At 43.7% G+C, this 53,065-nt stretch overlaps 3 protein-coding genes across 5 annotated transcripts in view; 2 read left to right on the top strand and 1 right to left on the bottom strand.

The window, feature by feature from the left end:
* Positions 1-4,677: 4,677 nt before the first annotated feature.
* Positions 4,678-23,582, bottom strand: CCDC173 (coiled-coil domain containing 173). The gene is made up of 10 exons (XM_018554574.1): positions 23,376-23,582; positions 22,310-22,334; positions 21,393-21,582; positions 18,755-18,928; positions 18,414-18,619; positions 17,959-18,115; positions 14,648-14,787; positions 11,890-12,082; positions 8,231-8,395; positions 4,678-5,113 (listed from the first exon to the last, which is right to left on the bottom strand). Exons 1-10 carry the CDS (start codon positions 23,440-23,442, stop codon positions 4,751-4,753), a joined length of 1,680 nt encoding a protein of 559 aa, XP_018410076.1. The 5' UTR covers positions 23,443-23,582; the 3' UTR covers positions 4,678-4,750.
* Positions 23,583-24,032: 450 nt separating this feature from the next.
* On the top strand, positions 24,033-32,742 carry PHOSPHO2 (phosphatase, orphan 2). Of its 3 annotated transcripts, XM_018554577.1 has the most exons (3): positions 24,033-24,120; positions 29,903-30,674; positions 32,730-32,742. In XM_018554577.1, exon 2 carries the CDS (start codon positions 29,935-29,937, stop codon positions 30,649-30,651), a length of 717 nt encoding a protein of 238 aa, XP_018410079.1. In that variant the 5' UTR covers positions 24,033-24,120; positions 29,903-29,934; the 3' UTR covers positions 30,652-30,674; positions 32,730-32,742. The 3 variants fall into 3 exon arrangements, with proteins under 3 accessions (XP_018410079.1, XP_018410080.1, XP_018410078.1); XM_018554578.1 differs by lacking the exon at positions 32,730-32,742 and having other exon boundaries at positions 24,033-24,121; positions 29,908-30,677; XM_018554576.1 differs by lacking the exon at positions 32,730-32,742 and having other exon boundaries at positions 29,903-30,677.
* Positions 32,743-44,315: 11,573 nt separating this feature from the next.
* LOC108785499 (kelch-like protein 23) overlaps positions 44,316-53,065 on the top strand; it is a 12,681-nt gene continuing 3,931 nt past the window's right edge. The window contains exon 1 of the mRNA XM_018554581.1: positions 44,316-45,528. Within this exon, the coding sequence (XP_018410083.1) occupies positions 44,316-45,528 (1,213 nt within the window). The remainder of the gene's footprint in view (positions 45,529-53,065) is intronic.

A 53,065-nucleotide genomic window follows, 5' to 3' on the forward strand; every position in this document is an offset into this window, starting at 1 on the left:
AAAGAAAAAAAATTCCCACCTTTCTAGTCATTGTATAGAAGGCTTCTATTGCTCTAGTTATTGTATATAATACCACAGGCAGCTTCTATTGCTCTAGTTATTGTATAGAAGGCCACGGGCAGCTTCTATTGCTCTAGTTATTGTATAGAAGGCCACAGGCAGCTTTTATTGCTCAGGATAGATGACAATGTGCAATTAAAGCCGAGGTAAACTTAGCCCCCCCCCCTCTTGTCCTTGCTGGCACCAACATCTTCATCTGGTCATCTTCTACGTTCGAAAGCTTCAGCCATCTTGATTGGCTGGGCTAGAACGCCGTAACTCCCACACGTGCAGGGGAGTTTATTCAATTTTGCGCTTCAGTGTACATTCTGAAGGTGGTAGGTAAGTTTGTTTTAATGCAGAAGAGATATAGCACGTCTCTTCAATAAAGAAGCCTGTCTGCTTTTTTCAGTTAAGTGTTTTTTTTTTTTTGTTGTGTTTTTTTTTTTACCCCTTTCCCCCTCCTCCCTCTAAAATCATTAATAAATCTTTGAGATATTTAAGCCTCTGTTAAGACAATCTGCACATCTAGTTTACAGCTGATATGAGATCTGCCAGCATAGTATAGACAGCAATAATTATGGTAAACCTCCCAACCCCCCCATTAACATTATTAGAAGAGGAAAAGCTAGGTAGGATTGTTAGGTGAAAAGGTAAGCAGCAATTTTTAAATGATGTGTGAATGGGAACATGCACAGAAGTCGGTGTTATTCCAGTTTGGGCTTACATATACTTTAAAGCTCATTTTCACTTTTGTAGCCAATCACTAAAATGTCATGTTAATATAGTTTCAAATGTGAATATTTTAAAGGAAATCTAAGGAACAAAATGCAATATATCGCAGCATACCAATCCTTAGGTGTGATGGCTGCATTTGTTTTCACTGTTCAGAAAATAACTTGGTTTTTCCAAGGAACACATTGGCTATGTAACTTCCTGTGAATTCACAAACATCCTCATCTTCCTTCCACGCCACCTTCCCCAACAGTTCTGTTGAGGGGGTCTAATGTTGGAGGGACAGCTGTGAATGGCCCTGAGTTCCAGAATGTTGATGGAAAGATGAGATTCGTTTGACCAAGTATGTTGATCTGTTAAGGAATCCAGGACTCCTTTCCAATATGACAGACTGGCATCTGGAAATGGATCTTCCCTGGAATTCCCCAAATCCAGTGCTAACGTTGAAATCCACCATGTTAGAGACCTTTTACCAAGCTATGAATGGTACAGCCTCAAAGGAGGCCACCATTGGCCCAGTACTGAATGGAATTAAAGGGCCTACGACAGAATTTGGCCATGCTTATGTAGGAAGAGGGAGGTGCATCCACGGGAGCAATGAAGGCCTCGGGAGAGGAGAGTCATCATTGTCTGCAGTCAGAATCAGTGCTGAATTTACAGGGGTCCTCAGGGAAGGCATTGTTAACCTCCGCAGAGTCGTTGGCAGAATGTGAGCCAGCAAGGCTCTTGGTCCCATTGTGCAGGGGTACTCGGGAAAACCACAACAAAGTGTAAGGAGTTAAAAGCTGTCCTGGGCCGGGCACTGAAGGCGGCGGCGGAACTGAGGAAATCCCTGAAGATAGTTTTGTGATCTCTGGTGCCACAAGCTCTTTTACATGATGGTAATGACAAGGAGATGACTTGGAAAGGTAGCACTGACAACACTAAATTTAAATCCCACGGTTAGCGAGAAGGTGTAACGGGCAGAAATGTTAGTAACCCCTTGTAAAAAAAAAAAAGTGTAAATCAGTGAATAAAAAATAGCAAGAAGACATGGAAAAAGAACAGACTGCAGACGCCTGCCCTTTTGATGGCGCTTAGAGCCAAATGATGTTCTACATCCAAATGGAGAAATGAATGAACACAACCCACTGAAAAAGCATGTAAAAAACCCCCCCAGTGGCACATACTTGGGTTTTAACAGCAGTCTGGTGTCCATGGTGACTATCTTCCATTGTTAGGGGAGAATTCTGCCCTCTGGCAATACCGTAGACAGAAGCCACCATGACAGAGAAATCTTGATTCAAGGATGTAAGACTAGACTTGTCCCATACCTTGACAATGCTTTGAAGGTGGTTACCATTGGTCCCAGCACTTGAATGCCACTTGGCAGGGAGGGTTGCTATCGGGATAGAAGTTGCCTAACCTGACTGCAGCTATGTCAACTTCTCCTGGCACAGAAAGACCTTGGCCTGAAGGGTATCCAGGAGAAGGCCCAAGTACTTAATGTTTTTACAGAATCACAGATGGGTTCTCGATGTTCACAATTGATTCAAAGTCCTCCAATGTCTGCAGTGTGTACTGGAGTCTAAAGCCAGGGAAGTCTACTCTCACAGCAGCAGATCACCCAATTATCGGATGATGAAGACCCAGAACTGGTACAAGGACTTTTGTGAACAATCTTGGAGCCAAAAAGAGTAAAGTAAACGGCCGATAGTGGTCACCCACAGCAAAGAAGAAATTGATGATGACCTGGAAAGATAGCAATGTGTAAATATACATCCCCTATGTTGATGGATGCCAAGAGGTCTCCATGATGAAGAGACAACTGAATAGATTCTATTCAAAACTTGAAAGTGTATGAAGGCATTGTGGGCCATTAGGTTCAAGACGAGTTGAATGCCTCCTTTTTAGGTTTTGGAGCTGTAAACCGCTTTGAATAAAACCCCATACAGTGCCCAACCTTTTAGCTACATCATCTTCTGCGACAGATAAAGCACCCATCCCAAACACAACTATAAACCTGCTATGCCACTCACAAGAAGTGTCTTCAGATACGGAGACAAACTGCCACAGTTCAGCTCCTGAAAGTTCTGCTAGGAATCCCCGGAAGGGTTGGCCTGACCTGAAAGAGACCTATGTTACTTGGAACACAGATGGGTTGTCATTGCCAACTGCAAGACTGTCACAGGGAGAACCCAAGTATACTTAATGAACTGGGAAAACCTGAACTCATTGGCTAACTGCAGAGACTTCCAGGATTTCCACTATCCAGCCAGAGTTGATGGTAAAAAAAAATATCTTCCAAGTTAAGCAAGAAATAATGCAAAAGGGAAAGTATATCCATTCCCCTAAGGACACTAAGTGAAAGTGAACAGATGTAAAGGTGGGAGGGGTTATAGCCTCGAGGGCTGGCCTTCAGTTTTCTATGTGCCTAGTCCCAATTTCTCCTGCAGGTGGCAGTATAACCCTAGGCTGCTTATCGAGCTGTGTCCCTCAATGGACCATAGTAAAAAAAAAAGCTGTTTCTTGCTATAGGAACAGGGTAAAAAAAAAATGCTAGGGCATGGTCTATTGGGGGGGAAAGGGAGCTTTGGGGTCACATTTGAGTTATACCTAGACATAAACTTTAATTGTATCGGACCTGTCACTGTTGTACACTTACATCAGACACCTGAGGAGGAGAGGGACACATTTACTTATTAGTAAAACGTGTCAAGTGATGTGCTAAGTGATATAATGTATGCCTCTCCTATGCAGAAAGTAAACCTTGCAATAGATTTTTGATGACCATGTCTCCGTTAGGCCACATTGGGCAACACTAAAGTCTGAGGTGCCTTGCTGTACATGAGTCATTTTGGAATCAGGCAAGTTAATGCTGTCACTATTGTTTCCCTGTACTAAGGCATCATATTGCAGCTCTGTTCATCTTGCACCCCCTCTTCATAGAAATAAACATAAAGCTCAGGTGAGCTGTTGTGTTTGTGTCCATAGATGGGTCTCCAAGGCCTTAATAAAATAAAAGGCCTTTGTATATTTAAGGACTACCATGGCTACCCTCATGTGCCCACAATACATAAAACACAAATACAAGTGTTTTGCAAATATGTGGATATTTTATTGCTGTTCAATACTGATATCTATAATAATTTGCTGATTAATGGGGGGGGTTAATTTTTTTTTTTTTAAATACACAGACCAATGCACGTATTGTCACATAAGGGCTGGAGACATTTAACCTTTTATATAATTGGAAAAAAGTCAAAACATAAACACGCCATATCCCATTTTATTTAAAGTTTAATGTATTATGAGTTGTGTTGCCTAGACATTAAAGAATAACTAAGTACAGTTTATCCTTTTTGCCAACCCCTTCTGACCTAAATGAACTGGCCCCAGATGCATATTACCATATATCATGTGGACTTGGCCTGCAGGAATCTTCAGAGCTTTGCAGAAATGTTTTTTTTGCCTCTGGCCACATCTGTGCTATTAATCCATATAGATTTCTATGGGATGGTCTCCCAATACAGGAGATGCTTGGTGAGAAATCCCCATAGATGTAAAAGACAATTTAATGCGCAGGTGCTCTAGGCTTACACCAGGGGCTCGGCACATTCCTGCAGATAGTGGCCATTTGAATCGAGAAAGTGTACATATCGGGGAGGAGGGAAGATTTACTTTAGGGTACAGGTCGGCAAAAATGATACCTGTACTGTGTCTTTTACCAATCTTAAAAGGAACCTGTACTGAGAGAATGTAGGGACAGGAACTGCTGCTCTCCTGAAAATACTAGTGGCCTGGCTGTCTCTGGCATCAATACTGACCTGGAACAAGCATGTGCATTAGAAAGTAAGAACAACTGATTTCCATACTTGTTCCAGGACATTGACTGGAATCAATGGATCATCATGACTAGTATTTTTAGGATGGGTCAGCAATGGCAGGCCACATATTGTCTCCTTGCACAGTTGTGTAAATGTGGAACAATCCTGTATCAGTATGTAAAACCAAGTTTTCTCTTCGCTTGCTGGATATTCCCAGTATCGTAGATCTCCTTTATTTGCTGGGTAGTGCCATTCTGGTAAGCCGGTAGCTGGACTCCACTGGTGTCCTGTACTAGGTAACTTGGCCGAATGCCTCCCCTGCCGGAGTAAACTGGACCGTGGCCCCCACCAGTGCCAGATTGAGCTGCTTTCTTCAGTGTGTATGCATTGCATCCGGCTTTGGTGACCGAATCAATCACTTGTTTGGCGTACTCCTGGAAAGCATCCTCTTCCTTTATCATCAAAGCTTCATTCTGTTGGTCATAAGCTACCTCTGCTTCTTTTTCTGCCTGCGACATGACTTTCTTCTCAGCCTAAATTTTAGCAAATAACATTAAATAGGATTTTGAAAACTAATATCGTACAATCAGACAATATATATTGCATTCCTTAAGTCCTCATTCACACTAGAAAAGGCCGGCACGTACAGCTCCGTGCTGCATGCACGGCCGTATTGGGCAGCTCCCGGGAAGGACCGGTGGTGCATGTTATTAGTACGCAGCCCCTGTCCTTCTCGGAGTACCATACGCCCATACGCCCCCCCCCCACCTCAAGTGCAGGTCCGTATGTGTGGGTGTCCCGGCTCGGATGCAGACAGGATCCATACTGTCGGCGTACGAGTAGGATCACCCGCATGAACGTGTGAATGAGGGCTAAATGTGATGGCTGCATTATTTCTCATTGTCAGGCTATGGACATTTTCAGCAAGTACAGAAATGCCTGTTGATCTTGCCACAGATGCTGTGTCCTTTGTCACTTCCTGTAGACAGCAAAAACAATTGTACCTTTTTTCTTTTGTAACCTTTTAAGCCTATCAATCTATAGGATTAAGCAATTTTGTACCTACGTGCTTTAAAGGGCCAGAGGTCCTAGCCCCTGACCCTAAATGATAATATTATATAGTAGATAATATAATTTTATATTCTGTTTTCTAACATTCATATTTTTTTAAATATACAATCTATCATGTAATAGAAATGATCAAAGGTAGATGTGTGTGGATTCCAGCCTGGGGTGACAACCATGGCCCCTTCCATAGAGTGGAGAAGTGAGTGTTCCCATGAAGGGACAGGAAGTGTGTTATTCACAGGATTACTAGGTAAAAATACAGGGTAAGAAGTCTGAAAATAATAGAATACTAATGCAGTCCAGTCCACCTGTACTCCATCCAAAAGTAGCAGCAACGTTTTGGCTGATGTTGGGCTTTAGGGCATTTGGATTTTAATGAGTTTTATGTTTGTCTATAGAATTTGAATTCAAAGGCTTCTCATACTGCTTCTGGGAAGGACTGCAGCCCCATATAACATGATTCTGTACTGTGCAGGTGAATGTCTGGGTAAGTCTGCAGAGCTTTATAAGAAGGCAGCACTCCAAACCAGGGAACTTCCTGTATGCATTTAAGCAGATTTAAATTGCCATTTAGGCTGGGTTCACACCTGGGCGTTTTTCAGCGCTGATCGAAACGCTCAGCAAGTGAAATCTCATAATTTCCTATGGTCATGGCTTCCCACCTGGGTGTATTTCAGCGCGTGGAAACGCCTACCCCAAAACAAGTACAGGAGCTTCTTTGGGGCGTATTTCCGGACGTATTCATTGGTATTCCCGAGTGTGGCTCGGGGTTAACAAAGCGGTAACCCCGAGACACACTCGGGAATACAGCGTAGGTCTTACCTTGTCCGCGATCCCCACTGTGTCCTCCGGCCGCTGCCGTCTTCCATCCCTTGCAAACGTCCGCATCGCAGGGTGGTACCGTGTGTTTTTTTCCCCAAAAATGGGAAAAAATCATACCGCCAGGGAGGTATAAAAACGAGCGTCGAACGCGCGTTTCACTGAACTGAAAAATGTGCATAACGCCCAAGTGTGAACCCAGCCTAAGACATTGACGATACATTAGGGGACGTTTTATCAACAAAGGTTCCAGCCATTGCCTCTGTTATGTGACGCACTTTGCTAATCTTTTATAGACATGCAACTAATGTAGTATAATATTGCATCGTAATCATGTCATAAATGTGCCGTATTGCTTTGAGCCCACTGCTTTGTTAGATTATAGCAGATTTGGCACACTGTCGCATTGTGTGTGTGGAAAATTTGCAATTAGCCTAAAAATAGTTCTCAGAAACGGATTTTAGGAAGTCGTTTTGAGATATTTGTTTGAAATGTGGTCTTCATCACTTCTTAATTATGTGACCGCTGTTTTATTCTGCCGCAATCTAGTTCATAACTAGACACTTGCGACCAATGTGTGGAAACAGGCAGACATTAAAAAACAGAAAATGGGGCTTGCAAAATGTTTAGCTGCAAAAGGTGGAATAGGAGCTGCAAATGGTTTAACGCATTCGCATGGTGAGACATTTGGAAATAACGCACAACTGCTTTCCTACATGTCCCCCAGTGACTTTGCTGGCAGCAAGGAACAAAAGATGAATGCCAGCGTAAACATTCGAGTAATTCAGCAGGGACGTGCATTCTGAGCCAGTGTTAATATCGCAACCCCTTTATGTTAAAGTGACGCTCAACTCAGGAGATAAATCTTAAACACATTCAAGTTCCTTAACTATTACAAAAATGTATCTTATTTATCCATAACAGCTGTAGATCCTCAAATCATCTCTGAATTCATGCTGACACTGTCCTTCCTTCTGAAGGGTGACTACTTTTATCCCCATGGTCCCGGTGTGTGTTGTAAAGTAGTCACCGCTCCAAGCGCGCTCCCGTGATGGATTACAATCTCAGTACAAATTGGTAAACTAAAGATGAGATTGCAGTCCATCACAGGAGTGAGCTTGGAGCGGTGACTACTTTACAACACACACAGGGACCATGGGGAACAAAAGTAGGAAGGACTGTCCCAGAAGGAAGGACAGTGTCAGCACCAATTCAGAGATGATCTACAGCCGAGTGATAAGGTGGCCATACACTTTACAACCATCGCAAGACCTTAGTCTTGCGATGGTTGTAAAGTAATTTAAAAAACGTACGATCTGCCCATCTTGGACAGGCAGATTGTACTCTCGATCATCGCAAGCCCGCCCCCCTGAGGGGCGGGCTTCCGATGACCGCAATGCTGAACGAGCAGTGTGCGCATGCGCACACTGGCCCGTTCGGCATCTGTCTCCCGAGCACCGTTCAAACCAGCCGAAAATCGTACGATTTTCGGCTGGTTTACTAGCGTGCTCCTTAGACAAAAGACGTGCGACCGTACAGTAGAAATGGTCGCACGTCTTCGTTCACACTGCTCGATTCTCATACGATCGCGGGATTTCTCGTACGAGAATCGAGCAATATATGGGCACCTTTACACAAAATACATTTTTGTTACTAGTTGGTACTTGAATGGGTTTTTAAGGTGTAACATCACTTTAAATCCATCTAAAAGCAGAGAGTCGTGCAGTATATTCAAGTGCAGGTGATAAAATAAAGAGTCTTACCATCTGTTGGATCTGCATTGATTGCACCTTCTTACATTGGTCTTCTGTTTGTCTCATTTTCTCTTTCTGCTGATCAAAGAAGAAATTATCCGCCTCTCTTATTTCATAAAGAGCTTGTAATGCCTTCAACTTCTCTGCTTTTTCTTCCTCTTCTTTTTCTCTTCTCTGTTATAAAACATAGCACATATTTCATAAAATGATGTTTTGTGCCAGAATGCTAAACTTCTCATATGCGTATAGTACCTAGGTGATTATATGAACTGTCTTGGAAAGTTGGACATCTCTCAACTGGGGCACTTATTCCATTATCTATCAAGCATCACATTCACAGCTGCCTATTTACATCAATGCTTTAGCAAAAGTGCAAAATTCCTTAAAGACACACTGTCACGAGTCAATTCCATGATAGCCCTTACCTCCAGCATGGTGTGCACACCACTGGGGCTGCCTCCGTGTTCTGTCAGAGCCCACAATCTGTTGCTACATAGGAGCGGGGCTTCCAGGTATGGAGGAGCATGTGAGCTCCCCCATGTGATGTCATCTATTGGAGCTAACTCAGGGTGGGCTCCTGCCATGAGGAGTGGAGCGGTGAATATACCGTGCTTGGGGGGAGGTGGACTGAAGAGGCATTGTCTCTTAATCTATCTTCCCTGATATTGTCTCTTTAATCTGACTTCCCTGCTATATTGGAAAAAAAACATGTTCTGAATAAATGGCTGACATGGTCTTTTCCAAACTGGACCCCGAATGGGAGGTTCATTCTAATCAGCTGGTGGACTTCCGGTGTTGTAATGAGGAAAGGGGCAGTGTCTGCATGCTTTTAGAAACAATTAACGCTTAGGTAGTATCTCCCCATTGTCACCAAAAATGAAATTCCTATTGCAAGGGATGTATTACTTGTATCTTAATGCAGACAGGTGACGTGCGGTACCTCTTGATCCGGGTGAGGCATTCCCCAGCCCTCCCTCCTGTCGGACGAAGCCCGGCCCCCTGTCGGACGAAGCCCAACCTGTCCCCAAGCTAGTGTAAAGGAGGAAGGGAGGAGACGGGTAGGAGCCTCCCTGTCCCTCACTGCTGAGGCGCTCCGTCCATGACCGGTTACACAGCGGAAAGGATTTCCCTGTGGTGTAACCTGTTAGATGCCGATCTGAATGGAGAAAAAGCTGTCAGCTTCAGGACTTGAAGCTGACCGCTTTTCCTCCATAATTCTAGGTGAGGCTCTGCCTCACCTGCCTCCCTTGACTGCACGTCCCTGATGCAGACATTCTACAAATCAGTCATCCAATCACAGAAGCAGGAAATGACATTTCTGGGGGTGTTCTGTACACCAGCTGTGTACAGAATGCTTCCAGGTCGTCATAGTGGATTGATTTTTGACAGTTTTAGAAAAGGTAACTATTAATAACATTAGGTTACAAAATGGCTCGTGTAGCAACTATACATGCTGTATTCTCTTTTTTTTATGTTAATGCTTTAAAATATTACTTTTTACTTTTAAGGTTATTATTTCTGTTTGTGATCAAATTGGCGTCCCCCCCCCCTCAGTTTTTCTCCCTGTGATGGCCCATAAAAGAAATGGGTGGAGAGGTCATCCTCAGGACAGGAAAATAAAGACATTGTCAGAAATTCTAACCCTTTCTACTCTACTAAAAATGTGGTTTTCCTTTTGTTCCTACTGGAGAGATTCCCTATCACTTCATGCCCTGATAGGAAATGGGGGGAAATCTCACCAGTGTGAACACAGCAATGAAAACCTAACAGAGGTTATAACCTTTTTTCGACTTGGTGCTTTGGCTGGCGTTTGGTTTTAATCTGATGCTATATTGGAAAAAAAACATGTTCTGAATAAATGGCTGACATGGTCTTTTCCAAACTGGACCCCGAATGGGAGGTTCATTCTAATCAGCTGGTGGACTTCCGGTGTTGTAATGAGGAAAGGGGCAGTGTCTGCATGCTTTTAGAAACAATTAACGCTTAGGTAGTATCTCCCCATTGTCACCAAAAATGAAATTCCTATTGCAAGGGATGTATTACTTGTATCTTAATGCAGACAGGTGACGTGCGGTACCTCTTGATCCGGGTGAGGCATTCCCCAGCCCTCCCTCCTGTCGGACGAAGCCCGGCCCCCTGTCGGACGAAGCCCAACCTGTCCCCAAGCTAGTGTAAAGGAGGAAGGGAGGAGACGGGTAGGAGCCTCCCTGTCCCTCACTGCTGAGGCGCTCCGTCCATGACCGGTTACACAGCGGAAAGGATTTCCCTGTGGTGTAACCTGTTAGATGCCGATCTGAATGGAGAAAAAGCTGTCAGCTTCAGGACTTGAAGCTGACCGCTTTTCCTCCATAATTCTAGGTGAGGCTCTGCCTCACCTGCCTCCCTTGACTGCACGTCCCTGATGCAGACATTCTACAAATCAGTCATCCAATCACAGAAGCAGGAAATGACATTTCTGGGGGTGTTCTGTACACCAGCTGTGTACAGAATGCTTCCAGGTCGTCATAGTGGATTGATTTTTGACAGTTTTAGAAAAGGTAACTATTAATAACATTAGGTTACAAAATGGCTCGTGTAGCAACTATACATGCTGTATTCTCTTTTTTTTATGTTAATGCTTTAAAATATTACTTTTTACTTTTAAGGTTATTATTTCTGTTTGTGATCAAATTGGCGTCCCCCCCCCCTCAGTTTTTCTCCCTGTGATGGCCCATAAAAGAAATGGGTGGAGAGGTCATCCTCAGGACAGGAAAATAAAGACATTGTCAGAAATTCTAACCCTTTCTACTCTACTAAAAATGTGGTTTTCCTTTTGTTCCTACTGGAGAGATTCCCTATCACTTCATGCCCTGATAGGAAATGGGGGGAAATCTCACCAGTGTGAACACAGCAATGAAAACCTAACAGAGGTTATAACCTTTTTTCGACTTGGTGCTTTGGCTGGCGTTTGGTTTTAATCTGTGTGTGTGTGTGTGTGTGTGTGTGTGTGTGTGTATATATGATTTTTAGTGAATTGTGAGCAGAGTGAATAGCAAATAGCTCAATATTAACACCCTCCCTCAGATCTACACCTTTCTGCAGGTAATACAAAGAGATATTGACTGGCGCAGTTGGAAATCCATGGCCATTGGAGTCACAGGCTCAGTTACTTTTTCTGAGAACAGCAGTCTACCAACCCCCAGGAGATTTTACAGAATGGTGCAGACTAATATATACCTAAGCATTGCTAGGATTAAACAAAACCTGACGGGTACTGTAGGTGTGTCCTCTCTATGAATCTGAATTGTAGAAATGTCACCAGCACACCAGTCCTTTTAAGATAGCAAAAGCTTCATTTATTGACGTTCTTTGTCATATGAACAATAAGCGCTTTCGGAACCACACAGGGTCCCTTTATCAGGCTTTAGCATTGGCGGTTAATGCTAAAGCCTGATGAAGGGACCCTGTGTGGTCATTTCTACATCCGCAGTCACTGCGAACACCCCCCACTACAAGGGACATTTCGGTAAGGAGCGCAACAAGGATAGTATTTATTTACTCTCTATGAATCTGCCTAGTGTTTTTCTTTAAGCATGTTATTGGAAGAACTATTCATATTTTGTATAGAAAAACAAAAGTCCATATGAGTGATTTTATATAATCAGAAAAAAAATCAGTTGTATGCTCACCGTTCTAAGCCTATGCTCAGTGATGGCTTTGATATCTGCTTTCATCTTCTTTTCTTTTTGCTCAGTTTCTTTTTTGTTTTTGGCTTCCATTTCTGCTTCAGCGTTTTTTATACGTTCCGCTTCATCAATAACTTTCTGTTTCATTTGTGCTGCCAGCAGTCCTGAGATTCGATCCCTGCGTTCCACTGTTTGCCTAGTGGCCAACAAACCAAGCCATTGGAATCATTAAGATTGTCTGAAGTTGTGCAGGTTGATGGAAGAGGAAGAATGGCAACTGGTTGTAGACCAGAGGGGTATAAAGGAAGCAGAGTGGAAGCTGGTCATTACAGGCGTGGAGAGGAGAGAGGAGTAACGGCTGACCATGGCACATTGGGAGAGGCAGAGTAGAGCTGATGGGGGAGAAAAGATCGTGGTGACAGTGTTTGAGCTGATCCAGTACAGGGAAGAAAGAGAAATGGCAGAATGAACAGGAACATGGAAACGGTACAAAGAGAGGAGGCAATGTGTGAGCCTAATTAGGACACAGAGAGGCACAAAGGAGATGATCAAAAATGTGGAGATTAGGGACAAGGCAGTGGGAACTAATCATGGACAGTGGATAGAGGAGGTGGAATGTGATCTAATCATGAACCATTGGGAACTAGACAGAGTGGGCTGGTTGGGAAAGACTGGGGAGGTATAATTGTGGCATGAAGAGAGAATTAGAGTGGAGATGAACACACGGAAGAGAGGAGGCAGTGTGAAAAAAAGTTCTATGGAAAATGTAAAGGAGTATCAGCTGATTGCGTTTTCATTGGGCTGAACTTGGGCTGGGGATGGCATCATATATAACCTGTCCTTTATCCTGTCTGAGGAAGAACAGCAGTTCATACCAATTTTCTTGGTGTGTGTCAAGTCATTGAGCAGCAGTTTGCAATAGCCACAAAGTACCTCTGATAAGGGATGGGGCTTAGCCAAATAGGATGGGCTTGGTGGGAAGGGGGCAGTGCTGAGAACAGGTATACCTATGGTATTTTATACATGCTTTGGAGTTTGTCGGGCTACATTGGTGATAGTGTTTACAGACAACATACCACAAAATAGATAGCAGTGTGTAGAATGAGGATCACAGAATGCCAGGGACACTGGAACAGAAAAGTGGTAACGAGGCCCCAGGGACAGGGCTCAGTGTTGAGAAACTATAAAAAGTACATTTGACTTGGAAGTGTGTATAGTGCCTAAGGCTGGGCGCACACCTTACAACCATTGCAAGACTTTTGTCTTGTGATGGTTGTAAGGTAATTAAAAAAACGTACGATCTGCCCATCTTGGACAGGCAGATCGTACGCTGAGGGGCGGGCTTCCGATGACCGCAATGCCGAACGGGCAGTGTACGCTTGCACACACCGGCCCGTCCGGCTTTTACCCTACGAACATGCTACACACCCGCCGAAAATCGTACGATTCTCGGCGGGTTTTCGAACATGTTCGTAAGATAAAAGTTGCGCAACCTTACAGTAGTAGAGGTTGCACGGCTTCCACACACCTTACGATAAATGTGTGTGTGGGCACCTTAATGCAGCAGATGGAGTTTGGGAGAGATCAGGGTGAAGTGCAATGTGAACAGGTGCAGACATGAGCAGGGTGTAGTGCGAATAGCAGGGGGAGACCTGCAAGAAAATCTACAGTGGATATTGAGAGGAAAGCTGTCAGACAATAGTGCAGACCATCGGGTGCAGCTAGAAAATGCAGTGCGGATGGCAACCACAGGATGTAGTGTTGGAGAATTGTTGGAGCAGCATGGGTATGAAGGTGGGTGACAAATGGCCGCTGATTTAAACTTTTTAAATGGTTTTCTATTTTTATAAACAAATATGGAACTTCCCTTTTAAGCTTTATGGTTCCTATTATTTTTCAGAGCAAGGGTTATCAGTGGTGACTTTTACACCTTGCAATGCAAATATGGCTGCCTCTGACTAAGAAAGAAATGCCACAACCCAGTTCTGCCATTTCAGAAACAGAAGGACTTTTTGCTTTAAAAGACATTTTTGGGAATTTACAAAGGCAGAATCTGGAGTAGCTGTACATGGCAACCAATCAGCTTCGAGCTTTCATTTTCAAAGCTTAAAGAACTCCCCTTTTTTTTTTTTTTTTTTTAAAGTTAACCCTTGCAGTGGTCCTAATCCCACACTGCAAGGGCTAACTGCTCGTTTTTTTCCTAAGGGCTGGGATACAGAAGATATACTCACCTGATTCTCAGTCCTGCTGCGGTGAGTGATCACCTCTCTGCCCCTGCTGCGGAATGTCCCACGACAGCCTCACATCTAATGCAGGTGAATGGACTGCATTAGATGTGATGTGAGCAGGGCTTAGACTGCCAAAGCATGGGGCAGAAGTGGCTGTGAGGGACTGGTCTAGCAGCCAGATGGGATCGATGATCAGATGAGTATATATTTTTTTATTTTAGCCCCTAGACAAAAATGAACAGTTAACCCTTGCTGTGCGGGGTAACCTCACTGCAAAAGTTAGCTTTTTAGATTCCTGGAGTTAACTGAACAATCTGAAGAGAGAAGCTGATTGGTCGCCATGCACAGCTGCTCCAGATTCTGTCTGCTCCAGTTTTAGTAAATTTTGTCTGCCATCATAACAGTACCCAAGGCCTGGACAGCTAAAAAACCAGCTGATATCTTCCAGTTTGGGGTTGAGAATCTTGTAACACCAAAATCCGGGTTAAGAAAGTCCCAGCACCCTGCAGCCTAGGACTTGTTCACATCCTCACCTGTGTAATTCATCCTCTCTCTCTTTTTTCAAGTTGGACATCTTTTTCTTCGCAAGAATGAAGCGACGTACCAAGTCATCATTCTCTTCTTCCTTCCTTTTCTCAATTTCTCTGAGCAAGTTTGTGTCGGCGACATGTGCCTGTCAAATAACCAAAGGTATTCCCATATTTACATTATATATTTAATTGTTTTAGCTGGGATAATTGTGTCATCAAGTTCCAATTCATTATAGTTTAGTTGTGCCGCAGGCAAGTCCAACTCAAGTGCAAAAGGTGGCCATACACTCTACAACCATCGCAAGACTTTAGTCTTGCGATGGTTGTACAGGGATTAAAAAAACGTACGATCTGCCTATCTTGGACAGGCAGATCGCACTCTCGATCATCGCAAGCCCGCCCCCCTGAGGGGCGGGCTTTCTGATGACTGCAATGCTGAACGGGCAGTGTGCGCGTGCGCACACCGGCCCGTCCGGCATTTGTCTTCCGAGCGCCGTTCTAACCAGCCGAGAATCGTACGATTCCCGGCTGGTTTTCGAACATGCTGGTTCGACGGAAGACGTGCGACCGTACAGTAGAAACGGTCGCACGTCTCCGTTCACACTGCTTGATTCTCGTACGATTGCGGGATTTCCCGCGATTCTTGTACGAGAATCGAGCAGTGTATGGGGACCTAAAGATGGGCCGTAAAGGTGGTGGCACCTTCGTTCACAGGCCACACTTTGATGGATACATGTAGGTGACAATTATGTTGTAATAATAAAAATAACTGATGAAGAGAATTGCTTAGGAAGCTCCAGGGCAGTGTAACCAGCTGAGACTGTCCACCATCTGCTGTTCATGCTCCTCATTAGTGATGGGCTCGGGCGTGTTCGCAAGCGCGAGTGAACAAGGCCTAAGGCCCTGTTCACACCTTTACGTTTTGTCGTGCAGTCAACGCTCTACAAAATGTACAAACATGAAAATCCCATTGTTTTCTATGGGTATGGTTCACACCTTTCCGTATTTCTGCCCGTCTGAACGGCCTATGCCCAAAGAAGTACATGTACTTCTTTGGGGCGTTTTGGTCGCGCGTTTCCATTGGGATACAGCCAAGTAGCCCTCGGAAACGCGCGTTAGACGCGTGTTTTTTTTTACAAGCCGAACATCTGAAGTGCGCATGCGTCCGCCCCAAGATCCTTTGCAGCCGCCCGAGACTCTTCAGATGCTCGGACGGGAGCGCGCGGCGAAGACACAGGTAAGTTTAAACCTGTTTCAAAAGTTTTTGTTTTGTTTTTAAGTTTTTGCATATATCTACTGCTAGCTAGCAGTAGATATATGCAAACAAACGTGATGGTTTAATAACCCTTTAATGCACCTAAAGCATACTGCATTTGCCCATTTTTGTACTTTGATGTTTCCTACTATTTATACTATTTTCTAAAAAGAGGACTTTAAAAGGACAACCTTCTTCGTGTAAGAAGAAAGATGAATATAGCATTAAAAACCCTTTTATTGATAAAAAAAGACACCACTTCTCAACACCATCTCTATCAGCACAAAATATAACATATATGACTATAATTTTGTTAATATTGATAATGTAAAAAATGAGCAACATGCTTTAGAGATGTGCAGGTGATGAGAAATCATGTGGCTGTAAGATTTATGGGCTTTTTGGATAATCTTTCTAAACTTGGTAAATGTCTTCTAAAGGTGCCCATACACCAGCCGATTTATCGTAGGAAATCCTGCGATCGTACGATAATTGGCAGGTGTGTGGAAGGCGTGCAACCGTTTCTACTGTACGGTCGCACGTCTTTTGTCTTACGAGCATGTTTGAAAACCCGCCGAGAATAGTACGATTTTCGGCGGGTTTGTGGCCTGCTCGTAAGACAAATGCCGCACGGGCCGGTGTGCGAAAGCGCACACTGCCTGTTAAGCATTGCAGTCATTGGAAACTCTACCCTCAGCGGGGCGGGCTTGCGATGATCACAAGTGCGATCTGCCTGTCCAAGATGGGCAGATCGTACGTTTTTGTTTTTTTTTAAATTACCTTACAACCATCGCAAGACTTAAAGTCTTGCGATGGTTGTAGAGTGTATGGCCAACCTTAGGCTTCATTCACACTGGCGACTTGGGATTCCTGAACGGCAACCTACAGATTCCTGCGGCAGGAATTCCAGATGCCCAGTTTAGATGTGGCCGCTGTACCTGTCCAAGTTAATGACTGAGGTAGCATCTGTAAGCGGCAGTCCACATGTAATCCATATATGAAACAATTACATGCGGTTTGAAATGGATCACTGTCTCTGGATGCAGGAAAAATGCGTCCAGGGACAGTGATTGATTATCGCATGTAATCATATTACTTGGGATTACGGATGCGGCTGCTGTCATCCGGTCATTAACTTGAATGGGTACAGTGGCCTCATCTAAAGGGGATATATGATATTCCTGCTGCAGGAATTCCAAATCATAGTGTGAACAAAGCCTTGTGACTATGGGGTCTATTCACTAAGCTGCCGAAGGATCTAGCCTTAACTTCGGCCCTAGGACACCTTCGGTTCAGTAGAATCGAAGGGCTGCTGTACGGGCTTTTCGCTATAGCCCGTACAGCTCCCGAAGTTGGCCGAGTGGCTCAGTCGAGCCGATCGGCATATGCCTCGGCTCGACTGAGCCGCAATGAAAGCCGAAGCTGGCCGAATGGCCGGCCGACAGCCTGCTTCTGGCAGCCGTCATCTCACGGCTGGCTCCGGCCACTTTCAGAGAGATCAGCGTCCCTGGTTACCAGCTAACCAGGGACGCTGTCATTACACACAGAGCGGCCTCTCCGTGTTCTCGGTGTGTAATGACAGATGGCATTCCTGGTAACCAGGAACGCTATCTGTCATTACTCTCCCGGACGCTCTGGGAGTCTAATGCGATTCTCAGCTGCCCGGGAGAAAAACACTTTCTCCCAGAAAGGTTCACTCTGCACATGCATGAGCATGTTCGGCCAACCTGAAGCCATGCGAAGCAAGCCGATGTACGGCTGATTTCAGCCAATATACACGGCTGAAATCAGCCGTACAAGCCTCAAGTGAATAGCCAAACAGTGTTCGGCTCACTTCACTTGGGGTCGGTTGTTCACTCGGCTGCCCTCGGCAGCTTAGTGAATAGACCCCTATGTGTTTTTAACTACTGCAATAAAAGAACTACAGATCATTATCTTTGTTTTTACACTAAGATGGTATAGTTGTATACTATATAGACTTTGGAGCAGACATTCGTACCTCCCTAAAAGCACCCTATATCTAAAGATAAATGTGTTCCAGTCTTTGGTATTTACTGACCAAATGGGCTCTCATTAATTCTTTTTTCTCTTCCAGTTTCAGTTTAGCCAGCTTGTTCATTTCCCACTCGTGCAGTCTGGTCAGTCTTCTGATTTCTTCACCTTCTCTGTAGTTAGTTTGTTTCTCCAGTTCAGCAGCATGTCTGTGATCCTCCATCCTGGGGAGAAATTAACCACATATGAAAGCTGTACCTGCTGTAAACATCGGAAGAAAGCAAAAAGGTAAAACGATAGACTAAGACTCTCAACTGCTTTAAAGAGCACCAGTCTTGTTAATGGAGCATTTTAACCTTCTATGCTTGCTTTGACCTTTTAAAAAAAAAAAAAAAAAAAAACTATATACACACAGACAGGCTCATCAAGTGCTAGTAAGCTGACAAAACAATTTAAAAAAACTAAAACAAAACAGATACAACAAAAAATGTGCCAGAGAGAACATAGTAAATCTTTACATACTGCTTGAAAAGCTCATTTGCGTTCTTCTTTCTTTCTGTGAGGCTCTGCAGTGCTTTCTGCTGGTCATTATAAATACTTTCTTCCAGTTCTCGCTGCATGTTAGCCAGAGTGTCTTTGCCTTGCTTATTGCTCATGTTCATGATCTTATTTTTGAGCTCTAGTTGTGCATCTTGTTCTTTCCTGACTTCGGTAAGTAGCAGCGCACTCTGCAAATAATACAGGTAACACATTTCAATCAGCTGCATGTTCTTAGTTTGACTTCAGCAGAACCAGCTGAGCTTTAGCACAGAAGGTCTCTATGACTCAAATAAATGATAAGAAATATAAAACAAACTATGTACATGGAAGGTCTTGACTTTATCAGTCTGGTAGTATTGGTCGGTCCTGGCTTTCTCAATAGCTTCTCTTCTTTTCTCTGCCTGATAATGGGCCTCCACCAGATCAATTTTCTTCTTTTCTTCCTCTTCTTTTTCCTCTCGAACCTGCTTTGCTTTTAGCCTCTTCTGCCTCAAACCCTTTAAAGAATATAGAAAAAAAATTAATGGTGGTCATTGTTCTATGATATTAATAAACACACATCAATGATCATTGTTACTCTTAAAAGCTAAGAGAGAAGCACTGCTAATATTAAAACAGACCTATGCTGAAATAATCCCCTTACAGAAAACGTGGACAGAGAAATACTGAAGTTGCCATTGCTGACCTATCCTATAAAGCAGTGGTTCTCAACCTGTGTAACCTCAGGACCCACATTTGTCCTTGGTCATTAAGTCTTGAACCAAGTCGTATCACACTGGAATGCACAGCTTTGCAGTACCGTGCGTTCTGGTGCGGGCGATCAAACTGTGGGTGAGAGGTACGTTTGTGGTGCCATTCAAATGAATGGAAATGCAACACACTTCCCTCATCAGAATGCGCGGTAGGTGCGATTGCGTGGTAGAGGTGCCGTGAGCCAGAATGTGACGTCACTCCGGTCCAGGCACCTCCCACAGGGCACGTGAGGGAGCTGTAAGCAATGCACATATGGATGGCGCTCCCCCGTGGCCATAGCCCCATCCCGCCCCACCTCAAGCTGACATTTTGCACCGGGCAGCACATTTTGAATGGCTGCTTGGTGTGAGAACTGACAGTGCTGCGGTAGAGGGAGGCTGAGGGGCCTCTCACTTGGAAAAGTTGAAGGCCTGCGGTGACCCACTGAACACGGGGTTACCACCCACCAGTTGAGAACCACGGCTATAAATGATAGCTGCCAGACTGCCTTTGGCAACTTTCTGAGTAACTGACCCAGAATAAGCATGCAGCAGCATGCTGGTCCAAAATCAGTGACTCAAAGTACTGAAGTGAGAAGATCAGCATGGCAGCTGGGCAATTTGTAGTCTCAAAAAGGGCAGTCAACAATGGCGGTGCACATACGTCTTTCAGTAAAGGTTTCCTTTAAAGGCAAGAATTGTAAAGAAAGGGCTGAAATCTTTGTCCTGCAGAAACTGATACTACTTAACAGAAGAAGATACTCTTCTGTCCTCCTGTAATGCTGGGAGTGGGGAACACATTTAAATGTCAGCGGTTGCTAGGACTGCCCCACAGTCTTAGCAACCAATGATTGCAGAGGATGTGGACACCTGATGTCATTGGTTGAAGAGGGGATCTGCGCTGGTCTATGGCTGGCAGTGAATGCACTGGTCTTGGAGGCCAGTGAATCCCCCGTCAGCCAGCCATAGCCCAGCGCAGGTCGGCAATCACAGTTTGCACAGAACCACCACTCGGTTGTGCCAGGGACAGTGAAAGGGCCAGATGTGGCCCAGGGGCCATAAAATGCCCAGGTCTGTTCTACAGAGAGTTAGCTAGGGGGTCCTATCAAAGTTTTGCAATGGGGTCCCATGATTCATAGTTGTGCCCCTGTTCTGCAGAATACAATTGCAATATATGCATTGGAGAAAACAGGCTAGTCAAGGTAGAAGAAGTGTTATTTCAGAGAAGGCCTGCTTCAAAAGAAAACCTGTGCTTTGCCCACACAGGAAAAGCAACAGGATTAATAGCACGTAATCACTTTTTCTTCACCCCCGCTCCATTCATCCCCAGGAGCAAAAAAGGAAGCCCTGTGTAAGCTCTGATTCACAGTAGATAGAGCTTACACAGGGCTCAGGACTCTTTTACCACCTCCATGTGACAGCCCTGGGCCAATCACCAGCTTTGTCAGATAAGAGGAAGGGTTAGTGGGTCACACATTTCTGCCATATCTGGATTTATCGACTATTTTCTTCAATCCCAGAAGCTGAACGAAGCGGTGAGGCGTGAGAGAATGGAGGGGAACATTAAACCGAATCTGCGTGAGTTGTTAGAGGCTAATAAGTATGACCCCTGGAATCGGCAGTACATTTGATGGAAAACCTGTCTGCACAAGTCTACATCCCAGATAGCAAGCAATTGAAGTTTGAAAATGACTTGCTATACTATTGCAGACTTGCCAAACTTCACAATTTTGTTGCACAATTACAGCAAGTCTGCATTGCAAGTCTCCAGATCAACGTGCTTTCCAAAAGTGCTGTACACTTGCAGAGCTCTTGCTAAGACCTGCAGGACTCTTGCTGTAGACTTGCCAAGCAAATTTGCTACAACTTGCCAGGAATGTGTGCAGCACGTTAACAAGCATTACAAGCAAGTACATGAGGGGATGTACTTGTACTTGGGCCTGAAAAAGAGGCATTGGGACAACACTAAATTTAACCCTACCACAGGTTTGTGGCACGTTATCCTTGCTATCTGGGATGTTGCAGAAATAGATTTAAAAGAAAACTACAGAGTCATTTAATACAGCCATGGACACGCCTTCCTTCTATTGACTGCAAATCTTAATCGTGGCTAAAGATGCATTTCTAGCCTATATCACAGGTTCTGGGGCTCGTATTCAGCGGAGGGGGAAAAAAACAAAAATCTACCGCCATATAGAGATATAGAGATGTTATATAATGAACAACTCACAGATATGGTGTTGGTCCAGTTTTTTACCACTTCCTGGGAACGTAAATGCAAGGCTTCCTCCTCCTTCCTCTCTTCATAAAGCCTCCTTGCTTCAATTTCCAATGTGTTATTATAATTCACAATCCGTTCCCAGTCTGCTTTGGGAAGCACGGCGACTTGACGCAAATCCACGGGCTTTATCGATAAATCACTATTGTCTGTGACCTTTTCAGCTGCAATGGAAAAGACTGACTTCTTAGTTTATTACAGCAGACAGTAACAGTCTAGAGAAAGTCACTGTAGGGGAAGGGAGTGCAAGAGATGATGAAAGGAGTCACAAGGCTCTTTATTCAGAAAAAAGACAAAGCCATCTCTAACATCTCTTTTTAAAGTATATGGTTTTTATTCAGGACGGTTGTAGGTGTATAAAAACAGGAAAAGACATCACAGTATTATTATTATACAGGATATATATATATATATAGCGCCAACAGTTTGCGCAGCGCTTTACAATATAAGGAAGACATTACAATCACAATACAATTCAAGACAAGATGGTAAGGAGAGCCCTGTCCCTGAGGGCTTAGAATCTAAAGAGGAGGGGGAAGTGATACATGAGGAGGTTACTGTGCTGGGATGATTGTTTGAGAAAGTGATTGTTCAGTGGTTAGGTTGAGGTGGGATAGGCTTCCCTGAAGAGATGAGTCTTAAGGTGGCCATACACTCTACAACCATCGCAAGACTTTAGTCTTGCGATGGTTGTAAAGGGATTAAAAAAACGTACGATCTGCCTATCTTGGACAGGCAGATCGCACTCTCGATCATCGCAAGCCCGCCCTCCTGAGGGGCGGGCTTCCGATGACCGCAATGCTGAACGGGCAGTGTGCGCGTGCGCACACCGGCCCGTTCAGCATTTATCTTCCGAGCACCGTTCTAACCAGCCGAGAATCGTACGATTCCCGGCTGGTTTTCGAACATGCTGGTTCGACAGAAGACGTGCGACCGTACAGTAGAAACGGTCGCACGTCTCCGTTCACACTGCTCGATTATCATACGAAAACCCGATCGCATACGATTATCGTACGATAATCGTGCAGTGTATGGGCACCTTTAAGGGATCGCCTAGAGGCAGTCAGTGTGGTAGATAGATGGACAGGTTGGGGTAGAGAGTTCCATAGGATGGGAGAGACTCTAGTGAAGTCCTGGAGGCGAGCAGGGGGGGAGTTGATGAGGGAGCTGGAAAGCAGAAGGTCTTGTAACCTAGGACCTCGGCATGGGGGGAGGGCTGGATAGTTGTGTTATCAATCTCTACGGAAAAGTTGGGGGGAAGGTGCACGGCGAGAGTCATCTTTGATGTTAAACAGAAAGGGTCCATTATACATGTTAGTAGTGAAATGACAGAGAATCTTTAGGAATAAAAGGAACTTGATTAATAGTTTTTATAGTTCACTTGCTTATTATCTGGTGCAGGACCCTGATGTAGTACCTTAAAAAGTCTCCCATTGGATGAGCAGTTTCTGCACTTCAGGAAAACCTCCCTGTTTTGCATAGTGGCTGATGCCTCCTCATCTCGCTAGGCGGGGGAGCACAAAACGTACAATGGCAGCTATGGAGCACGCCTACATTTGTTCTCTTTTGTGGGAAAGCATCATCTGTATTATTTAAGGAATGCAGGCAACTATATGGTAAGATCCAGTAGCAAATATATTTATTTTAGATCATTGCGCAGATTTAATCACCAATAAAATTAACAATACAATAAGTGACCCATTGTCTTGCTCTTTACATTATGTGACCCCTTGTCTTCCTCTTTACAATAAGCGACCCCTTGTCTTCTTATTTAAAGGAAGTGACCCCTTGTCTTCTTATTTAAAGGAAGTGACCCCTCGTCTTCCTCTTTACATTAAGTGACCCCTTGTCTTTCTGAAGTATCGAGGACCCAGGGCCGTACTCCACTCTGCCCTGCCATTGCGCCCAGCATGGAGCCGAGCCTGTTGCGCTCACCTGCCTGCCTTCTACTGGAGCCTTTCCTCCTGCCATACTGCACCACAGGGGCGGACGCCGTAGCCATCACCGTAGGTTCTCCGCTCTTCTGTCCAGCAGATGTTGGCGCGTCTCTTCGTTGCCTGGCAACGGACACCTATTAGAGCGCTAGCGAGTCTTCGTTGCTTAGTTACCAAGCAGGAAGTGGGCGGAAGTACGTCGGAAATGTCACGTGACAGCTAGACAGCGGAGGGAGGTGAGAGGCGTCATTTTTCTCAACAGGACGCACGGTTATTTCCGGGTTTATATACCTCACAAAAAGAGCGACGATAAATAACAATAAAAACAAGACTCTAGTTGGGTGAAGCACTACTTGTTGCATTTCGCTTTGTGTAAAGCTACAAAAAGATATATACATTTACACCCTCAACTAATGCACGATTTATCTTTATTCGTCGTGCTAGGGCGAAAGGGTTTGAAATTATGACATGAAAATTTGGTTTTGTTTGTGCTTCGAGACTTTGCCAACAGTAAAGATGGCAGGCGGGTTCCAGTGACGTCATCACTACCTTTTGCCCTGTAGATCATTGAGCTGGTGCTGGAGTATGAGTGCGTGCTTCTTGTCAGCCTGGAAGACGAGGGGTGTGAATGATACCACAGCTGGCACATCTAGTTCAATTTTTCTGCTAAGAAGTAAACTGATGAGAGAGGAGGGGGCTTACATCCATATTCCCTCTAAGCTGTGCCTGCATTAACTCTCATTTGGGTAAGTGCAATAAATCCTTTTTAATCTGCTGACCTTCTGGAAGGGTTCTGTGGAATCAATAGCTGATGCCAGTGTTGGATCCCTCTCCTTAATGATTGGCGGCATGCGTCTGACATTTTATTGTAGGGGATTTCTAACACGTGTCAGGTGAACAATTCATTAAGCCTATAGACCTGTTGTGACTGGTAACATGAAAACTATACTGATTGATAGCAATTATAATATATGGTTGGTTGGTTGATTGTGTAAAAAGTGCAATGAAATGGTAAATGATTGGAGACGGTGGTGGGCAGACTTCTAGATCTTCAGGGCCCACTATGCAGCCCTTGACACACAAGATCAGACATATGTATCATTCTACTTGTCAGTGACACACAAGATCAGACATATGTATCATTCTACTTGTCAGTGACACACAAGATCAGACGTATGTATCATTCTACTTGTCAGTGACACACAAGATCAGACGTATGTATCATTCTACTTGTCAGTGACACACAAGATCAGGCGTATATATCATTCTACTTGTCAGTGACACACAAGATCAGACGTATATATGATTCTACTTGTCGGTGACACAAGATCAGACGTATGTATAATTCTACTTGTCAATGGATACAATAGAATATTTAAAATGTATCTAAAGCCAAACGTTTGCTTTTTTATTTTTGTTATAGAGTAGGAAAGGGTTGGTGTCCCTCATGGCCCACCCCCATCAGGTTTAAATTGCTCTAATATATGTCCAGATGACCATAAGAGATGAACCTGGGCTTGGTGACAACCAACATTTTTCCTCACTTTCAGTCCTGGTGATGGTGGTCACAAGAGATTAGCCTGAGATTGGTGCAAACCCAGTTCACCCAATCGTGCTCAAAATTGTGACTGCCACTCCCCCTTTTTGACCAAATCAATTCCATCCCTGCCCATTTGTGACGTATAACTGTGGGGCAGAGGGGGGTTGGGTGTCAGTTCCAGTTTGGGTGGGCTTCGGGCTAACTGGGGTCACACCAGTCTCTGACTCCTCTCTAATGACCACCATCACAAGGACTGAAAGAGAGTAACAAATTTGAGTTGTCACTGAAACAGTAAAAGGGCCCATTTTAGAGATTGTGCCCCTTACTTCCAGCTATATTTATGAGAAAGGAAGTAAAAGTAATTCTTCCCAATGAGACACAGATGGCAACAATTGAAAGATTATACCTATTCCGTACACTTCAAAATGATCCGTCAAAACAAAAGGAATTCAAAGTCTAAAGGTGCCCATACACCTTACGATTATCGGACGAAACTTTTTGTCCGATGATCGAATAGTCGTACGATTTTCGTACGGCAGCCCCATCCTGCCCCGATGATCGCAAGATTAATTTAGCCGTAATTAACGAGAAGCACCTGGACGTAATGCTGCAAAGTTTTCAAACATGCTTGACCGTCAAAAGTCGTACGATTGTACAGTAATGTCGGTTCGCGCACTCTATTCACACGTACGATTGTCGTTCGAAAAGTCGAACGCATACGATTATCGTCCGATAATCGTAAGGTGTATGGGCACCTTTTAGCATTCATTTTCTGGCTAAAGTAGCCACAGCCAGGAGCTGCAGAGTGGGACCCTTGTTCTCTGTGTGGAAGCAGTGGTCTCATTGCAGAGGTCTAATATGCCCCCCACTGAGTCAGAGCTAGAGCTCACCAATCAAAGAGGAGCATGAGCTTTGCTGATTGCAGAGCTAAAGATTTGACTCAGTAGTGGGCTTTGTTGGAACTTTGCAGACCACTGCTTCCATATAGAGAGCAAGATTCACTTTGCAGCTGCTGGCAGGAGACCTAATAACCCCTAGCTGGTGGTTTTGTTCCACTCTGCAGCTGCTGGCAGGGGACCTAACCCCTAGCTGGTGGTTTTGTTCCACTCTGCAGCTGCTGGCAGGGGACCTAACCCCTAGCTAAGGGTTGTAGACTGCCCCGGCCCACTTAGAGTCTAAGTCTTGTGTAAGCTCCATGTCAGATGGTGTTGGCGCTTACACAGGGGTTGGTGACTTCCTTCTCCTCACACGACATTGTTCGGAACTGAAAATTGCTGCTTAGGGCTAAGCACTGCATCCTGGTTTATACATTACCCTACACAGAAGAATCAAATATTTTATGAATGCCCCAGCTGGGGAGCACGGTGACGGTAAGTAAGTAGGGGGGAGGGCTTTCACGAGTGACAGGGTCTCCCTAAGGGGCACCAATTAATGACATACTTATCTTTCCTAGAGGAAACCAGTGGTCCTGCGGGTGTTGCAATTGTGGTCTCATGGTCTCTTCTGCTGGGCCTTAGAGGTATCATTTAGGGAGAGCTGAGCAGTCAGTGCCTAAAAACGGATCCTATCCTTTAGCAGAGACCCTGTGGCCAATGCCTAGGCACCTGGACAGGTGAGTATTTCCACTTGTTTTCCTTTTAATGAACTCAATGCAGCAAATTTTTGAAGGTAGTTGGGCATGTTACTTCAACTATCGGTGCACTTTAATGCAACTATTATCTATGTTAACACTTATATTTACACACGGATTAAAGAAGAGCTCCGGGGAAGACGCAAACAAACAGGTTTATTTCTTTATTATGGGGAATGCACGAAGAGTAGTTGGGACACATCAAGGTGGGCAGGAACACCCAAGACTCCAAGGTGAATAAGAAGAGAATCTGGTATTATGGCAGGGAGATACAAGACATCTCAGAAACCAATGGCTTATATGACACACAAGATCAGACATATGTATCATTCTACTTGTCAGTGACACACAAGATCAGACGTATGTATCATTCTACTTGTCAGTGACACACAAGATCAGACGTATGTATCATTCTACTTGTCAGTGACACACAAGATCAGACGTATGTATCATTCTACTTGTCAGTGACACACAAGATCAGGCGTATATATCATTCTACTTGTCAGTGACACACAAGATCAGACGTATATATGATTCTACTTGTCGGTGACACAAGATCAGACGTATGTATAATTCTACTTGTCAATGGATACAATAGAATATTTAAAATGTATCTAAAGCCAAACGTTTGCTTTTTTATTTTTGTTATAGAGTAGGAAAGGGTTGGTGTCCCTCATGGCCCACCCCCATCAGGTTTAAATTGCTCTAATATATGTCCAGATGACCATAAGAGATGAACCTGGGCTTGGTGACAACCAACATTTTTCCTCACTTTCAGTCCTGGTGATGGTGGTCACAAGAGATTAGCCTGAGATTGGTGCAAACCCAGTTCACCCAATCGTGCTCAAAATTGTGACTGCCACTCCCCCTTTTTGACCAAATCAATTCCATCCCTGCCCATTTGTGACGTATAACTGTGGGGCAGAGGGGGGTTGGGTGTCAGTTCCAGTTTGGGTGGGCTTCGGGCTAACTGGGGTCACACCAGTCTCTGACTCCTCTCTAATGACCACCATCACAAGGACTGAAAGAGAGTAACAAATTTGAGTTGTCACTGAAACAGTAAAAGGGCCCATTTTAGAGATTGTGCCCCTTACTTCCAGCTATATTTATGAGAAAGGAAGTAAAAGTAATTCTTCCCAATGAGACACAGATGGCAACAATTGAAAGATTATACCTATTCCGTACACTTCAAAATGATCCGTCAAAACAAAAGGAATTCAAAGTCTAAAGGTGCCCATACACCTTACGATTATCGGACGAAACTTTTTGTCCGATGATCGAATAGTCGTACGATTTTCGTACGGCAGCCCCATCCTGCCCCGATGATCGCAAGATTAATTTAGCCGTAATTAACGAGAAGCACCTGGACGTAATGCTGCAAAGTTTTCAAACATGCTTGACCGTCAAAAGTCGTACGATTGTACAGTAATGTCGGTTCGCGCACTCTATTCACACGTACGATTGTCGTTCGAAAAGTCGAACGCATACGATTATCGTCCGATAATCGTAAGGTGTATGGGCACCTTTTAGCATTCATTTTCTGGCTAAAGTAGCCACAGCCAGGAGCTGCAGAGTGGGACCCTTGTTCTCTGTGTGGAAGCAGTGGTCTCATTGCAGAGGTCTAATATGCCCCCCACTGAGTCAGAGCTAGAGCTCACCAATCAAAGAGGAGCATGAGCTTTGCTGATTGCAGAGCTAAAGATTTGACTCAGTAGTGGGCTTTGTTGGAACTTTGCAGACCACTGCTTCCATATAGAGAGCAAGATTCACTTTGCAGCTGCTGGCAGGAGACCTAATAACCCCTAGCTGGTGGTTTTGTTCCACTCTGCAGCTGCTGGCAGGGGACCTAACCCCTAGCTGGTGGTTTTGTTCCACTCTGCAGCTGCTGGCAGGGGACCTAACCCCTAGCTAAGGGTTGTAGACTGCCCCGGCCCACTTAGAGTCTAAGTCTTGTGTAAGCTCCATGTCAGATGGTGTTGGCGCTTACACAGGGGTTGGTGACTTCCTTCTCCTCACACGACATTGTTCGGAACTGAAAATTGCTGCTTAGGGCTAAGCACTGCATCCTGGTTTATACATTACCCTACACAGAAGAATCAAATATTTTATGAATGCCCCAGCTGGGGAGCACGGTGACGGTAAGTAAGTAGGGGGGAGGGCTTTCACGAGTGACAGGGTCTCCCTAAGGGGCACCAATTAATGACATACTTATCTTTCCTAGAGGAAACCAGTGGTCCTGCGGGTGTTGCAATTGTGGTCTCATGGTCTCTTCTGCTGGGCCTTAGAGGTATCATTTAGGGAGAGCTGAGCAGTCAGTGCCTAAAAACGGATCCTATCCTTTAGCAGAGACCCTGTGGCCAATGCCTAGGCACCTGGACAGGTGAGTATTTCCACTTGTTTTCCTTTTAATGAACTCAATGCAGCAAATTTTTGAAGGTAGTTGGGCATGTTACTTCAACTATCGGTGCACTTTAATGCAACTATTATCTATGTTAACACTTATATTTACACACGGATTAAAGAAGAGCTCCGGGGAAGACGCAAACAAACAGGTTTATTTCTTTATTATGGGGAATGCACGAAGAGTAGTTGGGACACATCAAGGTGGGCAGGAACACCCAAGACTCCAAGGTGAATAAGAAGAGAATCTGGTATTATGGCAGGGAGATACAAGACATCTCAGAAACCAATGGCTTATTGGGGACACATATTCCTGGTCTATGTGGCTCTGTCTCATGTGAGCTGTAAATAGAGGAAGCCCAGAAATACCTCCCATTGCTGGATCCTGTGCTAAGGAGAAAGGAACGTGCTGTCTGTGGCACCACACAGAATGCAGTGACTATCAGTCACCACCCCTGGCTGGGGGATACCTCCCTCCCCTCTCAATTTTCCAGAGCTTATTGGAGGGACGGACAAGGGAGGGGGCGGGCACAGCTGGCTCTAGAGAGGCAGAGCCAGCTGTCAAGTCGGGGAGCGGGATAAACCTAATATTGTGGGGATCCTTCCTGGCTGCAGCGTGGCTCTGTGCTTTCAGCATACAGCGGGCAGTAGGGGCATTACATTTATATAAAAAATATACATTTGCCTATAACTTCCTTTTTTAAGGTGAACTTGCAAAATAAAAGCATGACAGAAAATCTATTTACTGTAAAAGAAAAAAACAAGGCTCAGTGCTTGATAAGAAAGTGCTATTGACTTGCTCCTTGATCCCATTTTTTTGCTGGAGGTGAGTATATGAGAGAATCTGCTCAGTATGTAATGAAATTGTTTTCCCCCCAGACCAGGTACCACAGACTCGCAAGATGATTCAACAACATTTTCACCTTTTCACTTTGTATCTTTTTTTTTTTTTCTGCAGGTCATCTCAAAGACATCAGCCCAGTCACAGAGATGAAGATACTGCTAGTTTTTGATTTTGACCACACAATTGTTAATGATAACAGCGACACATGGATCGTCCAGTGTGCCCCTGATAAAACGCTCCCAAACGTGCTGCAAAATTCTTACGAGAAGGGAAAATGGACAGAGTATATGGGCCGGATCTTCACCTACCTCGGAGAACAGGGCATACGAGGGGATGACATGAAAAGAATTATGATCGCTATACCATATACACCGGGCATGACTGAGCTTCTCCATTTCATTGGCCAGAACAAGGATCACTTTGATTGCATCATTATCTCCGACTCGAACACCATCTTTATTGACTGGATTCTGACGCACGCAAATGTTAACAATGTTTTCGATCAAGTGTTTACAAACCCTGCAGCCTTCGATCGGTTTGGAAATCTTACTGTCCAAAACTTTCACGTCCATCACTGTACGTCGTGCCCGAAGAACCTATGTAAGCGGAAAGTATTAGAGGAATTTGTAGCCAAGCAGGCCACCAACGGCGTTCAGTATTCTAAAATAGTTTATATCGGAGATGGCAGCAATGACCTTTGCCCAGTAACTTACCTGAAGAAGGAAGATATTGCCATGCCGCGGGAAGGCTATTCATTGCAGAAGCACATTGCTAAGGAGATTGAATTAATTGATTCCTCCATAAGTGTATGGTCTACAGGCAATGAAATACTGGCTCATCTGAAGCTATTGCTGGAGGGGTAACACTCCAGTATAACATATTTTCTGTTATACCACAAGTACTTTGTAGTGCGTTTCATAATATATGAGCAAGCTGCAGGTTGTCTTTAATTATACTGTACTTCATGTCGCCTGAGTATTTATATCTCTTCAATAAACCTTTTCTTGGTTAAAAAAAAAAATCAGTATAATATTCTAATTATTTTTCTGACTTGCAAAACATGTTCAAAGGTTTTCGTAGGCAAATACAGATTTCTCTTGCTTTCAGGTTTTGCCTTAAATAAAGCAGACAGTCATAGGGCTTGTCTCGGGATTGGCTGGTAACAAACGGATGTTGTTCTGCCTCTTCAGTCTAAGCATTGAAAGTGTGATCTCTGTAACTTACAGTTGTGGTGAGATGGCAATAACTCCAAATCTCAGTAGAGTTGGCAGACCGTGACTCGATCCATATGACACCTTGAAGATCGTTGAGAAGTTTAATCCAAAATGTGCAGCGGACATCGGATACATCAAAAGTTCCTAATGTGATCCACTTAGCAAAAGACATGCTGTTGAGATACAGATGGAACATAATGAAGAAGGGTGGAGCTATCTACACAGAGGAAAACTGAACTATGGGGAGGGGTGGAGACACATATCAGCAACAGATGAAACACAATCTTAAAGGCATATCACAAAGCATGTGTAACATGACAGATATTAAAGTCTAACCCCCCCCCCCCCATATGCTGCTTTAAGGACTTGCCTTAAATGATGCCTCTTGATCCGATCATCTTCTTCTTTCATGTAGTTTTCAGGAGTCCCTCCAGCGCTGGTGCCAGTCTCTGATCCAGCGCTGATTCCTGTCTTTTCCTGTCCCAGGGATGCTGTGTGGGTACATGCTGTCTGCATTGACTTACCCTGTGTCTCTCATCGTCTCCCGGGCAAAGATCTCTTCTGTACATGCGTCCGCCCCATTATCATGTTCGGCCGCCCAAGAGTCTTGAGGTGGGAACGCGTGGCGGAGAAACAGGTACATTTTTTTAACCTTTTTTTTTTTTTTTCATGTTTTTGCATATGTCTACTGCTTGTTAGGAGCCAATAAACCTACCAGCATGTCTTTGGAGTGTGGGAGGAAACTGGAGTACCCGAGCCACGCAAGCACAGAGAGAACATGCAAACTCCTTGCAGATAGTGTCCTGACCGGAATTTGAATGGGCAAAAGTGCTAACCACTACCCCTGGGCCACCCAATATATTGTCTTTGTCCAGTGGTTAAGAATTGCACAATCTGCTGTCATTCTTCCTGCTTTTAAATGTGCATAAATATCTACAGTATTTTTAAAGGATGGCAGTCTAAATAAATACCAAATCAAGTTACTATATAATGCACAAGCCTCAAAAGTAAACAAAATGCTTCCTCTACCTTCCCTGACTGAGCTACAAAGTCCTTTATTTGTCCCTCACACACTACCCCTCCCAGACACTGCAGCTGTGTGTGTGGGGGAGGGGGGGGGGTCAGCAACAGAGGCAGTGCTGCCAATCCAGAAAGCAGTAGGTAGATCTAGGTGTGGCCAGGTGGTGATTGACAAGCTACAGGCTTGTGAATCAGCCGTGACAATGCTGATAGATACACTACTTGCAAGCGCAAGCAGGCACAACCTACATGTGACAACTGTGCTCTGAATTCTTTGCCATAAAAATCATTATTTTGAGCTCTCATTGGTTGTCATTGCTGAAAATATTGGATGGTAGGGCAAATAACGATCACCGTACCATTGAGGCTGTGATTCACTACATTGCATTAATTAGAGAGGTCTTTATATAAAGTAGTATTAAACTATCAATCTTTTTTTCCCAATAATGAATACAGATCAAAAAATATTTAAAAAAAATGTGGAACCAGCACACGATGATCTTCCAAAGAAATCCATACTTTATTCCACATGCATCTATACAAAGCACAACCGCTGACGCGTTTCTGCCTTACTGTGCCTTGATCCGCTATGACTAAGGCCCAGTAAGGCAGAAACACGTCAGCGGTTGTGCTTTGTACAGATGCATGTGGAATAAACTTTGATTTTCTTTGGATGATCATCGTGTGCTGGTTCCACAGTTTTTGAGCCTATTACTCCAGAAGAGAGTCATCCGTGCACCGAATGTGGATTGTGGGGACGCATGATAGGGGTGAGCTGTGCGCTTCGTGTTTTCAGTCAAACAAATATATACTGCCCAGCAAAGTATTTCTTTATATTTGTGCCCAAGCACTTACAGTCATCATGTTTTTCGAACAACATACTGCAACTTCCTCAGCTCCACTTACCTGAACTTCCTGTTTAGTGCAAGATCACGGGACAGCACAGTCTCCAGCAGCCGTCTATTTACTAATGTGGAGAAAGGAGGAGAGGGTGGTTTGCCTCTGTGTTTGTGGAGACGCAGCTTTCTAGAACACATAAGGATGTCTCCATTGGACCGTGCAAGGAAAGGAGCCACCCTAAACCAGGGCATCGGAGCCACTGCATTCTGCAGGAAATTGACCATTTTAAACATCAAGGAGCAGAATCCATTGAACTTGATGTCATCAGCATTAAAAAAGGTAAAAATAATTGTGACGTTATCACTTTAATTTTCCTTTTTATGGTACAGTGGAGCTTTATTAGATCAGAAGGTATTTACATCTCTTTACATATCCCAAAAATAAAAAGGATTCCTCTGTTCAGGACAATGGATGGAGCCATGCAAATCATTCCTTTATGCCACAATGACTAACTGCACATCCAGAACCGCTGTTGTATAGTAAAGTGTAGCCAATTATTATAGAGTCAGTTATTCTAATTTTCATGGTGGAAGGTTGTTTGGTTCCTTTAGTCTCCTCCCGACTATAACTTTCTGGGTTCTTTCTCATTTGTCTCCAAACCCTACGCCATGGAAGCCATGGTTTCCTGATATTGCACGGATGATGGCCAATATATTGCCAAAATCACTGTATGCCAGGGACGTGCGGTCAATGTGGGCAGGTGAGGCAGAGCCTCACCTAGTATTTTGGAGGAAAAGGCTGTCAGCTTCAAATCTTTCTCCATTCAGAGCTTATAACAGGTTACACAGCAGGGAAAGCCTCCCCACTGTGTATCCGGTCATGGACGGAGTGCTGCCTGTTAATTACAGCCGGCACTGCATCCAGCTTTTGACAGCTAAATTAAGTTACACAGCATCGGGCCTACCCACTACTGTGTAACCTAACATAGTGAGGCAAGAGCTGCGACAGCCTCTACTCTGTTAGAGGTGTGAGCTCTGTGGATGGTTTGGGCCAATGGCAAAGCGCCATTGGTCCAAGCTGTCCAATCAAAAAAAACAGAGGGCACCGATCTTAATGGTTTACTAGTGACGAACAAGTGAGGGGCAGGGAGGCCCCTCCCTGTCTCCTCCCTCCTTCACACATAGATTGGGGGCGGGGCTTTGGCAGGTTGGGAGCGGGGCTTTGGCAGGTTGGGAGCGGGGCTTGGGAATGCCTCACCCAGCATGGAAGGTACTGCTCGTCACAGTTTCCAAGAACTGATAAACAGGGACTGAAAGCATCTGAACAGAGTCTTTGCTGTGTAGGGCAGCCAGCCAGCAACTGCTGTGCAATGCATAATTTGCTGTAGGTGTAGAATAGAACGTGATTGGTTGCAGTGGGTGACGGATATGGGTGTTTAGAATCTGACATGCAGCTATTTTGTTTGTGGAATTGATGATCAGCCTTTCACCTCATTAGAAATGTAACTGATAGGCTGTTGTTATGAATGTTGGCTCAGGCCTTGGAACATGGTGATGACAGGGTCACTTTAACACTTTGACCTGCCGTTGGCTGTTTGCTTTATTCATTGACATATCCGAGATCTTTTCAATACGATTTGCATGTTCCGGAGACATGCGAGTACCACTGCTTTGAATACATTTAATTTAATTAATACAACAATCCTGAGGCTATACAAATGAAAGGTTAACTTTTACTTATCAGGCTAATATGAGGTGTTTTTTTTTTTAACTGCACAAATAGCATATTAACCCCTTCAGCATAAGCTGTCAAAACATGCAAACAGATGGGTAAGTAATTTGTATTCTCCTTTAAAAAAAAAAAAGAAGAAGATTGCAGTATTTGATTTAAAGATTGTGGGATGAATGTATAGGGATGAGTGCATATGTACAGTGTATCCCAATCCAGCACAATGGATACTCCAAGAGCGGGTACAAAATGGGGAAATGATTGGCTATTCACAAAGTTGATGATTACACTACTATGCTTCATAATATCACACGCCTGGTGTCTTTTAAGAAACCCTGTCATGTCTCATAAAACGTCCAGCCACTCCAGTGATCTGTGAAAGAGAGATCTCGTCATGGAAAGAGGTTGGAAATTTTATGTTGTGATCTCCACAGCTTAATATTTTCCTAATCACACTTTGTGCAATCGGATTCACCGTTGTAATGTTTTCAGAATCTAAAAACTATCCTCCAGAGCTGTCCACATTAATGGAGCCGTGTGATGAGCTCAGCTTGTCTCTGGTCAGCATTATTGCTTTTTTTTTTTCAGAATGCATGAAAGGGGGAATAATACCCAGAGGTCAACAGGGGGAATAATACACCCAGATGTAGAAGGGGAGGGGGAATAATACCCAGAGGTCAACAGGGGGAATAATACACCCAGATGTAGAAGGGGAGGGGGAATAATACCCAGAGGTCAACAGGGGGAATAATACACCCAGATGTGGTAAGGGATGGGGGTGGTATAATACACACGGGGAATAATACACCCAGATGTAGAAGGGGAGGGGGTATAATACAGCCAGAGGTGGACAGGGGGAATAATACACTCAGATGTGGAAAGGGATGTGGGGTGGTATAATACACACAGAGGTGTACAGGGGGAATAATACACCCAGATGTGGTAAGGGATGGGGGTGGTATAATACACACGGGGAATAATACACCCAGATGTAGAAGGGGAGGGGGTATAATTACACCCAGAGGTGTACATGGGGAATAGTACACCCAGATGTGGAAAGGGAGGGGGGTGGTATAATACACCCAGAGGTCTACAGGGGGAATATTACACCCAGATGTGGAAAGGGAGGGGGTTGTGTAATACACCCAGAGGTGTACATGGGGAATAGTACACCCAGATGTAGAAGGGGAGGAGGGTGGTATACTATACCCATTGGTGAACAGGGGGAATAATATACCCAGCTGGAAAGGGAGGGAGTGGTATAATACACACAAGGGTGTAAAGGGAGAGGGTGGTATTACACACGCAGAGGTGAACAGGTTGTATAATATACTCAGATGTTGAAAGGGAGTAGGGTGGTGTAATAATTATTAAGTGAAGTTGGGTATACTGCACTCAATGGAGAAATGGTTTGGAGATAATACACCCAGACTGAACAGGAGAGAAAACACACTAAGAGGTGAACAGATGAGATAATGAATAGAGAGGAGGGCAGGTGGAATAATACATCCAGAGATGAATAGGAATGGGGGGGGGGGGGGGAAAAAACACAAGAGTGGAAACCAGATAATGCCATAAAGTTGGTGTTATTTCCTTCTTGCCGGTCTAAAGTGCCCTTATTAACCTCATGCTACTGACTTTGGGGGGGGATAATAAACCCAAGGGTGAACAGGGAAGATGACACACGTAAGGATGGCCAGGGCAGAACATGAGCTGAAGGTACACAGGGAAAAAGCACCTAAGGGGGGGCAGCGATGGTAAGAGCAGTATTCATTGAGAGCTCCATCTGCTCCACTTGATTCTGAGAAATATTCTGCTGGTTCAGTGCAGTTTATCCTTGCCATGTCTACACCACTGGGTTCTCCAGAGTCTCCCACGCCTCAGAGATGGTTAAAATTGGTTCTGCAGCAACTAAAACCGTGGCAAAGTAGGGATCCCTTCCAAGATGTTTGCTGCTGCCCAGTGCAGGAGGCACACCTCATCCTGCAAAAGGAAATTTGCTCAGGAATAGTCTTCACAATATTATGCAACTGAATCAGGGGAATTGTCTCCAGCAAGAGAAACTTCTGGGGATGTCAGTAAGGGGGAAGAAGGGTATAGAGCTGACCATTAAAGCTGAACTCCAGGTATACATTTGTATGCACACTTACATTTATCCAACATGGCCCAGTGTAAGTAGACATGTGTGTTTGTTTTTTGACCTGGTCGGCCCATGGGGACCCTGTACAGCACTGTAGTTAACTCCAGAGTTTAGTGTCACTTCAAGTACTAAGTAAAAAGTGTTCAGATTTAATGCTTCATATCTAAACATTTCAGCTCATCAGACTTTCATTAGTGTCGAGACGACGCTCATCCTACAAACATTCTGATGGACCGCAGGTATTCAATTTCTCTATTTGATATAACTGAGGACATTGTGCTGACTCATTTCCTGCGTTGTTTTCTCTGGATGTAAATACAGACACTTGTTTCCCACAGAGCTGTACAATAACAGCGTGCAACCTGATCTGCTCTGCTGACACCTTACTGTTCAGGACAGGATATGTTATCAGGTGTGTCAATGGATTGTGTTTTCTCTGCTTGCTGTGTGGAATAGTGTGCTACTATCACTTGTATCAAATGGATCTACAATGGTCATTAAAAGAGCCAATTCATACAAAACCGATTCTCCATTTTTGTATGAAGTGCAATAAGGTTTGATTCTCCACTTTTCACCTCTTGCATGATTGCCTCAGGCTGAAAGCCAAGCTGATTGTGTCACAAGCCTGGGAGTTTTCACAAATATCCCTATGGAGAATCCGCTCTTGCGGTGTTTCCTAAATCTGGCCTTAAAGTGACCCATATATTCCTTTTGTTATCAGGGATCTCAACCTGAAAAAAGTAATTTCAGGGAGGTGCCCTTCTCATTTCAGGGATTCAGGGAGGTGCCCTCATCCACGTGGGAGGGGGAGGGGGGGAGCACCCCGCTGAAATGATGGCAGATAGCAAAGAAGCTAATGCTACCCTTACTATCTGCTGGGTTTTTTTTTTATTCTGACAGCTGCTGCCGTCAGAATAATAAAATAAAAAATACCTGCATAAAAATGAATAGCTACATTGCTATTGGCTATTTCAATTTGCAATAGTCAATAGCAAGCTGGCTATTGCATCCGCCCTCTGCTGCTGTCAATCAGCAGTGGAGAACCTGATGGAGAACTTCAGGTCCACGTCTGCTGATTGACAGCAGCAGAGGGTGGGTGCAATAGCCAGCTTGCTATTGGCTATGGCAAATTGAAATAGCCAATAGCAATGTAACTATTCATTCCTATACTGGTTTTTTTGTAACTGACTGATGGCGGCCGGTGGCCCCGATGTCAAAACCCCCCCCAAAAAAACAGACAGACTAGATAGCAGAGTAAACCTTTCTGGGAGAAAATGTTTCTCTCCAGGGCAGCCGGGAGCCGCTATCTAATAGCTGGAGACTCCCGGAATGTCTGGGATGTCTGTGTTATCGTAACAGTGCCTGTGCTAAAAAAGCAATTGTAAGCCCTTTGGCGCATCCATTCTTCTGTCACATCTCTCTAACAATCACTAGATAGCAGCTGTGGATCTCTGTGTAAAAATCAAGTCGGATGAAGGGTCTGTGTAGTAAATCAGCCTGAATACAATGACATCATCCCTTCTATCCATTTTTTCTGTTGACTGACATTTCACTGTCATAGCATCGCACAGCAAGCTGTCTAGCTATAGATACAAAATGCCTGCAATCCTTATATACTATTGATGCATTATACCATTGTTTCTTTGCTTAGTGCCATTGTCTGGGAACTTAAAATAAAGAATTGGAAAAAAAAATTCCACCCACTCTGCAAAGATGGGATGATGATAGTCAGTCAGTTTTCACAGCTGCTACCGTGTCTCCCCGAAAATAAGACACTGTCTTATATTCCCCCCCCCCCCCCCAAAAAAAAAACACTAGGTCTTATTTTTGGGGGATGTCTTATTTTAAATACTGTCACACACAGTGTCACAATACCTGCAGGCTGCAGCTGTCCTGGAGCTCGCCTCTCTAATGCTGTCCACAGTTCTCGGTGGGATCCCCACCAGGGAGCCATCTCTCTCGTCGCCAGGCTGGACTGCACAGACCTCCAGTCAGAAGTTCCCTCAGTGACTGAGGCTCAATCACCTCACCTCAATCCAACCCCACTGGCCATACTTCCTTGCCGCACTGTGCCGCTGCCTGCTGGGAAATGTAGCTTTATGCCCGGTGGCAGCTCTCAAAGCAAAGGTCGAGGCAGACAGGTGTCTGCTGATTTCATGCATGCGGGAGCTTCGGCGCAGCGGTTAGTCCCCGCCATGTACTCTGATTGCTCCCACCCCCAAACTAGGTCTTATTTTCGGGGAAGGTCTTATATTACATGAATGTTTAAAAATAATGCTAGGTCTTACTTTCGGGGTAGGTCTTATTTTTGGGGAAACACGGTAGCTAGAGATTGCTAGTGAGCTGTGACAGGAGACCGGGAGCAATAAGATCTTACAGCAGCCTCTATGCACAGGTACCGTTAGATGGGATAGCAGAGTAATGACACACGTCACATTAGAGCAAACATGTCTTGAGGATTGTACATGAGCTAGAGCTTACTTTCTGAAAATGCTAGTTCCCTGGATGTTATGGTTATTCACTGTCTTCAGTACTTTGAGTCTCCAACATGGAGCAAGTATGCAGATTCAAAAAAATGTGCATACTTGTTTCAGGTCACTGATCCAACGTATTATGTAACAAGCAAGTATGACCGCCAGCATATAACATTTTCAGAAGAAGTCAGCAGTGGCAGCCTACCTGTTTCTCTTATGACAGATTTCATATAAGTCCAAGTGCATGATTTGTAGGTAACCTCCCTGTGTAAGGGAGTTATTACTATCTCATCAATGCAGTTTAGCTGCCTGTGGGGGTGACCACAAAGTACTGGTGGAGCATGAGTACAGGTTTGGGAAACACTAGGCTATAGGGTACATGTTACAGTATTTCTGTGCCCTCTACTGGTTTCTCCATAGGAATATATGACGTGCAGCCATTCACTGGACCTATGTATTGCAAGACCAGTCTGTACAGCTCTGAAGATCCGGTTTAAATAGTGTCAGTCATTTGCTCATAATAGAGAATTAACTTATGGTTGGATCCATATATTCACCCAGTTAGTTGGCATCTAGTGCCTCATTCATTGACAATGTGGCTATATCCTAGTGAACTGCTGCACAAAATGACTATCTCTACTTTGTATATAGTAGATGGCAACCTGTTAGGTACACTCGAACCGGTAGATCTCAACTCAAAATGTGAAGATTTGCTATGTTATAGGAAACATCTAGAAGTGTTAATGAGGTCTAAGCAGTACCCTGAAAAATCTACTGTTTGTCCTAAATTCCCACTGAATTATTGTAGAGAACTTCCCAGTACATGAGTGTGTCTACAGCCTCATAGCTGTATAACTGCAGTATGAAATCTAAGGCACTGCTGCCTCTGTCTACTAGCCGTAGAAGATTTGGTGATGTGACTACTGTGCTGCTAACTCTTTTCCTTGCAGGAGGCTCTGACTTGAGGAAGCAAAGCTCTGCTTCTGCCAAGATGGCCACCCTCCACACAGAGATGCAGTGCAGAACAAGACATGCTAAGTCAGTAATGGGGAAACAGCTGCATGGAGGTCACAGGCAATACTGGAGACTAGTCCTTAGCCCTCTGCATGCCTTCTTTAGGGCACAACTTCCACAGTTAATGATTAAGCTGAGTGAATTGGGAAAATACGTCGTTATGACCACTAGATAGAGCTGTTCTTTATTAATAAATCTATTGTAGAACATTCGACAAGAAGACAAGTTTTTGCCCCATTCTCACAACAGCTGGTTAACTCACAGAACAAATGAGCCTGCAGTTTTCCAGGGCGAGTAAGATATGCATTTTTTTCATATATAGATTCTTTGGTGTTTAGTTTGTGGTAATATGACAACCATAAGTAGACCATGTCAACTTAAAGGGAACATCGGGTGGCCACCAGAGCACACACTTGCTCTAAAGTTTCAGAATCAAAGTCAGACGCACATTGATGACATCAGTTGTATAAGATTGTAGGATAAACCCTGCCTGCTTTGTATGCTATTTTGTACTCTGTATGCATTATAGTGGGGTATGACAGAGAAAAAAAAGCGCTCCAGAGGTGTTTGCTATAATGTGTTACTATGCACAGCATAAAAGCACATTATGGCTGACTTACAGTACCTTGCAAATGATCCCCTCCAGTGATGCTGTCTGCTGCCCCCTCCATCCCTGACGCTGCTATCTTCACCGAGTCTTTATGGAGGTTGGACGATTTCGGCCTATTGATTGGCCCGACCGGAATGATGTACCTTCATCTTGGCATGAGTTACTTAATCTCGGCAGCCTGGGTCTGTACATTGAGCTGCGCATACGTAGCTAAGTGCACAGAAAAAAAATTGCTGACAGACCGGTAGGAGCTTTTTTTGGCAGAAGAGACTTACACAGTCTCTTCTGCCTGTCAGTCATTTTTAGTAAAGACACTTTAAAAGAGAACTAAAGCCAAACCTTTTTTTTTTGGCTTTAGTCCTCTGCTGGGTCAAACGGGAGAACATTTACTACTATACTCCTGTGACCCAAAGTCAGCATCTAGCGAGCTATTGCCTGCAATTTGCTGACAGTACAGAGTCGCACTGCAGCCAGGAAGATCCGGACAATATTGTCGGGATCCACCCCATTGACAGCTGGCTCTGCCTCCGTAGAGGCAGAGCCAGCTGTGCCCGCTCCCTTCCATGTCTGTCCCTCCATTGAGCCCTGGAGGAAAAGAGAGGGGAGGGGGGGAATCCCTGCAGGGAGGGGATCAACAGTCTCTGCTCTCTGCAGGGAGGAGACCGTATGCTGAATGATCAGCAGTTTGTGCCCGCTCAACTAGAGCAGTGTCACTTGCGAGCTCTAAGTATTGAAAAGTGTACATTTTAATCTCCCAATACTTATCCTTTAAGTCCATATTCACTGAAGCGCGTCAGAGAGGGGCAGACGCTAGATGGGACTGTATGCCACATACTGAGCCTAAATAAAATGTATTTTTTATAAGTGAGATACAACTGCATGGATGTGCAGTGCCAGTTGTAATCACTATGTGGAGAGCACAGAAACCTCACACCAACTACACAGAACAATGCTCTGTCTATGTATAAGTAAGATGAGCTCTTCCATTACATGAGCAATTCTACACCAGTTTATGTTTCATTTATAAACCACAGGCAACATATGGCTCGTATATAAGTGACAATGAACCTTTACAGACTATACTGTTTCCTCCCTGAAGTACTAACACCAGCTATCCCATAGAAGGTACTTCATATTGCATTATAAATCTATTTTGAGTTGTGATCTGTTTTACCTTTCGTGGGATGGTATGCATGGTTGGAATCCAAAACATGTGTGGTATAAAGTACCACATAATATGTTATGTACTATATTTGTAGTTATTAACGCTATTTGGTAAACAATATATATGTCTGTGAACTATAAAGTGAATATAATAGTAAAGAAATGTTTGTAGGTTTAATGGCTAATATGTGTCTGTATGTGAAATAGGGACCTTCGATTGTAAGCTCCTTGAAGGCAGGGACGGATGCAGTCCCGGATGTGCAGTATGTAACATTTAAATAATACAGCACACCCAAGTTCTTTGCAATTATACATTATATTCTAGAAAAAAGGTTACAATTGTAGATACAATGGCAGAAGACCAGAAAAAAAAATTAGACCCAGAGATAGTGGGTCCACCTTGAGAAAGGGGTTGATTACCCCAAAACGTTGGATCTCCGGGCCTCATTTTACTCTGGTCTTCTACCAGGCTAAGCTGCTCTTGTAATTGTATGCTGGTATGCTTTAATTGTTGCATCTTTTTACCATTTGCCCTTGTATTTATCAGTCATTTCCTGTGTCAAGATCTTTGTATCTGTAATAATTGTAACCTTTTATCTATAATATAATATATTTATGCAGAGTACTGGGGGGTGCCGGCTCATTATATTTTGGATAGTTATTAGGGGTAGAGAATAGCTCCCCTTATATGGGGTTTCAGCACCGCTATCTCCTTCTTTTTTTAAAATTATTATTATCATTAGTAATAATATTAAACAGAATTTATGGTGCCAAGAGTTTGTACAGGTTTTTTCTTGCTTATTAGTCGATTTTTGAGGTGTGCAAAATTCCACTTTCTAATCCATTAATTTGCATTATGTAAATTGCTGCATAAATTATTGGTGCTGTATTAATACATAATCCATTAATACATGAGAATAGCCTAGCTCATGATCTTTATGACTGTCCATATGACCTTTGCAGTGGCTCAGGCGTTGGGGATGGGAATAGGGATGCAGTGTATGATAGCAGTGGATAGGGAGCAGCTGGGATACCAAAATAGGATGTGACATCCCCCCCTCCCCTTTGGAATAACAACACTCTTCCATTCCAAATCCCTGTGTGTGCAGCCTATGCCAAAGATGGTCAATAAGGAGGCGCTGTATCGAATGCTATCAGCCTGTGAGCCACTGACGGCAGCCGGGATCCCAGCTGAAAAGACATTAACACTTCCTAACCTGGGGACAGTGCTGCAGGTAAACAATGGCTCTCTTATGGAGCTCATGGCACTTGCACTGGCGTGGAAGCTCCAATTCAAATTAGGGCTTGTAAAGATGCTCTTGGCAGCTGCTTTCATTGAATGGATGACAATGATGTATGACAAAAGCATGGGTGATGATAGAAAAACATGGAATATTTGCATGCTGGGACTGATACACAGATAAAGCTACACATATGTGTGTCAATAATTGACACCTGTGCTGATCTCTCTCCTGCACTCCATCAGGCTGTGTTCTGTGCAGAGTGCAGCGACAGAAGGTGACAGACAGGACTTCATCATTTCAATGGTTTGCATGCTGCTGTCCAATGCTTTGTTTGGCACATGAGTACAGCCAGTGGCTTTGTGCCATAGTGTGGAGGAGGAGGAGACTCCCAAGATCTAGCCAAGGCTGACAGCTCATTGCTAATCCCACTAGTTAATAAGAGGAGGCGTCTCAGGACCGATGGTAATGGATTTGCAATGAAATTTTACAACCTTAGGCTTTATTTACAGTAGCCTAACCACAAGATCAGTGTACAGGCAGCTGGGGCTATGCGCACAATAAGAGATCATTGTGGTTGCTGCTATTATGGCATTCTGTCATCCAAGGGAGGGGAGGCGATGTTTGGGGAAACTGAGAAATGGCTGGGTAAATACTGCATGCTGTTGACTGATATTCATTTTCTATTGCCCGCAGCCTGAGCATTTAGGAACAGTAGGCAGCCAATAAAGGGATGCCATTAAACTGGATGACTGCAGCCAAAGCAGATTATTTTGTAGGCTAAATAAACAAGTGATCAGAGGCTCTGCAGTAATGTATACACAGGACACTGTGCATACTTTGTTTCCAATGTCTTGCTAGGACAGTGCTGTTACATTGCTTCATTCATATCATTGTCCTGAGAAATGCATGCTGTTTCTCACTCAGTCATCTGACCTTGTTCACAAATGAACACTAGTATTAGGTATCATGTATGTCAGTGTTTAACACTTCGCTTGTGTGAGCATAGCTTAGTTTTCCTTTGCAGATATTGCTGTATACTTTTATAGACTGTGCATCTTTATTTTATTCTTTTTGTAGCCATGTCACAAAAGGATCTGGAAGATTACTGTTTTACCTACAATGACCCGACTCATCATGTAGATTTTTTGGAAGCCTTCAGAATGTTTTACAAAGAGGGTCTCTTCACAGACGTCGCCTTGCTGAGCTCCTCTGGGAAGGTTTTCCAGTGTCACAAGGCTGCCCTGGCTGCTTGTAGCCACTACTTCAAGGTGATGTTCACAGCTGACATGAAGGAAAGGTCTAACAGCCAGATCAAGATCTCAGGGATTGATGACAACATTTTAGAGGCACTACTGAACTACACTTACACTGCTCAGATCAGGATCACAGCCAAGAATGTCCAGGGTCTGCTACAAGCTGCCGACCAGCTCCACTTTGTCTCCGTCAAGGAAGCATCTGAGCAGTTCTTGGTGAGACATTTGGATGTGGACAACTGTTTGGGCATGCATTCTTTTGCAGAATTTCATATCTGTCCATCTTTAGAGAAGGAATCCAGAAGAATCATTGTGTCAAGTTTCCAAGAGGTTTGGACTCAGGAAGAATTTTTGGACATCTCTTTTGAAAAACTCTTGTACATCCTTTCACAGAAGAACCTCAATGTCTGGAAGGAGGAGGTACTTTTGCAGCCTCTAGTAAGGTGGATTGGGCATGACTGCAGAAAACGTGTAGAACATGTATATGACTTACTCAAATGCATTAAAGTTGACATTGATGACAACTTTCTCAGGTCCTCTTTGGAGTTGCACAAAAAACATTTGCTCACAGAAAACAAGATACAATCTTTACTCTATTATGCTGTGAAGAGGCAATCACAAGCGGTGTCTAAGCGATCCACTGCAAATATGTTTGTGGTTGGGGGTTATTACTGGCATCCCTTGTCAGAGGTACATTTGTGGGATCCAGAAAGCAACAACTGGGCTCAAGGGGCAGATATGCCAGATCATACAAGGGAGAGCTACAGTGCTACCAACCTAGGACCTCACATTTATATTACTGGAGGGTACAGGACTGATAATATAGAAGCTCTAAACACTGTGTGGATTTATAATACAGAGACAGATGAATGGACAGAAGGCTGCCCCATGATCCATGCAAGATACTATCACTGCTCTGTCACCCTGGCTGGCTGTGTTTATGCTTTGGGTGGGTATAGAAAGGGGGCTCCAGCACAGGAAGCTGAGTTTTATGATCCACTAAAAAAGCTTTGGTTCCCTATTGCCAACATGATAAAAGGTAAGTAATGTGTGACTGTTTATCCTGAGAGCGTGTGATCTGTTTGAAAACTTTTCAGATTTACTAAAAAAAAAGCAGAACTGTACAATCAATCTAACATACCTGAGATCATAATGAAGAAGGCCAATGCAATAGGGGCCCTTACGTTCCTTACATATGCTGGTTATTGTTCAACTGTACCATTGTAAGCACCTGATTGTTCACCCCATCATCTTTTATCCATTAGCTAAAATTTAAAATCAAGCTGATCAAGTTGACGTTTCTGCACTGGCTGCCTAAATGGAAAAAAATAGGCAGGGCAGGGGTGGTTGACAGAAATCACATCTGTAGCTTTATTAGTGACATATTACATATTCTGGTTGGTGTAGCTGGTTAGACACCTCAGAAAATCTCCCTTCATTCTATTGGAAGGACACCCACTGTTAAAAGGGACGAAATTTAAAGGATAACTAAGTTGCAAGCCTCAAATATTTACAGTGAGCATCACAAATTGCTGGAAAAGTTATACGATGCACTAGCCCAGTACAGGACAGGCAGTACTGAACATTGTGGAAAAATAGGGTACCCAATGTAAACTATTTTTACAGTTCACTTCTCACTGTAACTATTCTGGGCCTGTATTATGGCGTAAAACCGTTTTTTTCTCTTTAAAATAGTTTTCGTGTACATCTTGCTCTTAAGTCAAAGTGTGTAATTGAATATACTGTGCTGCGGGACTGACTTCCATCAAGGCATATTTACTGAATATGATTATCATTGCATTATTTTGTCAGGATAACTTTGTATATTGTAATGCAGGGAAGTGTATTCACAGTCTTTGTACATAGTATGTTTACCTGTCTTAATCCCTTTCCCTTGTACCAACCGTTTGTGTCCATTGAAGAGGGTCTAAGATGGTAAATTCTTAGGTTCTTGTGTTGGAGAAAACCATAAGTACAGCTGCTAATAATATAAAACATTAGTTAGTTACAGGTTAGACCGTTAATTGACAGATATATCTCCCTGAGAACATTGTATTGGATTCTATCTTTGTTTTAAAACAGTGGATGTGTAAGGTCAGTGAATATTTTATGTTCGTGTTCTTGGAACAAGAAAGTGTTTTTTTTGTTTTCTTTTTCCTGTGAAAGCTAAGATCATTTTATCAGTTGGCTCACAATGAATAGCCTGCTGTCAGTGTAACTGAAGACAGATAGTTGTGGGGAAACATTTACCTGTCCTTGATTACATCTCTCCAGTGCTAATATATGCCACCACAACTAGCCCGTGTTTGACTGTGGTACATATGCCATAATGTTCTCCTTCTCTCTTCAACAATGAAGAGAAAGGATTTGTACTTGGTCGCTTGTTCCAACAGTTATTGAAATACTGGAAAATATCCATGCATTTGTTTCTCTTTTGGGGGTGAAGGTCATCATAAGGATCCTAATGCCCGGTTCACACCTGGGCGATTTTCGTCATTTAGCCCGAGAAGGTCAATCAATTTCCCCCACCCACCCTAACAGCATAGACGGAGGAATCTCCACTGCCGACTATTGGATTCAAGCTTGAAATTTGGCCAATTCAGCAGGAATTGGCCAAAATTCGAGCTGTCTATGGCCAGCTTTTGGCATACAGCACTTGCTATTTTGAACTAGCCTGAATAGATATCTGTAGGTTTTAATGAGACTAAAAGTGGGCTTTAAAATTTACTGTGATGTCATTGTACTGTTTATGATGCAAATACTGAATGGGATTGTTTCCATATATTACACATATTACAACCCTGTTGAAGAAGCTTTTAGATGTGTTTGAGTGTCCTGGTTTTCCGGTTTGGGACCACAGTTCAGTTTTGAGGGATACATCATTAAAAGGGAAAGAGACACAAAGGGACACTGTGGATTTGATTATTCTGTGTAAAGATGACCTCCTACCCTGACCTAATGATACTGAAATCTCCAGAGACCCTCTGCCACAGCCGCCACCTAATTATCCAATGTCAGCTGGGGAGCGGTGACATCACCTCCTTCATCGTTTGACAATGCTTGGACTCAGCGATTAACTGCTAGGCCTGAACACTGTATCATAGGAGAAGGTCACATACTCTTCCATACCCAGATGCACCAGATATTTTGGGCCCGCTGTGGCATAAGAAAGCTTGTCAGGGGCGTTACACAGACTCTTTAAGGGAAAATGTGGGGGACAAGAAACAACCCTATCTGCTTTCTTAATGCTACAAACCCCACAACATTTCAATCTAGTTCCCGGAGGGATGTCCCAAGCATTTTAGAATTAAAGCATAATGGAAAATATAACATTTTATGCAGTTTTTAAAATGCAATTTGTATGAATTAATTCCAGGAATACATGTATAGTATTCTGTTGTATTTACAAGGAAGACTTAAACAGACAAGAACTGCAATAACATGTAAGGTTCAATTCACATTTTCATAAAGTGAGCTACTGAGCTCTGTAAACAATAGGCTTTTTTTCAGTAGAAAGTAATGAGTAACTGGAGGAGCCTAAAACTTTACCTGCTGGCTGTATATACGAATTCCAAAATTACGTATTTGCATTACGTTGTTTCTCTATATTTCTCTCCTGACGTGTTTACATTAATAACTTTAAGAAGTGACAAACAAATAAACACATAAGCATGGTCAGAGATGAGAGGAAGATCTTCAGTGTAATACACTTTTAGGGCTGCTCTCGCTGGCTAGGGAAACCAAAGAACTGAAATACAAAACACAGAGAGCGCCTCCATCATGTAAAACTTTTTAATAAAATAAAATAAAAACAGTTTGGAAATGTACTCACAAAGGGAGATAGATAACAGGCATGAACAGATCACGTAAAGCAGACTTAGCCAGCCGGCTATCAGTCCTTTTTGGTTGAGGCGTTTCCGAGGTCCCACCTCCTTCAACAGAACGATTGATTCTGATGAAGGAGGCGTGTGAGTACATTTCCAAACTGTTTTTATTTTCTTTTATTAAAGTTTTACACGATGGAGGCGCTCTCTGTGTTTTGTATTGAACTTTAAAGGAGAACTATGGGGTTAAGGCTTTTCCCCATAGTTCTTCCTAGGGTAACGGGAGGACACAAACTAGCGTCCTCCCGTTACCCTAAGCTCAGTATACCGCAGGCTGTAGCTCGCGGTATACTGAGACGCCACAGTATACCGCGAGCTGCTGCTCATTGTATACTGAGACGCCGCAGCTGAAGCGGATCCCAACAATTGTGCCGGGATCCGCCCAGCTGCGTGAGTGACAGCTGGCTCTGCCTATCTAGAGGCAGAGCCAGCTGTACCCGCCCCCTCCCCCGTCCGTTCCGCCAGTTAACGCTGGCAGATCGGAGCGGGGAGGGGGGAATCCAGCCGCTCCCCTGTCACGCCAGAGAGCCGTGACAGGATTGAAAGGCGAGCGAACGCCGGTATGTGTTCGCTCACCTCCCGATCTACTGAGCCGACCTGTGACAGTCTCATTGTCACAGGTCGGCTAGAACTATGAGGTGAGTGAAAAGCACTCACCTCATAGTTCTCCTTTAAGAAGTGCTTTAAGAAGTATTGCTGTTTTTTGCTGGCAGTGTACTGTGCCATAAATATAGTGAGCTACTCCCTTCCTCTTTTGACATGACAACAATGCACTTTCAGCTCTGAATTCCTAAGCACATGGTGTCAATCCCGCCTACATAATTTATTTTCCATTACAAAGAACACATACTGTACCTCTCGTAATCTCCATAACCCCTACTTGTGCACAGGCAGAAAGCACAGGAGGTTACCAACTCACACATTGTCTGGTAACATAAGCAGGCATATTTTGCACTTATTGAACAGATATAACAAAAAACTTTCAATGGTATTTTTAGCAGACCAAAAGGGAACAGATAAGAGAAGTTAACTGATAGGGTTTAAACACACTGTGAGGCCTACTTACAAAGAATAAAAAGAGCTATTCACCCTGCTGATCTCTGAGAACATTTGTTCTGTGTGAACAGAGGCAAAAACTAATGTTCCTTTTAAATGCAAAGTAATACCTCATGATGGCCACTAGATGGCGCTGGGGGGCTGCTCGACTTCATCTAGTGGCCATAATGCATTATTACATTACATTCGTCCTGAAAAGAACTTTTGTTTTTGCCTGTTTTTTCAAAGAGCAACATTTCTCAAAGATTGGCAGGATTAATGGATATGTGAATTGTTTATAAAAAGACTACTATGTATGGCTTAACATGAATTTATTACGTGTTCTTAAATTAGATAGAAATATTATGTATAGACAATTCTTGCCCTGCAATGTATTATATTTCCTTTTTTTTTTTTGCTCTCGACTGATGAAACTAGTCACTCGTCTACAAGTGTCTGCTTTTTCTTTGTCATGGAGCCAGGATGAAAATCAATGCACCCTGGGGTGACAGATAAGAAGGGAGCAGCTGTGATTAGAACACATTTTCCATTTTCCAAAACAGGTTTCCAGCACTAAAGTAGTGTACAGGGAATACTGCTACACTGTCTGGTTTCAATGTTGTTGGAGCAGAAAGAGTAGGGGTCAGCTAATGGTGTAGAGAATAGATAATACTTAGAAGGGGGGTGTCATCCATATTCTAGACCACAGGGTTGTTGGGGTCCAGACCAATACACATAGACAAATACAGAACGTAATACTGATTTTTGTTTTCCATGTTAAAATCATCAAGTTACCTGAGCTGCCATCTAACAATTTATAGTCTTATCATTTAAATTCTTAAGGGGTTTTTAGATATATTTTTACCTCTGTCTTTCTAAAAAAATAAAATAAATTGCCTGGTTTATATTTTGACTCGTAAACTTTTATCATTTCTGAGTCACGGACCGAGTATACCGTTTGGGATTTCTTCAAGATAATGTTACAGTAGATCCACTAGAGCCAGGCAACAAGGTGAGGTCACAAATGGCAGCCTCTGTGTTGTCTAATGACGGGTTGCATTTATTGGTATGGTGTGTGTGTGCAAAGGTGTGGACAAACACTATGCCATTAAGCTACATGCTTCCTAAATTTGTAAAAAAAAAAGAATTACACCAAATGCATTACTGTTCTCTAACAGAAACGTACCAGCTTCTCTTGGTACATAAGATGGGCTTGTGAATTGTTCCAGTAGGATAGACTGGCTGCTGGACTGTATTGCCAGCACCTCCATAGCACCCTAGGTACCATATAAACCTTTGGAGACTGCTATGCTAACTGTAACCAGAGCTTTTATGGTCAAATCTGGCCTGCCCTCTACTACTCCCTTCACAGACCTTCCCAGCCTCCTCATCAATTGGGAAGAGCGAGGATTTGTGGCAATTAACACGTAGACCCGACACAGCAGAAAATTCAGTGAGCACCTCCAAAGCTCCCTGTAGTGAAGGCCCAGGGTCATGAAGGAACAGAAGCAGATTGCCCGCATATAGCGCCACTCTCTGTAAAGGACTATTACTTACCTGATCCCCACTCTTGCTGGACCGGCACACACAGCCTCCTCCCTCTGAAGATTGGAGGCCTGCTGGCGTCATCATGTACAATGTGGGTTCAATAGACCTGCATTATATGGGAGGACACTGATGGACATTCCACAAGCTAGAATGGAGGGGAGAGAGGAGAGTGCTGACTGATGGTGGAAGGTGGTCAGGTAAGTAAGAGTGCTTTGCAGAATATCCCTAGACATTAACTAGCAATTAACCCTTGAAGTACAGGGGTAGCCGCCACACTGCAAGGGGAAGTTTTGTTCTGAACCCGGAGATAGGCTTTAAGTGGCTGGTGAGGGTTATGAAAGCTCCTTTCAACTATTCTGACCTTTTTCAACAGAAAATGGTCTCTTATTTGCCTCATTATTTAAATTTTTCAGACAGCAATAAAAGTAAAATAAAATGTGACAGTACACAAACGAAGGTGCACTTTAAAAAAAGAATAAAAAAAGAAAGAAAACCACAAAAAAACACTAAATTAAATAAACGGACCTGTCCAAAATACACCTGCCAAAGAAAAACAATGCAGACCTTCTAAATAAAGGGATAGAAGTATCAATACAAGTGTTACCATACATAAGAATTCTACTCTACAATCCAAGTCATGTGCAGTTCCATTATCCAATCATCATTAAAATAAATACCTTTCCATATAATGAATTTCGAAGTACTAGCTTGTGGAAGGTTTTTGTGGCTGCAGGATTAATATGCGGTGAACTAAAGCTATTGCAAATGATTCCTCCTGGCACGGAAACAAGGGCCATGAATGGAGATTCTGTTTTTAGTATTTGGGTTTGGCTCCATTTATGGCGTTCTCTTTGTTCTTCCTAAAGACAAGATGGTATTATTTTTAGAATAGTCAATACAGTGCTGTACTTAGACATCAAGCTGCCTTACATGCACCTGAATAATGATGTCTTATTGTACAAGCTCTGCCCCTTGTGTCATGGGTTTATTTTAGTAAATACCAATGGGCTATGATTATGGCTATGGCTATGGCTATATCACTATTCACTTTTTGGCAGACACCACACTGCGCTCTGCAATGCATGAAGTGCAGGGGATGGTGGGGAGCCTGCGTTTCTTCTTTGAGTATTCTCTGCATAATGCAGCAGAGAAAACTCTGTGATTGAACAAGAGGCTGATCACATGACTTTGACAGGTCACATGACCATGCTCTCCTCATGCCGGCACCTTTTTCATTTGTTTTTTAGAACTTGGAAGCAAGCTGAGACTAATGCATATGTGTAATGCTTTATAAACATGGAAGCAGTGGTATGACTGTGGCATGGCCATATCACTGCATTATAATATAGGCCTATGTATTGAAGGCAGCAATGCTTTATAAGAACAGCTACTTTTGGATTGTGCAAACTAACAATGATAAAAGTTGGTTTCATGTTTATTGAACTATAGTGAGTCTTCTATAGCCTCTCAACATATTATTTTTTATATTATTTTTTATTATATAGCCACAGGTGTCCAGAGGTGGGCTGAAAAGGGAAATAAAGTAATAATCCATGTGTACATTTTTTGCTTGGTGCAGCCCCCCTTACCCTGCTTTTTTATAAGCACAATACTCACTTTCCATATGCACTAAGAGTCCCCCATTATTTTTCAGTGGATGCTAACGCAAGAGCTTCTAAAAATGTATGGGTGTGAATGGGACCAGTTCACACTAATGAGGTCCATTGCATTCTATTGCAGTGTGATGGAAAAAAAGTAGAGCATGCTCTGCTCTTTTTCAGTGTAACATAACGGAACAAAAATAGATGTAATTGCAACACAATGAAATGGAATGGAAGTAAAAACAGAAAAATACATAGGGGTCTATTCACGAAGCTGCCGAAGGATCTGGCCGTAGCTTCGGCCGATCCTTCGGCTAGCTTCGGCCCCAGGACCCCTTCGGTTCAGGAGAACCGAAGGGGTGCTGTACGGGCTATTCACTATAGCCCGTACAGCTCCCGATCATGGCCGAGCGGCTCAGCCCGAGCCGAACGCATATGCATCGTGCTCGGCTGAGCCGTGCTGAAAGCCGAAGCTGGCCGAGCGGCCGGCCATTGGCCGGCCGCTCGG

Source organism: Nanorana parkeri, unplaced genomic scaffold (genome assembly GCF_000935625.1).
Source record: "Nanorana parkeri isolate BGI_ZX_2015 unplaced genomic scaffold, ASM93562v1 scaffold165, whole genome shotgun sequence".
Lineage (NCBI taxonomy): Eukaryota > Metazoa > Chordata > Amphibia > Anura > Dicroglossidae > Nanorana > Nanorana parkeri.

Coding starts and splice junctions, on each gene's coding strand:
- CCDC173 (XM_018554574.1), bottom strand. CDS start 23,442: ATGGCTACGGCGTCCGCCCCTGTGGTGCAGTATGGCAGGAGGAAAGGC. Junction 21,583..22,309: donor AATCGTACGATTCTCGGCTG/GTTAGAACGGTG, acceptor CACAGACAATAG/TGATTTATCGATAAAGCCCG. Junction 8,396..11,889: donor CTGAGCATAGGCTTAGAACG/GTGAGCATACAA, acceptor GTTTTATAACAG/AGAAGAGAAAAAGAAGAGGA.
- PHOSPHO2 (XM_018554577.1), top strand. CDS start 29,935: ATGAAGATACTGCTAGTTTTTGATTTTGACCACACAATTGTTAATGAT.